General features: G+C 38.0%; 3 protein-coding genes across 3 annotated transcripts; 2 read left to right on the top strand and 1 right to left on the bottom strand.

Moving 5' to 3' along the window:
- Window positions 1-20,062: 20,062 nt before the first annotated feature.
- LOC148125310 (uncharacterized) lies at window positions 20,063-20,245 on the top strand. Its single transcript, XM_026700691.2, has one exon. It carries the CDS (start codon window positions 20,063-20,065, stop codon window positions 20,243-20,245), a length of 183 nt encoding a protein of 60 aa, XP_026556476.2.
- On the top strand, window positions 20,211-47,586 carry BCL9 (BCL9 transcription coactivator). Its single transcript, XM_026700690.2, has 7 exons — window positions 20,211-20,344; window positions 21,708-22,024; window positions 25,754-25,943; window positions 30,406-30,502; window positions 30,829-33,073; window positions 38,009-38,269; window positions 45,498-47,586. The coding sequence occupies exons 1-7, from the start codon at window positions 20,292-20,294 to the stop codon at window positions 46,598-46,600; spliced, it is 4,266 nt and encodes a 1,421-aa protein (XP_026556475.2). The 5' UTR covers window positions 20,211-20,291; the 3' UTR covers window positions 46,601-47,586.
- Window positions 47,587-56,587: 9,001 nt separating this feature from the next.
- Window positions 56,588-66,713, bottom strand: ACP6 (acid phosphatase 6, lysophosphatidic). The gene is made up of 10 exons (XM_026700684.2): window positions 66,250-66,713; window positions 64,496-64,624; window positions 64,287-64,417; window positions 63,899-63,975; window positions 63,017-63,104; window positions 61,005-61,137; window positions 59,843-59,943; window positions 59,579-59,674; window positions 58,104-58,263; window positions 56,588-57,217 (listed from the first exon to the last, which is right to left on the bottom strand). Exons 1-10 carry the CDS (start codon window positions 66,445-66,447, stop codon window positions 57,086-57,088), a joined length of 1,245 nt encoding a protein of 414 aa, XP_026556469.1. The 5' UTR covers window positions 66,448-66,713; the 3' UTR covers window positions 56,588-57,085.
- Window positions 66,714-72,089: the final 5,376 nt, after the last annotated feature.

The raw sequence follows: 72,089 nt of genomic DNA on the forward strand, positions 1-72,089 counted from the left end.
AGAAACTAAAATTCCTCCTAGGCTTTGTCCTGTAAGCAGTCACTTTTTTAGAGAGTTAACTAGTATTAGTGCTTATTAAGTAGAAGTTTCATATAAAATTGTGTAGGTTTTTTACTTGTCTATTCTGAATACAATATACATGGATGGTATAATGGAAGGAATAAAATATAAATGCAATTTTGATTTTTTCTGAAGTGTTGGATATTTCAAATTAATCAAACTTTAGATTGGCAGGCCCTTTTCTGTTCCACTGACAAATACGGGATTAAAAGATAAAGCAACGTGTCTAATGAATGTTGGCATTTTAAATTATTTTAAGATTGTAATTTAGTTACAAAATAGAGAACATGTAATGTAACAGTAATTTAGAAAGTGAATTGGGTGAATTGATAAATAGCTGGGACATAACATATTGTCCCATTTTATTTTAGTTTTAATTTATATAATTCTTTAGGTGTCTTCTGTTTACAATTTTTATTATAATTCTGAGAGGAAATTCGTATCTTCCATTAAAGAGAATTTCAGGGTTGTAATTAAATGATATTAAGAATGGTCTTACATATTCTGAATATGCTTAAAATCTTAATACAAGGCACACTTCTGTATTACAAGACAATATTATATAATTATAATCTTCCATTGAATGCATTTGTATAAACAAGATAATTTAAAAATGAATTTTGTTCATATTTATCAGATAAATTTAATAGAGTTGGAATATAAAAATATAGTCAATACAGCATGCAATTTACAAGGTTACACATATTCTGCATATTGGTTTATCTTGACTGATGGAAAGTCTATTACTGGGCTGTCTATGCCATGTATGAAAAAGTTTGCATTTAATTATCTGTTACCATGTTTCTCATATAATAAGGCCGGGCTAGGCTGTCTTTTTGGGGGTGACTTAATTCCCCCCCCCTTTGCATCTTCGGGAGGGCAGGCAGCGATGGCTTGGATGTTGACCTCAGCATTGGTGGGGCACTTCATATTGGGGTCAACGCAGGCAGCACCATATCCGGGTGTGCAACAAAAGTACTTCCTAATGGCAAGCCCCCCCACCATTCCCCCCATTTTGCATGTTTTAATATAGGCCTTAATTTGGGGGGAGGGGCTTAATTTCATTACATGCTGGGACTTCCTATTGGGGGAGGCCATATTGTTGGAGAAACAGGGTAGTTAAATGTAATCAGTGTAATTTGTCATGTAACTTAGGTGTAAAGTCCAAGTCAGCGATGTTACATTTATTCTGCGCTGATACAAACAGAATAAGACCACAGATTAGGCATGTTAAACACTTACGCTTTGCTTCAATGAAACCAGTAACATTTTTGCTGCCAAAGTCTGGAAAGTCATAATCCAGAAATGAGCTTTTATGACCTAAGAACAATAGATACTGATAAGAAGAGGTCGAGGGAGCAGAAAAGCAGATAGTAATTCTTCTTTTTTCTTAATTGAAGACTAGTACATTTGTAGTAAAATATGGGAATAATGATTAAGCATATGATCAGTGTGCATTTCTCTATGTTTCTTGAACTTCATTTCAGACAATATCCCTTCATGCAATCTACTAAGTACACAAGGTTTTTATACATTTTTATGCTTATGAAACCTGGAGTCACTGCAGAGATATTTTGTCTAAGAAAGCTGCTCAGTTGATTAAAGAGTCTCTGATAAACTGTGGAAATAGACCTGACAAGAATTGCTCAAGTCCTTTCTCCTGGTTGTGGTAGTTTATGGGGAAACAAAAACTATGAGTGGAAAGTTTACAAACTGTTTGTTTTTATGTAGTCTGCTGATACATGGATCATGCTGATACATTAGGATGATCCCAGGCCCTATTTTGGTCACTTTAATGAAGTTTGTGACAAATTATAGTGCAGGAATACACTGTAACATCTGCAATAGTTGTACATATTGAAACTAGAAAATCATTAGATTTGTAGAGAGATTTGGCATAAATGTATTAATATAATTTTAGTTCAATTTCATAATTGGTTCTTGTTGACATTTTCCTAATGTACCATCAAAAAACCAACTGGATCTTGACATCATGTTTCAAACTGAGTGCAACGTTAAAATGTTCCCCTTGGAGCTGAGAAAGGAAGCATTTCTAGATACTCTGCAGTGCAAGAACAATTCATTGTTGCCTCGTCTCTCTCTTGAATGAGAGACTAGTTTTTTGCCTGCAACATTTATTAATTTAGAAAATTCATATCTTACTTTTCAGCTGAAAAAGCTTGCTGCTTAGATTATAAATAAATGCAATATTACAATATAAAATTGTAGTTATTAACAAAGACTAGCGCTAAACCATGTGTAAATTTATGGAATGGGGGAAACCAACAGATGATATACAGCTATTGTAATTAACTTACAATAAAATTAAGTGAAGTCAGCTGAGGTCTAGAGGTCTAAAATGTTGAAATTACAATTAAAAAAAACCCTACCCTGTATTTAAGATACATAATCCTCTACAGATCAGGGATGTGGTATGCAACTACTGTCAATTATTATTGAAAACTATGCAAACAGATTAAGGGATGAAGACTGCCAAACAGATTTATGAAGAACCATTGAGGTATTTATAGGTAATTATAGCACTTTATGCCTAGAAACGAGACAACTAGTGTGTTGCTTTGTGAATTTGAGTTGATATAAGGACTTCCACAGTTTGCAAGGTTAGTTTTTGAATTTGTAAGATCGCCATAAAGTGGAGTTGAAGAATATAAATGTGACTTTGATCAAATCATTTATGAGGCATATCGAAAATTGCAAGTCCGTCCAGAATGTACACAGAGTAATGGGTGCCCATAGGTTTATCCATTTAAACCTTTATTGTACAAACTGCACTGTCTCCAGATTTCTTCCAGCTGCAATTCAAAGTGCTGGCTATCACATTTAAAGCCTTACATGGCACAGGACATGGTTATTTGTTGGACCACTTTATCCTAAGGCCATGATGGTAAACCTATGGCACACATGCCATAGGTGGCATGCAGAGCCATTTGTGCTGGCATGCGAGCCGCAGGCAAACTTACCTCACTGTGCATGCGTGCGCCTCAGCTAATTTTCTGCCGGTTTGAGGCCCTTTTCAGCCTCCCAGAGGCTTGAAAAAAAGCCTCTGCAGGCTTTGCAAGATGAATAATAGGCCTGTCGCATCACTTCCTGTAATATTGGAAGTGACGAAATGGGCCTATTTGGCCTGCAAAGCCAGCAGAGGCTTTTTTCAAGCCTCTGGAAGGCTGAAAAGGGCCTCAAACCAGCTGAAAATCAGCTGAGGTGTGATGCAGGTAAAGGGGCGTCGGGGGTGAGTGGGTGGGAGATTGCACATGCATGCACAGGGGACATGGGGCGTGCATTGCCTTCTGGGTCCTGGCATGCGAGAGTGCGAGCATCAGCGCATGCACTATTTTTGGCACAGGAGCCCCAAAAAGATTAGCCACCACTGTCCTAAGGGAATACATCCATTCCACTAGATCAGATAGGGTGGGCAGGCTTGAGATCCCCTCCCTGGAATCTGGCCATCTACTGTAGTGGGACTTCAGAAGCATGCCTTTTCTGTGGCTTCCCCTAACCACCTACTGGTGATTTGATAGGTACCTGCTCTTTTAGCCTTTTGGAAGACTGCTAAGACCCAGCTTTTTACTGAGGTGCTGGGATTGCATAGGGATCAAGTATGGAAGGAGAACAGACAAACTTGTGTGCATTCCCAAGGGAACAATTATTGCAAATGGAATTTTGTTTATTTTATTGCTTTTATTGTTTTTAACTTTTGTTTTATTTAATGGTTTTACTGTTGTGAGCTGCCCAGAGTTGTTTAACATTGATGGGCTATATATATCTGAGAAATAAACCATCAAACAAAATAATGGAGATACTTTGTTTGTCCCTTTTCAGCTCCTCCACCAGAAGAATATGGTATTTACCATGCTTATCTCAAGGCATGGTAGACTGAAATCTTACAACATGATGTTATCCTTATTTCTTATCTTAAAAAATGGAAGTAAATCCAAGTAATAGCAACTGCTGAACTCAACCATTTGCAAGAATTTTATTCAAAATTGTCAGCAGACCAATTGTTTTAAGAATAAAAGCCATACGGAATATTGACAACGTTTGTGTTAAAAGACATCAGTAAGAGAAAGTTTTGTACATTCATTTGCAGGATATTTGAGAGAAAACATGGATATTGGCTGTACTTCCCTTTTCTTCAAAGGAAGAGGATGTTGAATAATCTGGATGAGAAAAATAAAGCTTATTTGATTTTTGTAAAAGAGAAAATTGATTTGTGAGTCACAATTACAATTATTTGAGGAGGAGGAGGAAATAGGTTGACTGCATAAGAAGGAAGGAAGTCTAGGCCATATCTTCTTTTGCTACCTCAGTTCACAAAAAAATAATTGATTTCCAATTTCCTATTCTTATATATTTATTAATGGTAAGATAGTTTCAATATAATGTCTATAGGAACTGGATGAAATAGTCATGATGGCTTATATTGCCAATATGACTCAATGAAGCAACAGTTTGTGAATTGCTGAGCATTTATTGAGACAAGATGGAATTCAAGAAGAATTACTTGTTACCACTTTTCTTCACCCTGTGATTTATTTGAGAATTTTTCATGCATTGAAGGGCTTAGATTCATACAACATCCTGAGAAAATAGGATTTGCTTATTTGTGACCTAGGTTTGTGAACCTAGCTATGAGCAACATTTTAAGACTAATGAACATAGGCTTTTTTTTTAGGCTAACCACAAATTTGCATATTCTGTGATTACAACTTGCATAACTAAAATTTTCTCCGAAGGACAGATTAAAGATAACCTCCGGCTGGTCTTGATTATGTCAACCTAGCCAGCATGGCTAGTGATAAGAAATTGTAGGCTTTGTAGGAGAAAACATTTAGATATCATTAGATTGCCTGTTGCTGGATTAGGGATTCTATTAATAAATTACCCCTTGGCTGTCTTATTGATTGCTCAGCTAAATATACAAAGGATTCCGTGTCTAACACCATTGTACTCTGAATTACATGGTTTATATTATTATTAAATCCCAGTGTATTTTAAATATGTTGTCCTACCATTCATATTTATAATCTTGTATTCCTTGTCATCTGAAGATCTTCTATAGAGTTTCAACTGCTATATTTGAAACTAGAGGTAGTGACTAGTTGTTGGAGAGCTTTTATTTGCAGGTTCCAATTAATGGAGTAGTCTTCCTGAAAATCTTAATCTGATACAAGTTTTTAATATTATTCTAACGGGCTAGGCTTTAAGAATTACTGTTACCAACCCCCCACCCAAATAGCAAGAGTGTAGTTATTTTTTCTTGCAAAAAGTATCAGTGGAGGTCCTGTACATGTTTGCTACTCACAAGGATAGCCTGATAAAAATGATAAAAAAAGACTCCATCTTTCTTTTGTGAAGAATTGAGCAGATCTATAATTTGCTTAGAATCAGCAATTTGGTTGTATCCTGAGCTTTCAGATCTATTTTCTAAGTAAGAGGACCTATTCTTCTGTGGTATATTTCACTGAATGAGAACAAAATTCACAAATTATTTTGGCCATTATTTGCAGTTAAAGTGGAAATAGACGATATTAATACTTTTATTGGTAAATACATTTGTGCAGCAAGTAAAATCTCTCCAAATCCTTCAATTTACACTGCACACAAAATCACTTACCCTAGATCATGGCCAACCTTGGTATCATGTTTTTAGGAATTATCCTGATACTTCTTGGTGTTCTGAATTTGGATTTTTTGGATAAACCTTTCTTAATGTTTCCTGAAAGTGCTGATAAAGTATTTGGAGAAATCTGAAACATTGCTGAAAAAAATAGATTATTTGATGGTAACTTACAACTCGGGGTAAATTGTGTGCAGTATTTGTTTGTTTGTTTGTTTGAGTTTATTAGCTGTCCAACTCCAGTAGACTCCAACAATGGAGTTGGATCCAAAGTGGGGAATGGGGACTTTGTATCCAGTGTGGGTATTCTTTTTTTGTTGTTAGCCATATTTTTTTCCTGAATTCATATGATGACCACATGTGCTCAAGAAGCCCATTTAGTAAACAAGATGGCAGTAAGCTGCAACTATGTGTCAGATGTCTTTTCATTAACATGCTAAAAAAAATAATCTAAATCTATGGGTGCAGGTAGGAGGGGGAAGAGATTATTGCTTATTGATGGAGTAGGTGACAGAGTGAAAGATTTCCAAACTAGACCCAAAGTACCTTGCTCTTTTTAAAAGGAATCTGAATATTACACACTGCTACTAAAGATGGCTTTTGGATTTTTATGTGGAAGTTGTAGTAATGTAATATAATGGAAGTAGTAATGTTCATTAGCATCTATACTTTTGTAGCTATTTTATTTGTTCTCTCATAGGAATTTTCTGAAAAATGATTAGAACATTTGTTCCAATTATTAATAGAAGTATATTTATTATATTTATAAAAGGCCTGACTCCAGAATGACTCTGGGTGGCTTACTCTTAAAGTAGGAGAACACAGAAGCTAAGGAACAGATAAACTACAGAACATCCCAGGGCTGTACAAAATTTTATCCCAAGTCCTCAGAGAACAGTCAGATTTTAAAGACTTGTTGAACACCATTAAATAAAGAGCTAAATGGATCTGGGAGACATCATTTCAGGTGGCAGGTGCTCGCAACAATGAAAGGAGGCTTCCTGATCATCATAGATGGTGTTGGATCAAGGTGACCAAAATGGACCAATTTTCCTTGATCTTACCAGACAAGAGACTACAGGTCCATCAAATATTCTGGCTGTATGCCCTTAAAGTTGCTACAAATAGTTCATCAATTTTATTATGATTTACTGTAAATATGTTAATATTTATTCATTTAGTAAGCATTTACTATAAAGTCTTAAGTGTTTGGTGCCTAAGTACTTTCTTCCCTGTATGATTTTGAAATATGTTGGCAAGATTGTATTTCATGCTTAATCCTTGATATATTAAATATTAGTAATAATCTTTATTTGCAAAAGTTCCAGCATTGGTTGCTTTGCTTGCCCACTTTTCTTGTGAAATATTGTTAGACAAAACCTTAGAAAAAAACATACTTAAAAAAACACTGAAGTTATTTTTGTTTAAGGAGTGGGGCATAGAAGTGTACTGTTTTCATTCCTGGGATTAAGGAAGATACCTTGAAAACTCTAGTGTCCTATGCCTATAAAGGGAAATATGAATAATATGCATGATTAGACAAAATGTTATCTGCCTCAGCTAAATAATGTTGTGATGTTTATGTACTACTTCCCTATAAAGAGTTCAAGGAGAAATACCTGAATATGTTTTCACTGCCTTTTTTCTTGTGTTAAGAAAGATTAGCATGAGAAATGTTATCTGTTGAACTTAGGGTTGAGTAAGGAGTTAAGCTTCTATCTGCCTATTTTACTATCACTCTAACCAAAGTTTCATTGTCTTTCAGAAGGGAACATTGTTATTCTACAAAATGTGTTAAATTTTTAGAATACTTTATATATCTCTGAAGTCAGTGCCATTCTGAACTTTAGCTGTTCAGAATTTACTAGCTTCAAAGTAATTTCTCTTAAAAATAGGTCTAGAAATATAAATATTGTTTTATAAGGCAGCTGAGATATGTGTTACTTGAAAATTAAAAATGCTTGCTGCTTTTAACTATTCAAATTTGTTATGAAGGAAAAATCCACTTCTTTTCGTATATGTGAAAAACTAATCTACTTACTTTTCTTAATCTGTTCAAATTGATTTTAATAAACTTTCTAAACATAAAACAACAAGCAAAGTATGCTGCTTCAGAAGACTTTGTATCCATTGTTCCTAGACTTGTAAACAACCAACAAACCAAACCAAACCAAACAAAATCCCCTACATTGGTCCATCTTTTTCCTCATAGACTACTGAATTCTGGAATTTGTCAGATGAACTATCCAAAGAAATCCAGAACTGATGCTGTAACTTGTCTAATACTCTGATCATGGTAAGAGCACTTTTTTTTGCTTTTTTAATATACTGTTCATTAGTATGTTTAACCTTATGAGTAGTATGTCAATATTATCTATTAGATTGATAGTTCATCTTTCATTAGTTGCTCAAGCAGTATACATAGCTTTTCCTCACCCTGTTTTTCCATTTTTAGCAATAATCCTGTGAGATACTTTGAGTTGGCAGAGAGCAACTGGCTTAAAGTCACTGAATGATTTTTAACTGGTGCTCTCAATTCCTAGTCTAATAACTTAGCCACTATAGCTTGTAAATCCCTAGATAGTATCAAAGATACTTAAACTATGCATTTTGTTGGTCTTTTTTTAGTAGAATTATATTATATTCACTAGTTGGACGGCATGCATTACACATAAGTATCAGGAATACATTGTAAAACAAAAGAAAAACATAAAAAGTTCTACTAACCTGAAGGATTAGAAAGCCTTTAGTAGTAATTGGTTATACTATCAGTATTGTGATTGCTGTAACAGTTTTTTTGAAAATGGTATGATAAAATTGTTTTTCCTTATAGTCTTAAATGCTAATGCAGATTTTTCTAATTTGACACCCACCAATTATTTGGGAATTATAACTCTTGGAAGCTCTTGTCTGAGAATTTTGAGAACTACAGTCCTCACACATTTTAAGTCTTTTGGGTTGGAAAAGTGTTTTAAGAATATGAAAAAAAATGTAACAATGTAATTGTAATCAATATAATTAGTATCTCTGCTATAGAAGTGTGTTTGTGTGTATGATAAAGAATTTTTAAATTGTGATTTAGATACAAGTATACCACAAAACAATTCCAGTATTTTTTTATTTTAATATCAAATCTTATATCTAAGAACACTCGAGTGAATCAAATGTTTCAAATTTAAAATATTTCTGATTTCAAGCAGGCTATTCTAATTGTATTGGAAGTGTTTTAACACTATTTTAAATTTGAAACAGATGTTTAGAGGATTGCTTTTAGTTCCAGATACTTCTGAAATGTTTGGAACAGCACAGAACATTCCAGGTCCAAACAGAATAGAGCATTTGAAACATTGAAGAGAGATATTTTAATTCCAATGTTTCAAATTCAAGATGCTTTGTGTTCTTATTAACTCAAAATACTCTCACACCTTTCAGTAATTCATTCTAAGTATTAACTATTTCAATCAAATAGTTTTTAATGGTGAATATTTAATAATTTCTGAAATAAAGTTTAATCTATTATCAGAATCATAAATTAAGACACTCTTCAAATATTTAAAAAACTAAAGTGGCTTCAGATCATGTTAGGATTAATTCATAAACTAAGAAATTTATGGGTTCCAGATCAGTGGTGGGCAGACATTCTGATTTGCGTGCTACACTAAGTGATGTTGCATTCAGCTGTTATTCATCATGTAGTGAGTATTATTAGAAATTGTTGCACTAGTCCTCAAAAGCAACTTACCAGCCACCAGATTAAGTTTCCCAGAAAACATATGGATATCATCAGAGTCTTTCCAGAATTCTTGAATGGAAAAGTATATACTGTAAAATGTCATGTCATTTACATATTTCTGAATACACCATCCATATCATTTAGATCTCTTCTTTATTGTATAAACTTTGAAGAACATTTAGGATCAGCATAATTATAATTTGGTAATGATAAAAGAAGAAAGAGCAAGGACATTCCTAAATTCAGACCAGAAAAATACCATAATTATGGACTGAAAGGCTGCGACTCTACCCCAACAAATTAATTGAAAGGATCTTGAAATGGTCATTTTTCCCTATTTGTATCTTATTTTCCGTTTCTAAATAGGACAGGCTTATACACTTAAAATATGTATCTTCAAACACAGTCTTGTCCATAGGTATCTGCAAATTTAAGGATTAGATGGAAGTGGCAGAAGGTAATGTTAAAAGTGCACATAGCTTATTCTAATAGTTGCAAAAATTGCTTGATTAATAAATTTCTATTTTGTCATTAAAGAACTCAATTAAACTCTCAATGATTTGATAATGCCTCATAACGGAATTTCAATATTTTACTAAAAATTTCAAAAATAGTCAAAGTATTTTCTTTAGCAAATGTTTTGCGTGTTGGTATCTCTCACGAGATTAGTTGTATGTGGTTTTATCTTTGAGATTAATTTAATGTTTCGTATTGGTATCATATTAATTCAAAATTTGGCTTCTAGCCCTTCACCCTTTAAGTTGCCTTTCTGAAAAACATGACTCCTGAAGTGCCAAGAAAAAAAGAGATTTTTTTTAAAAAAAGTTTGAATATTGAATCTCCAATTGGAGATACGAAATAGGAATACTGACTATCAAATATAGCTTGGGTGAATTTTGTAGTGGTCTCCATATTCCTTTTCCACTTTCTGTAAATTGTATAAATGACGTACAAAATAAACAGATGCATATGTTGCATTTACATGTATTGCTGTCTGAAAATTAGTTCTTTCCAGTTTTTTTTTGTCTTATTTTTTGTTGCCAGCCATGCTGATTAAGTATATCAGATTCCCACAAACAATAACAAGAACTATGTTAGTAAGTTCAAATGTAAACTGGGAATTGGTAATATTGGTATATTGGTCGGGTTTTAACTATAGCTTCCCAAATAATTGTTGTATAAACCAGTTCCCTATTGTGAATCCTTCATCTTTTGTACTAACTATGATATGGGAAGCTCTTGAATGTATCACCAGCATTATCATATTGTGCTGAGACTAGTGGAACTAACTAAATTACAATAAGAAAACTTTTCAAGTACATTTGCAAAGTTTGGAATAAGACCATTTTTGGAATTATAGTAAATTTCTTATCTAACATATCTTTTCACATCTTAATTATTTTAATTTTAATTTTTTTGTGTTCAAAGAGATCTTGATCAGTCATCTTTAATGACTATGATTATTATTTTTTGTTTCTGACCTTTTATTTTATAGTAACTTTAGTGTTTCATTTAATTTATTTAACATTTTAGGCTATTGGTGGTTTTACTAGTAATCAAGGATAATAAATGAACCCATTTTTTTTTTCCCCTGAAGGTGATTTACTCTTATCTTTAGAATTCTTCCAGTTATTGGTCTAAATTTGTCTTTCTAGCTCTTTCTCTCCCCCTTTTTAAAGATTGGGACAGCATTTATTATCCATGGGTATTCTTTATTTCACTCAGGAAGCTGATGTTATGATAGTTTTATTTTGAACAAAATAAATATTTTGTAAATATTTTTCTCATAATATCCATTGCTAGTGAGCTTTGGTCTTTCTGATATCATTACTACAGTTTTAGGTTACATCTATGTATTGATCTTACTCTGGAGTTGGTTTGGAGACAAATGGTGCCAAAGTTCACTCAAATGAATACTCTTACTTCGATGACTTCAGATTTAAAGGGAGAATGTTGCTTCAAAATGTATGGCGACTTTCATATAGCACCTACTATGTATATTGGCAAGTCCTTAATGCAATTCCATATTTTCCCAAGATGCCATCATAAAAACTTTCTGCTACAGTATAGGCATATCTATGTACATATTGAAGTATTTTTTGATTCTGAAACCCTTCATAACCCTTCTTGTCTCCATTTCCACTATGTCTTTCGTTTTTCAGATTTTCACTAAGCATTTTGTGTAGTCTCATTGCGTTTTTTCCCTGTTTTATATTTTTGCATCATCAAATAGTCTGTAGTTGTGTTTTTAGTATCTGTCTTTCTAAAATTTCTTGCCCACCTTCAATTCCATTTTCCATTATTTTTTCTATCATGGAAAATTATTTACCATCACTCTATTAAAGTTTGCATTATTGAAGTCCAGGATGCACATTCAACTGTGCTATAATTATATTTGCAAACTTTGCAAACTTTTAAAATCAGAAGAATTCCAGAATTATGTGGTGGTGGTGGTGGTGGTGGTGATTACAAAAGTTGTTGACAGTTTCACTTTTGGAAAGACTCGTGTTTGGTGACTCCCAACAATATTTAGGTAATTAAAATCTCAGGTTATGTCTATTTCATAGCTCTTTGGAAGCTCTGCAGGTTCAAAGTAGTACTTTTTTATTGTGCAGACTTTCTCACTTCATTTGAGTATAATTTGAGTAGATTCTCACATTGTTATTTTAATAAGACACAGTTACTAAGCAACAGATTGTGGTTTATAAACTATTCTACTTGGCTTCACAGTTAAAAAATATAAAACCATTGTGGCTTAGTGTTCTTTGTTGAAACAGTTATAGGCAGTTCATGAATTATGGCCATTCGTTCAACGACCATTTGAAGCTATGGCACTGCTGAATGAATGATACTTATGCCTTGTCCCTAAAGTTATAGCCATTGTAGCTCCTTCATGGTTATGTGATCAAAAATTAGCCATTTGGTAGCCTGTCTGTACTTAAGATCTCAGGAATGCTTCAACTACTCCCACCCCCACTTATTAGCCTCACATCTGAACCTGTTTTGCCAATGTAGTTTGCCACCTTGCTATCTTGCACTCTGCCACCCCAGCTGACCTTTGCTATCTTCTTGTTCCTACTGCCAATCAAGCATGCCAAGCCTGGCCTTTTGCAAAGTAGTTGCTAGCTGCACAAGGCTTTCTCACCCAAAATTGGGCACAGCAGTTTCCTCACAAGACCTGGGAGAAAAGGCCGTCTATGGCCAGTAGCTGCCTTGTGAAATGTCAGCAGCAGGAACAAGAATATGGTGAGGATCACCCGGGGGAGTGGGGGGATTGGAGGCCAGCAAGGACCTTGGAGTGCAGCATAGTGAAGGCTTTGTGCCAAACTGCTGGACCAAGCAGAGGTGGCTCGGCATACCCAGGGCAACTGGGGCACTGCGACTTCCTGTGGCAGGTGGGCTTCATGCCATGCCACACTGTATTTCAGGGCCAGGCCAGTGTGGCTGCTGCTTCACATTGCACACTGCTTCCAGCATACTAAAGAGCCTCTAAAACACAATGTGGCAAGCAGCCTTAGAGCTGCACAGTTCTGGGGCTGCTTGTTACCTCTCAAAGCAGAGTGCAAGGCAGCCAAAAGATGTGTATATGTGTGGAACAGGCAGTTGGGAAGAGTTGAAGGGGGAGGCAGACCCTTACTTTAGAAAGGGATAGGCAATTAATTTTCTCAAGGGGTCACGGGGGAAACTGGGACTGCAAATTTGTATCTTTAAAAAAAGTTACTTTAAAATAAACAACTTTCAAGTTTGGAATACATGAATGCAAATAATTTATCGTTCATCATTAGTTGTTTTAAAAGTTTTTGAATTGTGGTCTGCATTGATGATCAGCTAAAATACCATTGCAATCTAGCTTGCTTTTTTGTGTTTATCATACCAACTGAGCAGAAAATAACTGCAATATGCTTTAAATAAAAATGTAGCAATTTTCTCCTTGCTGTCAATATTAATATGTGTTATTAATGGAATAGTTTCCATGGGCAGATCCACTCTGTACTTTGTGATTGTAAAAAGCCACCAAGACAGAACCTTACAAACCTCAATGTCTATTATGTAATCAGGCTTAAGTCCAGAATTGATGATCCTTTGGGATTTCTATGGATAAGACATTATCCCATTTTGTAAGTAAGTATTCATGTGGATACAGATTTAGAAAGTATTTTGGGATATATTAGTGAGCCTGTAAGCTCCGACATTCCCAGTGTCCCTCTTTGTGTGGTCAGACATCAGTTTTTTATACATTTATTGTAAGAACTGAAAAGGTCATTTAAAAATGCTCAACTTGTATAGCTTCAACAGAGCCATATTGGGAATTCTGCCTAATAAAAATGTGTGATTGCATAGACCCAGTAAATATTTAGCTGAATGATCTTGTAGAACTCTTTTCAGATCTTTATATAGAAGGGATATCAAGTATCGCCACAACGTTGTGGGATGGAGGTTATATAATAAAGGTTAGCCTTTATCCGATAACCTTTATTCATATAACCTCCATTCCTCAATATTGTGGCAATACCTGATATCCTTTCCCTATGAGGATCTGAAAAGAGTTCAATAACATCTCTTACAGGTTACATTCAGACCTTTGCCCTGATCCAAAATTTCTACTCAATACTATACTCTCATAAATAAATGAGAATGCCCAGAGGAACTCTTCTGCCATCCTTAAGTTCTTTAACACAGCATTATACTCAAGTTATTCAAAACCAAACCAATAGCACAGCTTCTTTGTGATGTCCACCTTTTCAATTTCTTACCATTAGAACGTGTACAATTCAGATTTCCAAGATCAACCTGACAAGTTCCAAAATGTATGTCTAGCACTATCCTGCAATTAGAGACAGGATTTATGAAAATGGAAGTAAGAGTATGGATGACCATACTTCACTATTTGCTCAGACCATTTTCCCCCACTTGGCCTTGTCACATTGACCATGAGAGATGATTTTTAACTTATATGGAAACAAGCAGTGACATCTAAAAGGTCATCCTTGGGCTTTTTTCCAAGTCTTCTACTCCGGATGGATATAATCATGCCAAAGCACTCATTAAACAGAATGTAACTGACAAAAAGCACCAATTGGATCTAATCAGGATTCCAATCTTTACATAGTTAACTCAGAGAGCCTAAACATCTAAAGGCCTTTAATCTGTCACAGTGCCATGCCACTTCTCGGTTTTCCTTGAAGGACAATACAGAAAGATTCCTTATCCAGAAAGACAATGCCCCATAACTGGGCACACAGAAACAATAGAGCATGTCCTCCTGCTGCACCTGCGTTACAGACACATTCACACTAGCCTCATCACACCTGTTAATGCATAAATACCCAAGCAACACAGGACAATTGTATACATCCCTGTGTCTTTCCTATACTAATCCTCCCATAACATACAGTTTTACAAGGTTCTGCACAGTGGCCCTTAAAATTCATCAGATATGGCTGGGGTCTTCAAACTTGACAGCTTTAAGACTTGTGAACTTCGATTCCCAGAATTCTTCCTCCAGTCATCTTAGCTCAGGAGTTCTGGGAGATGAAGTCCGCAAGTCTTAAACTTGCCAAGTTTGAAGACCCTTGAGATATGGCATCACCTGTGCCATAAAACTAGGCTTCGTGAGCATCTAGTTTGCCATACTATACGCCTTTGTAATTCAATTATCTTCACCATACTAAACTGTATTCTCTCCTACATCCAGCTAATGCTCCTACCTCTTTTTAAGATTCTTTTAGAGTCTTGTTTTTATATATACCTTCTGTTTTACTACATCTGGTTTTTCATGCAGTATTTTTTGGGCTTTGATGTATTTTCTATGCTTTTTAATTGAAATAGGGTACCTATTTTCATTTATAGATGGACATTCTGTTTGAAATAGGGTACCTATTTTCATTTATAGATGGACATTCTGTTTGCCTAGTTCCAAGTACTGGCAGTCAACATTAAAAGATATTTGTACTATAACATTAGCTAAGTGAGCTTCAGAACTAGATGATCCAGTTACATGATTTCCTAACTAAAGTAGGTAATATGGTATTTGTCAAGTTCCAGGCCCCATATGGCTCTAATAATATTATTTTTAATTTTTAAAAATATATTGAGAAACTGGTATTCTGTAAAGTATCTCTAGAGTAATTTTTAAAATTTATTTACAAGAATGCTTGTGGGTTCTTCATCAGGTCTACAGGCATTTTTAGAAAATAAAATGGGTGGGTATTCAGTACTTCAGTACTGGGAAAAAGTAATGAATACTTTATCAAGCTGAGTTGATAAAGACATCATAGTCAATAAAGAGAATGAGACAGTCTGGTCTCACCAATTTGTCTATTCGCTTTTTTTCTGCTTTTCACTTTTTATATGTCTCCAAGTTTGGTTTTCTAAATCTCAGAGTCCTGATCACATTCTTCATTTTTACTTGAAGTTTAAATCTGGACTCTCTAGTATTGTGCTTTCTGTTTAGTTATATGATGATGCTTTTGTGGAGGTACTGTTGCTAAAATAAAGATGGCTTGTGCAGACAGTCCTTTTGGCTGTCTGTCACAAGCTATCTTTTTGGAGTGTGAATGTTGTTGGTTTTTTGTCTTCAGATGGGTGCATTGTTTGGAATTCATCCCTATTTAATATTTTGAGTTTCAATTTAATTTTGTTAATTTTCTCTGTCCAAATTCAATTTGGATTTCAGTATGCATGTTGGAAAGATGCTTTATATTATTGATTTTTTTCTTTTATTCCTCCCTTTTTTAATTGATAAGATGTTTTGCTAAAAACACAAGATAACTGTATTCTTTGTTCTTTCTTAACATCCCTACAAGTTTGTTTGGGTTTTTAATTGCAGGATGGATAATTTTTCAAGTAATGCATCCTGCTGTTACATTTGTTTCCAAGGTTATATTTAAAAAAAAATCTTTTTACTATGTATTCTTTTGTCTCATTTCAGAGAATCTTTATATATGTGCAGAAGGATTCTGAACCCTTCTCCTGGTTGATCAGAACAATGTCGTGACACTGGAGTTTTGGTGAGCTTCCTATAGCACTAAGGAAAGTGATTGAAAGAATGGCAGAAATACAGGTCCAACTAGTGTTCGTAAATATCATGTGAAAGTAGATTAAGAATATTGAACAAGATGATTATTCTTACGTTTATTGTCCCTTCAGCCCAGTGTTTCTAGGAATCATGCAGAATACTACAACAACAATTACATTGGATGGACTTAGTTTTATAGGTTGGCAAGCTATATATTACATTAAATAACTGGGAAAATGGAAAGTGGTGCCCTATATTATGCTTTGGTTAGCATTTCTAATAATTGTCACAGTTGTCTGTATCATCATCTTTATAACCTGTTTTGGTTTTTGATTGTCTTGTATCCTGAATGATAACAAATTCCAGTGGCAATGTAACCAAGCATATTATAAATGTGGGCAGAGCATATCTAGTATAAAAACAGTATATGCCCATTTTGACTTGATAGGCTTGATACTTTGAATTCTAAATAATCTTTACTAGTTTAATTAGTTGTAGGAGAAGGACTGGCAGAGCCAGGGAGAAGAGTTAAAAGACGGCTTAGTTTAGATTTGTTACCTAGCTACAAGCAAATTAATAACCTTGAATGGCATTGATCCTTATCTAACTCTAACCAGAGGCTGACCATTAGTTGGAAAGATTTCTGGGCCTAGACTTTTAGAATTAAATCACTTAATTTAAACCTTCACATGTAAACCTGTTTTTCATGCCTTACATTGGTGGACATTAATGTATTTTGCCATGAGTGAAAGAGTTGTCAGCGTATATCTGGCTTTGTAAGAGAACAATTCCAGTACAGATGGTCCTCGTTGAACAACCACTTGTTCAGCAACTGTTTGAAGTTACAACAGTGGTAAACAAGGAGACTTAACAATAGATCCTTGTACTTGCAGCCTTTGCAATATTCCTGTGGTCCCCTGATTGTCATTTGTGACCTTCACTGCTGGCTTTCAACAAGCAAAGTCAAATGAAAAAAGTGTCAGGAGGTCGCAAATGATGATCACATAACTGTAGGACGTTGCTGACCACATGGAATGTGCATTACAATGGAAACTAGAACTGCCACAATGGCCATTGTAACTTGATGTGGTCATGTGACTTCTGCTTTACAACCACATTGCTTAAGGAAGTAGCTGCTAATCCCACTGACCATAGTTAAGCAAGGGTTAGCTATCTGTATGTCATTTCATTTAAAGCTTTTCTATACACCGAACATGAGATTGCATATCTTGTACTATCTTAAATAATAGAAATATAATGAACCTAACTCATTTTTTTTTCATACTGCAATCAGCAGCTGAATCTTAATGCTTTGCCTTCATTTCATAGTGATCCTTTTGTCAAATATGGAGGGAATAAGGAATAGGTTTATGAAGAAAGATACTAGGAAGCATTAGAAGAAAGAACAATGTGCTGAAAACCTCTACAGTCATTATGAGATGACGTTTATGCTGCCTTGTAATAATATATTGATATGGTGTCATAAAGTATAATAAATTTCAGTATTATTGAATAACTGGCATCAAGCAAATATTGATATCTGTAGCATGTTCCTAGCAATGTTTTAAGTTGGTACTTTGATAAAAATGAATCATGCCTCCCTAAATATTATTGCATGTACAAACACATCAAATTGGCATTGGAATAAATATTTTTAATCAGATATTTAATTGTTATATTGAGTGCAAATGTGCACTGTTGGGAGACCTGAAAGAACAGGTTAGGGACAATCATCATGGAGAAAATTTAAATGAAATAGAAAATGACTTGATGGCACAAAATCATTGTGTGTGTGTGTGTGTGTATGTATGCACACAAACATATACACGAAACCTGAAGGGACAAACAGTACTTACCGTGTTTCTCATATAATAAGGCCAGGTCTTTTGTTTTGTTTTTTTTGAGCCCCGAAAAAACGGCTAGGCTGTCTTTTCGGGGGTGACTTAATTCCCCCGCTTGCATCTTAGGGTGGGTGGCAATGGCTTGGATGTTGACCTTGGCGTTGGTGGGGCAGTTTGTATCAGGGTCAACGCAGGCAGCACCATATCCAGGTGTGCAACAAAAGTACTTCCTAACAGCAAGCCCCCCCCCCATTTCCCCCCCATTTCGCATGTTTTAATATAGGCCTTAATTTGGGGGGAGGGGCTTAATTTCATTTAATGCCTATAAACATGCTGGGACTTCCTATTGGGGAGGCCGTATTGTTGGAGAAACAGGGCACAATATATTTATTTAGTAATTATAATGGCAATACTGCAGTAGTAATATCTTTCTTTCAAAATCTACCCAAATATCATGTATGATATGTCTAATTTTGTGTACTAGCTTACAACATTTGGTGCTGCAACTCTAACCTTGGCAGTTTCAGTGAAAATTGTACACATTTGAACAATATCAGAGAAATTAGTATTATGGTTTAAGGCTGGTTTTGATTATTAAGAAGCAATTAGGAAGTGTCCCTACACAGGTTCTCCCTTTCTCTTCTTCTTTTGCTGTGTAAGTTTTTCTAAAGTAACGAGTATGTTTTTTAGGTAATGTGGTCTAATTTTGATCTTGTAAATCAATCCTCTATATATGTTGGAACTCCAGGTATTCTGTCTCAGAAACCTATGCTCACGAACGTGCAGAGAACTGCAAAATTTGGTAGGAGGTTTTCAAGCAAGTAAAATGTCAAAGGAAATGTGTGTGTGCAAATGTGCACACATACACACAGGAAAATCAGGTTCCCTCAAAGCCCGGCAAGCTTGCCAAATCCAAAACTGCACAAGAGTGGTTGGGCAAAGTCCAAGAGTCCTAATGTTGTAGCAGAGTTATCAGCCAGTCCCAGTCCAGAATCATAATCACAAAATTTCAAGTTGAGAGGCAACAGAATCCAAGTTAATGAATATTGCCAATGGAGGGATTTGAGCTTGCTGCTCTTCTTACAAACTATGTGTTGCTTCTTTGGAAAGGCAAAGTTCCTTTTCTGAGAAGAGGCTGGCGGAACCCCCCTTTGCTATCCTCCCTGCAGAGCAAGCTCTTGGTCTCCGAAAGGTTAGCCATACAGACACCTCATCTTTTGAGACTAATGACAGCTGATTAGTGAATGGTGCAGCCTCCTCTGCCTGCACTTGCTCAGGCAGCAGTTTGGCAGTGCCGGGACTGGCTGCTCACAGTACTGAGTCTTGAGCTGGCCATGACATCAAGTCCTTTGACTGTGCTTGTTTGGGTGTTGAGAAACTGTAGTTGCAGTACACTGAAAGGTTGTCTAATTCGGGAAGGCTCTTTAAAATCTATAGTTATATGAGCATTGTAGGGTATATAGAATTTTTTGAAGGCTCAAGTTGATACAAAACAAGGCATAGATGATGTGTTTTTTTTCCTAAAAACTTACATTTGATTGCAGAGAAACTCTTCCTTCTTGGTTAGATAGGACACACCTGATTGTTGCTTTTAAATATATAAGCATTTCACTTAAGGATGGAATATGTGATCATGTTTGATCTGATTAAAATCTTTCATTTCTCCCTTTTAATGGAAAGATAAGAGAAATGGCCATGTATTGACCTCAAATAGTTCGAGACTCTTTTTTACTCTGTTTTCTTTTGACTGGTTTATGTAGTTTGCCCTGGAGATGAGAGACTTCCTTAAAAAAGCAGGAGTCACTCATTTGGAGAATGTTGGATTTGCAAGAGGAAAAGGTCCAGTGCAGCAGAAAAGAGAAGCACGGAGGAGAAAGACAAGTAGGTCAGTGGCACTGAAGAAAGCACGTGGCAGAAAGTGTTTCACAACAGCCAAAAGCAACAGAAGGACTTGACAAAAGCCTGTCAGTGTGTGTAATTGTGTGCTTAGGATTTCTGTCAATGCATTCCAGTAACCCCAAAGTGAGAAATTCCCCATCAGGAAATGCCCAAAGGTAAGAAATGTTCATTGGCCTTAAATAGGGCATGATTATGCTATGTAACTGCTAAATAAATATGAATTATAGAATATTTCAATATATGTATTATCTGCTGAGTATTCTTAAATTTTGTTGAACTTTGTGGAACACAGTGAGAATTATGTTCATTTCTTCTCAAGGGCTTTCTACTTTTGTTTTGAATTTCATTTGGAGAAAGTTATTCAGGCATTATATTTGATTTTCCTTTTAGTCTCCATTGGGAATCTCTGGTGTAATTTTTGCTAGATACATTTTAGGAGAAATGATAACTGTAATCAATGTGTTAGACATGCCATTCTATTTTTTTTTCTTTTGAGGAGAGTGGGAGGGCAGAATAAAAACCAGGAAGCATTTATATTTATATTCACCATAGATATTTGTAAAAACACAGTCTATTCAAGACTGAACTTTATTTTAAATTTATTAAAAAGAGAAGAATAGTAAACCACAAGTAATTTGGTTCGGTTCTGCTGAAGTAATTTTTTTTAATGAAAAGCCATGCAGATATGAGTGCAGAGAATTTTCTCTGTCTTATTGCTGATTCTAATTTCATTATATTTGAGAATTAATTGATATGTTCTATTCAGTGGCTGACTGAATTTTATAGCACCAAAAGTATTGTATTCCTATGAAAACTAAAATTTTAAGAGAATTTAAATGGTATTCCAGACTAATTTCCATTATCAGAGATGTTTTCTCCAATTTGGAATATCTCTGTGTAAAATTATTAAATATATAGTGGCTATTGGGTGTAGTTTTGGAACAATTTATACATTAGCTCCATGCAGAGTATATAAAGTAAGAAATTTGGATCCAATCTTTTAATTATTACTGTGTGATAATATTTGCATCTATCAGTTAAAAAGTAATGTAAGATAGAAATTTATAATGTAATTTTCTAAGTAGAACAATCATTTCTGAGCTGGCTCTTTTCTGACAATTGAGCTGTTTGAATCCAGAGGGGTGGTTTTGTGAACATTATGGTGTCTTGTTATTTACTTTGTGCTGATCTTAATGTGAGGCATGTCTTTGTACATAGAAACCATTGTCTTTATTGACAGAAGTCAAAGAGGTACATCCTCGTGTAACTGACTGGTTCCTAGGATCTGGGAGGTTGCTATCTTGCTCTCTTCACTAAAGTAATAATGCCTCAAACAACTTAGTTACTCTCTTAGTTACATTTTTTAAAATAGGAGCTGAACAATAAGCATATAATGAATTAATTTCTTGGAGTTTCCTCACTATATAATAAGACTGAGTTAGTGCTGAATAAATTGGTGTGTGTATTATTATATGTTGTGTTGTATTGTATATTACTCTCTTCATTTTTCCTTGCCAGTAGTCCTAAGTCAAAACAGGAGGTGATGGTCCGTCCCCCTACAGTGATGTCCCCATCCGGCAACCCACAACTGGACTCTAAATTCTCCAATCAGGGTAAACAGGGGGGTTCAACAGGCCAATCCCAGCCTTCTCCATGCGATCCCAAGAGTGGGGCCCATACACCAAAAGTGCTTCCAGGACAAGGAGGAGGCATGGGGTTGAAGAATGGGGCTGGCAATGGGTCAAAAGGGAAAGGAAAGAGAGAAAGGAGCATTTCAGCCGACTCATTTGAACAGAGAGATGCTGGAACTCCCAGTGATGAATCAGAAGTCAAAGGTATGTTAATATGCAAAAGTGCAGAAATATGGATAACTTTTTATATTGATTGAGAGCTTCTATTATTGATCCTCTGTAAAAGCATGAATAGGAATATGTATTCATTATGTAGTGTTTCATAGATAGGATCCTAGAAGGGTACACACATACACACACGTTTAAGTTTCTTAACAGTCTTTTTCTTTTTCGATATACTTAAACGGAAGGCATATTCCCTTGGCCAGTAACATGATACAGAGAGTCTCAGTGGCTTCCTACCAGAGGACTCTTTTGTCTCAGAAAAGAAAAGGTCTATCTTTCTGTATATCTGAAGGAGGAATGTTTCTTCCATAGGTTTAAAGAGAAAGCCTTCATTTTTCAAACATTTAATAAGGAGCAGTTAGTGAATTCAGAAGTAATATATTTTACAAGTATAAGAAATTTATTTTAGAGGGTCTGTTTATATTTATCTCAGGAATGATGCTGCTGAATTTGTAGTAGTTTGGTTCATTTGTGAATAATTCTGTGGAATTATTTTTAACCCAGTATAACCTGTTTGCTAGTGCTCTCCATGAATTTAGTCTGCGTTCACACAATTAGCCCAATTAAGAGTATTGATGCTGATCTTTAAAATCCTAAAGGGCATAAGGCCAGAATGGTTAAAGGCCTGTCCCCTTCATTCTAGACTACTGTCTCCTTAAGTTCTAGTGGAGAGATCTTCTTTCCACATGTTTTATTATGATTGGGTAAATTATATCCTTAGAATTTCCAGCTCCAAAAAGCTGAACTGGTGGACTTTTTTAAATGAAGGATTGTTCTTTAGGAAATAAATGCACAAAGTACATTGAGTGGCTTCAGATGCTACTTGGCTGCTTGCCGATAGTAACTAAACAGTATGAGTTTGGTTGATGGGATTAATTCTACAGCCCGTTAACAATTAGCCATGATGCTGCATGCTTTTTCTGTTGGCACTTTCATTGATGTTCTGTGGCTTCTAGCTCCCCATGCTCAACTCTATAGAACTGTGTGAGTTAGGGACATTTCTATAATAGCAGCATAAAATCAGTATAAATAGTATAATAGCAATATAAATAGGCTTGGCCAGTATCCAATACTTTCTAGTATTGAACATCTTTCTAGTATGTATTCATGTGTGCAGGGGTATTTCTCTAATTATATCAAATATATCTGTTCGTTAGATTGAAATCCTGTTTCCTGGTACAAGTCATATATCCTTTCTTTTCCCCCCTTTTCCTTCTACGGTATTAGAATAGATTGGGATAATTGATAAGTTAACAACCTTTAATAGTGATATTTTCCTTGAGTGTTATCTAGTTTAATTTTTGTATCTCTGATAAGAATTTTTTTTTAATTTATTTAAGATTGTTATGCACCCAGAATTATTTGATGGGATGGATGGCCATACAAATTAAATAAACAAATAAATGATTGGCCCAAAATCAACAAGCTACTATAGTAGACTTGAGTCTGGTTCTCTCAAGTTCTACACAAGACATACTACAGTGCACATTGGGAAGTTGTTTCTAGTTTGATGCCTTCAGATTGCATTGCTCTGAACCTCTTTGCCTATTTGAGGCTTGGTACTAACTATAGTTTACATTGAATCTCCAAGACAAGATATACATAGCTAAGTATAGAATCAAATGGACAATACCAAATTATTTTTAAAAATATATGATAAATTTGTAAGTTGTTCTTTTGAACACTTGTATTTCAAATTTACCATATATTTAAATTAATATTTTAGAAGATTTTATCTTCTATTAGGTTTTCTAATTATTATTTTTTGTTATTGTGTAATTGATGTTAGAATAATCTTGAGGAATAGGGGAAGAGATGCTGCCTGGGAAACAATCAAACAAGATAGGGGAAACCCTGGTGTTGTTTAATACTCAGAAGGAATCTCGGGGAAGGCCCACCTTAATGGATCAGGTGGTTAAAAATGAGCACAGGAGATTTCTAATATCAGATTTGTAAGATTCTGTTGTAGCCTTAGAATAACATTGCATTAGCTCATCTGGTCATGTTTCCTGTCTGGTTTACCTGGGATGGCTGACATGTTATTTATGAATCTTACTTTTGGTTTATTTGAGCATTTTAAATTTTGTAGTCATTATATATGTTGAAAGCTGTTCTTCAATAATGTATGCATTACAATGTCTGAGTTGAATTCTTAATATTAATTACTCATAGGTAGTCTTCAACTTACAACCACAATTGAGTTGAAAATTTCCATTGCTAATCAAAGCAGTTGTTAAGTGACGTTTGTCCAATTTTGGACCCTTTTTTCCACAGTTGTTAAATAAATCACTGCAGTTGTTAAGTCAATCATGTGGTTGTTAAATGAATCTGGCTTCCCCCATTGACTTTGCTTGTCAAAAGCCAACCTGGAATGTTGCAAATGGTAATGACAACATCCTGGGACTTTCATATATACATGCCAGTTGCCAAGTGCCTAAATTTTGATCATGTGACAATGGACTGCTGCAATGGTCATTAAGTGTTGAAACCAGTCATAAGCCACTTTCTTCAATGCCATTGTAATGGTCACTAAACTAATGGTTGTAAGTAAGTCAGTGACTGCTTATGATTTGCTTAAGTGCCAACTATTCACAAGCATGTTAAGACAATGGAAACATCTTTCCCGAATGGGATTGGCCCACCCCACTCATGCTGGCAAAAGAGCCTTCATTAGCTAAGGAATATCAGCTGTGGAATTCAGGAGAATAGCCTTCTCTGCCACAGCTCCTGCCCTTTGGAACGTCTTGCTACAGGATATAAGATCTGCCGCCTCTTTTAACATACAATAAAGCCCTATGCTGATTGCTATAGGATCCCGAAAGAGAAACTATTGGCTGGAGGTGGTTGGTACACTAACAGAGAAGGTTAACTCAACTCTCTCCTCCAAACCTTAGTTTTAGTTTGTTTTATTTTTTTGCAATTTTTGTAAAAAAAAATTTATAATTTATAATTTTTTTATAACTGTTATTATAAGTTGTTTCGTCCTGATGTAGGCAGCTCAGAGTTGTGAGATGGACACATACATTTGATAAAAATAAACAAACACAAACAAACTTTGATGCAAATGCCCCACAGCTTTAGGAACTTGTAGTAGCAGTAAAGGAAACTAGAACTTTGTATTTTGAACCTCTATTTTCCCCATTGACCTGTTTGCTTTATTTTCTTTATTTGCCACTTTATAAGCCTGAAGCAAGAACAATGTTGTATACTTAATTTTTTGCAAGATTTTATAATTCCCCCATGCTTTAATACTTAATAATAGTTAAATATTGGGATAGTGTCGATTCCTTACACAATATCAGTATTCAGTTTTTCAGTGATCCAGGAATTACTTTTGTACATACTCTTAAAAAAAACCCTGTTGATTATAATGTGTCATATTTATTATATACTTTATTTGCTGCAGACTACAAGGAGTAGAAGCAGCTGCTATCTTTGCTGAACCATGAAACTTGTTTTGTGTGTTACTATCCCAAAAGTTTTGTGAAATAGTTATTTCTTCCAAAGCTTTCAGCTAGATGCCATTTTGCTTGGGATGTTCCCTTGCTTTGAGGCTTCTACTAAGTAACATCAATACATTATTTTGTGGAAGGAGGACAGCTCCCCCCACAATTCTGTTTCACTTAAATTAAATTAAAAGGCTGTTGAAGAAATCAAAACCTATACTCTACTCTTCAAAATAAACTCTCTTCACTTATTTCTTTCTAGATCTTGGTTCTTCTGAACATACAAAATCACAAGATGCATCACATACAACACACTCCATGCTTCCTTCAAATAGTTCTGTTCCCCGGTCTTCCACACCTTCCCATGGTCAGACTACAACTTCAGAACCAGGAAGCATACAGAAGACTCCATCCAAAGTGGTCTATGTTTTTTCAACAGACATGGCTAACAAGTAAGTGGATCCATTTTAAAATAATAATTTTATTACAAATTAAAATTACAATGGTAAAAAATGGAATAAAAAGAAAAATAGAACTGCAGAAAAGAAAAAGAAATAAAAAGATAATGGAAAAGGAAAAAAAATAATAGGGGAAAGACAAAGAAAATATATATAAATTACTTCCCCCTTCATTACAACAAATATAAACAATTTTAGTAGCTTAATGATTCCTATTTCCCATATCCCATCTCTTATGTATGAACAAATCCTTAATAATCTCATCAAAACCTGACCAGCAAAAGTCTATTAAGTATTATTAGAGATAACATATCTATTTTAACCTTAATCAAGTAAATCAATTTTATATTTAATTTCAGCAATCTGGATTTCTTCGTCTCTTTTCTCAGAATTCTTCACAGCTTTGACAAGCCTCCTTTGTAAATTCAATACAGGAAAATTATCAAGGTCTTTATCAGGCACAACCCCAAATATGAAACATATTCTTTATTTGCTTACACCTAATGAACATAATATTGCCTGACTAAAGCTAGAACCTTGTAACCTTATAGCTATATCCTGAGAGATTCTGGAGTATGAATACCCTGAACTACTACTTTCCTCCTTCATCTGTTTTAGGACTGCATAGTCTCTTAGTTTGGGCTTCTGTCTGAAATGTATTGCCTCTTCCCTGGGAAACTGTGGTGCTACTAAGATTCCCCTCCACCCCCCCAAGTGCATATTCCATCACAGATTTCTTTATATAGGATAATCTTCATATTTTGATTATTGCTGTCCTGTAGAATAATGCCAGATTTGTCTTTTTGCAGGTTATTCTTAATGAGAAGTGGCAGCCAGTCATAGCTTGCTGTTATAAATATATCTGGTGTAATTATTATCTATACATCTATCACATCATATGTGTGGTACATATTTTTCTCTGTGTTGAAGTAGGTTTATTGTAGAAACACTAAAAATACTGTTCTATGAATATTTGATGATCCCCCTCTATATTCCAGTATAGGATTTAAACTGATAACTCTACCAGGGAAGGACAGTATTTGTTTAGATTATCATTTATTGTAGAACTTGACTGAGGAATGTGTGAAAGAATGAAGGCATAAATGTAAAAGGGAAAAAAGCCTAAACAATGGAGATTTCTGAAGAAAATGGAATTAAATTAGTGAAAAGAAGGTTTGATTAAGACCTATATGTAAATGACTCAAGACAATGGGAGGAAGACCAGTACATCCAAAACTGTGTTGTGTTAGTTGAGTGTCCTACCTTCATTGAAAAGTAAAGCGTTGAGGCTTCGGGCTTTCAGTTGGGCTTCCAGTTCTTCTTTTGCAATTACCTTTTGAGTCTTTCCCTCCTTATGGAGGGCGTCAGTGATGGTTTTCTGCACAACTGTCAAGTCAGCAGTCTTTCCCATGATTGGGTTCCTACTGTATATGACACTGGATAACTTTAAAATAGGAACCAAATACAAATTCAAGGAAAGGAGATAGCATGGTGGCCCTTTGCACAAATGCAAACCCATTATAAAAAAGATAGAGAACAATTTGGCTTTAATACGATTCCACAAGAATTAAATAAAATATGGCTAGGAGAAGAAAAGAAAACAATTAGTAAAACATATAAGTATCCTTTGGACTACAAATTAAAAGAAGAAACAGTTACAGAATCTCTGATAATTTGGGCTAAAAATGTGGGCCATAGTGTTGAATTAGATAAGTCTGAACACATTTGGCAAACAAATTACAAATTAAGCATGTCAGTCTCATATAAATAAAATTTATATAAAATGGTTCATCGCTGGCATCTACCTCCTGTGAGACTGGCTAAGATGTTCCCCAATCTACCACCCAATTGTTGGAAATGTAACTACGTGAAAGGAACATATTTTCACATGTGGTGGACTTGCCCATGTGCTCAGAAATTTTGGAGAAATATTAGAAATAGGATTTTAAATATAACAAAACAAAATTTAAAACTTGAACCCAAAACCTTTCTGCTAAGTATGATAGATTCAAACATGGAGAAAAAATATCAATATTTAATTTTGTATATCATAACTAGAATAACCTACGCACAAAACTGGAAACTGTCTTCCATTCCTTCAGAGGATATGGTAATTAAAAAAAATACTTGAATGCGCTGAGATGGATAGCCTAACCAAACTGTTAAAAAATAAAGAAGATAGTGGCTGTTATGAAATATGGAACATTTGGTATGAGTGGTTAAAGAAAAGGTAATATTTGATATTTGGATAAGTTATGGAAATGGCAGAAGACGTGCATTTAATCACAAACTATATAGAGAAATTAAAACATTAAAAGAATGAAAGAATTATTGAATTAGATAAGATAGGTCATGTCAGTGATAAAGATAAAGAAAAAAAAATAACCATTGCTCAATGTATGCTGTAAAATGTGTGTGTGTGTGTGTTTTGTTCAAGTACTGCAGCTCAGAACATTGGACTGCTGTGAGGAAGTTTGGAGGAAAGGAGGGAAAGAGTGGTAACTCCCTGAGTAGAAGTAGAAAACAAAGATTATCCGTTAGATTGAGATAATGTGGAGGCTAACTTCAATCTGCGTGAGAACTGGATGGAAGAGTTTGGTCGGGGAAATTATATTAGGTAGAGACAGATCAATTTAGAGGTTGGGTCAATTGCCAAGAAAGAGAGATTCTCTGGAGAGATATTTGTAGTGGCATGTAACCCTTGGGAAAACTCAGGATGGGAGGGACTGTATAAATCAATAGAGGACCTGGTAAAGAGAAGAGGATTATGGTTATAATAACAGAAACGTTTGGTAGGATATGGGCAAAATGAGTTTTACAGGGCGTTGGAAAATTATGGCCACTTTCTACTTCAGTGATTTCTTCCCCAAATCTTAAGATGGTTAGAACTTGAGATCAAGATAAATGTCAGGTCCACTTGCAATAAATCTATCACTATCCATGACCATTGTGAACAAGAGGGCAGATATTGGTATTACTGAAAACGGTAAGTTTGAGTATCAGATGTGTTCACTTGAGTTTCTGGTGCTACATTAGGCTTCATACTTAGGCAAGGAGGAATGGAAGTCATTTTCTGTGACACCTTGTGAGAAGCTCTATTTTGTGTGTGACTGGAGGTAAGACTTTGCTTGTGTGGTAAGGATTGTGGGAGAAGCTAGGAATGCTACTGTTCTGCTATTGAATTCCAGTTCAAATTGCTAGCACTTAACAGTGAGTTGGTTGTTGATTCCTTTGTACACTAGATTTGGTCTTCAACTCAGAACAGATGGCATGTGTTGGTGGAGGACATTTCTTTTAGCAGCTTGTCATAGATTATTCCTATAATTTGGATTGGGTTAATCAGGCCCAACATTTTCTGCAGAGAGAATGGTCCAATTAAAATGATTTCTCTTAAGTTCCTAATAGACTTGACAGGCTTATAAAGGCATTTGGAAATTTATGAATGATTGAATGGGAAGTTCTGTTGGGCATAGAGTTAATTTTTGGAATGCCAAAACAATGCAAATGCTTGGTAGGATTGCTGCTGAGTGATTTCTTCTATTTGTTGGTCCTAGGGGAGTACTTTAAGGAATTCCCTCAGATGAAATGGCAGAAAAGATACCAAGAATGACAATGTAGGGGGGGAAGTGAACATAATTGAATTTGGATAGAAATTTAGGTCTGAGCCTAACTTACAGTACTAAAGGGATTAAGTGTTGTTACTTCTCTACCATTCTGCATTTTTTAAATGACCTGAATCCTGTTGAGTAAGGTTAGGTCAGAACCAGGAATGAGCTGCTATGAAGGCATTTGTGGATAGAGTTACTCATTTTGGACTGGGAATCTGTCTAAAGAGTTGACCAAGATTATGCCCTTGAAATTGTGAATCTCCCAATTGACTAGAATCCTTGGTAAAGTTACTTCTGCTACTTGTGAACTTGATCTTATCTTGGCTTGTGTAGCTAGTATGAAGGTCTGAATGTCAGTAAATGCCTTTTTAAGAAATGTCTTGAAAGTTGTGCTGGTATGACTCCTGCTGAAGAGGACTTCCCTGAACCCACTCATATTAAATGACTATTGCCTAGTCATCATCCTTTCCTTTTTAGAGAAGTTTGTGACAAAGAATTCTGGAACAAGCAGATTATTATACCTGTTTTGTTCTAGTCATAAAAGTCATATTGTTTGCTCTCTATGGCAGGATTTGGGTGCAGGGAACATGTCTCTCGTCCTGATGCCTCTCTTCAAGATTTATCTGTATGAGGGAAAACATAAGATATGGCACTGGATTTGTAGAATTATTTGATTATAGGTATATGTTCCTTTGTCTGACATTAGCTACTAGAATCTATTCAATTGGAACAGGTTTTTTTATATATTTTATCAACTGTCGTTTTGGGTTATAAGAATTTTTAATGGCAGAGAAGAACATTCTAGAATCTAAATGATGTCTTAGATGCATCTGTTTTGTTTTCCTTAGGGCTGCAGAAGCTGTATTGAAGGGACAAGTAGAAACTATTGTCTCTTTTCACATTCAGAACATCTCTAACAAGGCAGAACGAAGCAGTGTATCCTTGGTAAGTAACTTGATAAATGGGAGAAGAGAGTGTAGGATACAAAGCTGGACAGAAAATTGTTATATATTATTTGTATTACTGTGCATTTTTTCCAGGTCCTCATTTGCCAAAAGAGGCAGGCTTACTTTATGTAGTTCGATTTGGGTGGGTTACTTTTTATTTTGATTCAGGTAGAAAGAAGGTTCTGGCAGAGGAGACATAAAAATGTTGTAACCCAAAATAAATTCCTCATCTTCAGAAGTTGAATAAGATCAGATGATAAGATTTTATGTTTGTGAAAGCATCTTTGATCAGTTTCTTCTTGTGAAATTCTCTGTTTTCTTCAGAACACTCAGCTTCCGCCTCTCCGAAATGATACAAAGCCTCAAGTTCCATCACAGCTGCCTACTTCACAAGAGCAAACTCCTCCCCAGAATGCAAAAATGCAGCAGACTCCTCCCATTCCAGTTCCAGCACCAGCACCAGCACCTAAACCTACTAGCTCTTCTTGCCCTATTGACCAAGACAATCCTGGCCTGGAAAGTAATGTGATGCCCGCAGGAAGTCCTGCAAACTCCACTCCTCTACAAGCTGAAGGATTTGGGCAAACTTCAACGCCCAATAATCGAGCAGTTAGCCCAGTTTCCCAAGGGAGTAATAGTTCCACTGCAGATCCTAAAGGTCCCAACCAGCAAGTATCTGGAGGAGATCCACCAAATATGGGTGAAAATCCAGATGGGCTATCCCAGGAACAACTGGAGCATAGAGAACGTTCGTTACAAACTTTGCGAGATATTCAACGAATGCTTTTCCCAGATGAAAAAGAATTTGCTGGAGGCCAAACTGGGGGGTCCCAGCCAAATTCTGCAGTTCTGGATGGTCCCCAAAAGAAATCTGAAGGGCCAATACAGGCAATGATGGCCCAATCTCAAAGTTTAGGTAAAGGACCAGGACCCCGGACAGAAGGAGGGGCTGCATTTGGTTCCCAAGGGCACAGAGACATGCCATTTTCACCAGATGAAGTTGGACCACCATCCATTAGTTCTCAGTCTGGTCCTATTGTACCAGACCATCTGGATCATATGACCCCTGAACAAGTAGCCTGGCTGAAATTGCAGCAGGAGTTCTACGAAGAGAAACGGAGAAAGCAAGAGCAAGTTGTACAGCAGTGTTCCTTACAGGACATGATAGTTCACCAGCATGGCCCACGAGGATTAGTTAGAGGTCCCCCACCTCCATATCAGATGACCCCCGGTGATGGCTGGGGACCGGGAGGCCCTGAACCCTTTCCTGAAAGCATAGCAATGCCTCACTCACTACCTTCAAGAGGCATGCCCCCCCATCCCAATGTACCCAGCAACCAGATGCGACTGCCTGGATTTTCTGGAATGATAAATCCTGATATAGAAGGTCCCAGTGTCCCAAACACCACGGGTAGACCTGGGCTTTCAAGTGTTCCTTGGCCAGATGATATGCCAAAAATTTCAGATGGCCGCAATTTTCCTCCTGGGCCAGGTGTGTTCAGTGGTCCTGGACGAGGGGAAAGGTTTCCAAATCCTCAAGGTTTGCCTGAAGATATATTCCAGCAGCAATTAGCAGAAAAACAACTAGGACTTCCTTCTGGCATGAGCATAGAAGGAATTAGGCCTGGCATGGAGATGAACCGGATGATTCCCCCTCAAAGACACATGGAGCCTGGCAATAACCCCATGTTTCCACGTATGCCGGTTGAGGGACCCATGAGCCCTTCTCGGGGGGAATTTCCAAAAGGAATACCACCTCAGATGGCAGCTAATAGAGAGTTGGAATTTGGGATAGGCGCCAGCAGCATGAAAGGGGATGTCAATCTGAATGTCAACATGACTTCCAATCCACCAATGTTACCTCAGAAAATGAGGGAAGCTGGAGTGGGTCCAGAAGAAATTATGAAGATGCGCCCAGGTATCTCAGAAATGCTCCCCACTCAGCAAAAAATGGTTCCTTTGCCATTTGGTGAGCATCCTCAACAAGACTATGGAATTGGCCCAAGACCTTTTCATCCTATGTCTCAGGGCCCAGGTGTTGGTCTTCGGAATCATAGAGAGCAAATAGGGCCTGACCAAAGGACTAACAATCGTCTTAGCCACATGCCACCACTACCTCTGAACCCCTCCAGTAATAATCCAAACAGCCTCAACACGACTCCTCCGGTTCAACGCAATCTTGGACGCAAACCTCTGGATGTCTCTGTTGGTGCAAGCCAAGTTCATTCTCCAGGCATAAATCCACTTAAATCTCCCACAATGCGCCAGGTTCAGTCTCCCATGCTGGGTTCTCCTTCTGGAAACCTCAAGTCTCCCCAGACTCCATCACAGCTGGCAGGGATCCTTGCTGGTCCAACTACCGCAGCCGCAGCTGCTTCAATCAAATCTCCCCCAGTTATGGGTTCTGCTGCCGCTTCACCTGTCCATCTCAAGTCTCCATCCCTCCCTGCACCTTCTCCTGGATGGACTTCATCTCCAAAGCCCCCATTGCAGAGTCCTGGAATCCCCCCAAACCACAAAACATCTCTTGCTATGTCTTCACCAGCCATGATGGGAAATGTTGAATCAGGTCAGGCTTATTTTTTCTTATGCCTTGTTGATCAGTAGTGTCCCTTGCTTGTTCCTAAATTGTTCTTCTCTGGTGCTATTAACAATGCTCAGCAGTTGAGCAGGTCAATTTGTTTCTCTTGAGAATTTAGTCGTGAGAATACAGTCTCTTTGAGTTCTATGGTTAGTAGAAATATAGTAAAAATCATCTAAATCTTTAGCAGTTCTTAAAAGTAGGTAAATACAATGTCAGTTGAACAACACATGACATATTACACCATGTCATCATTTATTTTACAAAAAAATAAATAAATCTAAAATGGAGAAGCCATGTGAGACCAGTGGCTTTTCTAAGATGCCTTTCCTTTTTGGCATTGTGTTAACACATAACACATAACCTCAATGCTAGAGACCAGCAAAGTCCTCAACCTTTAGCTTTTATAGAGGTAGTCATAGTTGCTGATGATCAATTAATCAAGAGCATTTGATTAGCAGAACCTGGCTGCTGCTTAATCCCTTTATACCTATGGAAGCAAAAAGGATATGCTTAATTTTTCACACATGACTTCTCTATTTTAGATTTCTTTTTGTAAAATAAATGATGACAAGGTATAATATGTCATGTGTTGTGTTCATCTGAGGCTCTATTTGCCTGCTTTTTAGAACTGCTAAGCAGCAGATGATTTTTGCTATGTCCTGATACATAAAAATCATAGAACTCAAGACGGCATACTTTCTTTTTCACATGACTGTATCTTCCCTCTTTAATGTTCAAACTAAAGCAAAGGGCTAGGGGTCAGTAATCTAGTAACAGAATTGGTGGAAAACTGAATTGATAATTGAGTAAGCTGTTTAAATGTATGTTCCTTGTTTAGCAGCCTGACGTACCTATCTAATTTGATTGATTACATTATTAAGCAGAACTATTGAGAACATGGCCATTAGTTAGAGGACCATTTTGAAATAGGATGTCCTTTATATCCATATTGTTGTAATAATACTGAAATAGCTTGTTATTGCTGCCTTCTGGGAACATTCTTGGTCAAATCTATACCTTGATGATTTGTGGTGATCTTCCTTCCAAGTATTAATTGGATGCGGCCCTGCTTAGTTTTTTGACATTGGTCAGGATTGGTTAGATTCTGGCACCAATCTGAGTGTGGCATAAAATTGTCACAAAGAAATTTTTGAAAAAAGACCCAGAAATGGTAAACTATCTGTATTTTAGTGGATTCTAGAGATGTCACACAAATGCTCTTTCTCACTATGCACTCTCATGGAAGTTAGTTTAGTATTTGGATTTGACTCTATTGTGAATTGTCAGAGAAATGTCAGTTGAAATTTTAATGGGTTTTACTGTTCCACAAAATGGAATTCCTTGGTTTTGATTCACATGGCCTTGTTTTCCCTGCAGAATTGCAAGTGCCATTTAATCTTCCAGATTTATAGTTTTCCAGATTTAAAGGCAATGGACTATTCTCACCCTGTAAGGTTGTAATAAAGCAAGTCTCCAGTGTGCAATGTTTGCATGTAGTTGTTTGATAGATCCAGCCTTGGGAGCAATTCAGTCTACGAAATCACATTATTCGGGGGAATTAGGAAGGCAACCAAGTCAACTATTTGGATACACTGTCCTCTAGTGTTTCAGAGAAATCATTGCAATGGAGCAGCAATCTGCTTTTGTTAATAGTAGGGATCTCTTGTAATTCTCAGGCAAACAGAATTTTGACCTTAATAGTGATTAAACTTTTGAAAGTTTATGAAAGTGTTGCTAGTTTCCTATCATTGTTCAACATGATAATGGTGAGACCACAGCTGTACATAATTTTTCCAGCTCATATATGCTTTTTCCTTTAAGTAACCCAGGCAAGGGAATATAGTTTTATAGAATTATGGAATGTAAGGGTAGGAGGGGCACTTGGGGACCAACTAGTTCAGAGCTGTCAAACTCCCAGCCCACGGGCTAGATGTGTCAAGTGCTGGCCACGCCCACGCCTGATTTAGTGAAGAGGGGGAAAGTCCTGATACGTCACATGATGCCACTGTGACAATGTGAGTTTGACACCCCTGATCTAGTCCAACCCCCTTCCCAGTGTAGGAATGAATTCCTGCATGTATTATACACAAAGGTGTATAATAGATTTGACATTCCTAGGGATATTCGTAACAAAGGAAATTATTTGGCATTGCTGAAAAAAAATGATTAAAAAATGTGAAAATGCAGTCAATGTTTCTAAATGCAAGATCATACACTTAGGAAAAAAGAATACTTGCAAATTTGGTGGTGACCTTCTAGCTCCTCTTCGAAACAATTATACCACCACTGATGTATACTCACTGGGAAATATTGTTCATTTAAATCAGGGATGTCAAACTCAAGGCCCGCAGGCCGAATCCAGCCCACGGTGTAGTCAGATCCGTCCCGTGGGGCCATCCAGTTCTACCCAATGCAAAGAGAAAAGATCGGGCCAGCCTGGCTTCAACCCAGTCTACCCAGCGCAAAGAGGAAAGATCAGGCCAGCATGGCTTTGACCCGATCTACCCAATACAAAGAGGAAACATGCCAGCAGTTTGGGGAGTGGCATCAAGCTGGCCATGCCCACCCAATTGGCCACACCAACCCAGTTGGCGATGCCCCTCCCCCCAGGTCAACCGCAGCCCTGATGTGGCCCTCAATGAAATTGAGTTTGGTGCCCCTGATTTAGATTTATATCCAGCTAACGTAGTATGGCACAGCCTGCATTTTTGCATCTTCTCTGCTAGTATTTCTTGGGAAATCATGTCAAATGTTTAAGTCAAGGTAATATGCCCAGTGCATGACCACAATCTCTTAAGCTGGTCACCCTATCAAAAAAGGAGATGTTGATTTAGCATGATTTGTTCATGATAAACCCACATTGGCTTCTTTTAAGCAGTCATTCTATTCCCAATGATGCCAAAGTAAAGCTACTTTAGAGTTTTGCCTAGTATCAGAGTTAAGCCAGTTCATCTATAGTTACCAGGAAGGTGCTTCTTTTTTCAAATCTTCTTTTGAAGATTTGACCTTTTCTAATCATCTGGAACTATAGGTTTCAGGCAGAGGGACTTTGGAATGAGATCAGCAAGCTTTTTCATGACTCATAGATGTGATTGACCTGGTTCTACAAACTTAACTGATTTATAGTAATCAGGTGTTCTCTCCTTACATATCTTGAGGCCCCAATGTCTTTTCTGTTTCACTCCATTTAAACACAGTTCCCTTTGGGGAGAAGACTCAAAGGAAATCAGGAATCATGCCCTTTTCTTACCACCTATTATTATCTGACTTTATTCGAGCAGTTTCTTTTCTTTTTTTCATTTACTACTGACATAGCAAAAAAGCTGCTTTGATGTCTTTAGTTTGCCTATTTCCCCTTTAAGCTTAAGCTTTTATAACTTTCTGCAGATAGCTATTTGATGATAAACATCTTCGATGAAGTAAAATACTCAGATTTCATTTGAATGTGGATTAGAAGTGGTTTCTGAAATTCAAGAGTCACCCTCTGAAATAAAGTTCTCTTCCTCACTTTCTGATTATTAATCTGAGGCAGTAATATTTCCAACCAACACATCCTTGTCCTTTTATTTGTCCTATCTGAATACCAACCAAATTTAATTTTAGAATTATTAAAATAAAGCCCTGTGCTGTATCCAGGATGTGGCTTAAATTCTAAAACAATTTACCTAGAATTTTTGTTATGGCCATTAATTACTATTATATTAGAATATTAGAGGAAAAACTACAAGCTAGTTAGCTGTTTGCATTAAAAACAGTTTATAACAGTGTGTGAACTTCTAAGTGCTTCCTGCTTGTTCAGCTTTAGTTCACATGACCTCTGAAAAGGAGCTATAATGCTTGCATTGAGATTCCCACTAGTAAGGTAACTAATATTCAAAATAAATGTTTAATTAATGTAGGGAAGATTGTGAAAATGGTATTTTGTAAGCATTCTCTTTCAAAGCCACCTGCAAGTGCAATACATCTTGCCTGGCAATTCCTAATGGTACAAAATAGATCTGGTGACTACTACCACCATATTAATTAATGTCTTCTTGTTGTGAGGTGAGTAGCAAACAAATGGAATAAATAAACAAATGCTTGCTTTCAAACTGCTGTATAATCCCATGTAGTACATGTATTGTATATAACTCTTAACACTTGTGCATTTCTTGCAATAAAAATATCATCAAAAGCTGCAGTTGTTTCACTTGAGATGTAGCCCATTTTCCTTCCTTCCTTTCATTTAGCCGCTCACGTGACTCAGTATGGCTGTGTTGAAGACAAACTTAGCTATCACAGAAAGCAAAATGAGCAACAAGCACAGCATTTGTCTTTTCACGGTCCTGTCCTGTTTTTTCTTGAACATTGATGGACTAACAGTGGGAAGATCCTTACAAATTAGATAAAGGTCAATTAAATTACAGCACCTTTCTCTATCCCATCAAAAGAATTCTAAAACACTTTGAAGCTTAATTAGCCTTGAATAGTTAGATCTTGTAGTTTCCTGTAATCATTTATTCTGAAACACAGTGTGGCCAAAGGGTGGTCTTTGGGGAGAATGACTGTTGGGTTCAATTGTTTTTTGGTAGACAAATTGTAGAACAGTTTCCTGGTAATAGGATTTTTAGGCTCATCATAGCTCAGTGGGAGATCATGTGCTTTGCATACAGCAGATTCTAAGTTCATCCCTCACATGTTCAGTTTAAAAGGTCTAGCAGTAGAAGTGATGAGGAAGGTCTTTTCCTGCTGAGGAAAAAGTTCTATAAGTACATGAAAAGGCAAGATTAGAACAAACAAAAATAATGACATGCTATTAAGTAATTTCAAATAGCTGCAGGACTTCTAACTTAGAAGCCAGGAACTTTTGGCAATGCATATTTTTCTAATGAAGTTCATTAAATAATGTAAAAATATTAACTTGCATGTATTTGTTTCTAGGTGGTGCACCCCCTTCAACGGTTAGTCAGAATGCTCCTGTGACTCTTTCTGGAAATCTTCCTTCCAGCAGTCCTTATACAATTCCTCCAGAACCCACCCTGTCTCAAAATCCTCTTTCTATTATGATGTCCCGGATGTCCAAGTTTGCTATGCCCAGTTCAACACCACTCTATCATGATGCTATCAAGACTGTAGCCTCATCAGATGATGACTCTCCTCCAGCACGGTCTCCAAATTTACCATCAATTAACAATCTTTCAGGTAACTAGCAAGAATCCTGCAAATGTTGTTAATCAATCACATACAGTTCTACCATCTGTCTGGGAATAATGTAAATAAAAATAGTTATAGTTATTTTTATTTACATTTATTTATAAAACAGATGATTTTCTGAATTTTGCTCACTGAAATTATTCTAATAAATAGGGTGATTTGAGAGCAAAGAATTGACTATGATTAGCCAGACACAGTGAGCATGGTAAAAACTATATGCTTGGGGAGTTTTAATAATACATTTCATAGGACATACTTATAAGCATATATGCAGGGGCTTCCCCCTTATTGATCCACCCTTTTTCTTTCTTGCCTTTCTACCATCAGTACGTCTCTGATGGTAGAGAGCACTGTGACTGCCAGATTTTTTTAAATTATACAGTGGTGCTTAAAGGTTTATGAACCTTTTGAATTTTCAGTATTGATTCATGCATATATAGATCCACACAAGTCATCAGACTAGTTAAAGAAAACCCATTTAAACAAATGGGTCAAAAACATTTTGTTTCTTCATTTGTTCACTGGGAAAAATACAGGCGATATATTTGTGTATGGCAAAAGTATGTGAAACTTTTCTTTCAGTAACTGGTGTGTCCATCGTGGACAGCAATAGTTGGAACTAAATGTTTCCAATAACTGTCTTGCATATCAACTTGGAAGAATTTCAACAACTCTGGGATGCTGGTGGACTTCCTTGCATGAAATGTCCACTTACAAACCTTTCACAATATTTCTACGGGATGAAAACCAGACTTTGATTTGGCCATTCTTTTGTTTTAATCATTATTTGTTTCAATAACTCGTGTGTCTGGGTTGTTGTCTTGCTGCACAGCCAACCTTTTTTTGAGCTTCACTTAATGCTCTGACATTTTCCTGTAGAATTTGCTGGTGTAATTCCAAATTTCTGTAGAATTTGCTGGTACAATTTCTTGCCAATGATAACCAGCCATCCCAGCACAGAGGCAGCAAAGCAGACCTGAATTACCATGCTGTCACTACCATGTTTCACAGATGGATTAAGGTTTTTATGCTGAAATGCACTGTTTGCGTTTGCCAAACATAATGCTTTTCATGCAAGCCAAAGCTTCTCTTTTGGTTTCATCTATCTAAGAACACTCTTCAATAAACTTATAGCTCAATGATTCTCAACCTTTTGTTCACCATGGACCCAAAGACCTTTTGTGGCCATGGATCTACAAGATTTTACTGAAGATTTCAGTCATAATATTTCTTCAATCCTTCACGGAGACCCTGTGATGGCATCGCAGCCCCCAAGGATCCACAGACCCCAGAGAACCCATATTCTAGCTTATGCATGTGGCCATTGCTCATTGCAAACTGTAGATGGGCATCAATGTTCTTTTTTGATAATAGTGGCTTTTTCCTTGAAAGCCTAACAGACCTACCATCATTGTTCAGTACTCTCCTGGCGGAGGTCCTATGAACATTGACATTCATCAATGCAAGAAAGGCCTTTATTTTCTTAGATGTTAACCTGGATTTCTCTGAGACCACCAGAATATTAGGCCCCTTATTCTTAGTTGGTGAGCTACTCTTGGCTAGGGTAACAATGGTGTTGAATTGGTTCTATTTGTACATGATTTGCCTGACAGTGAGCTGGTAGAGTCCAAACTTTTTTAAAAAAATAAAAATTAAAGCCTTGGGAGTATCAATAACTGATTTTAAAGATTCTCAGGAATTTATTGTCGAAGCCATGCATACTTGTGTTGTAAAGATCAGACTTTGAAAGTGAATGCACAAAATTCCTTTATTTAAATAAATTCAAAACTGTTCACAAACTTTTAAGCACTACTATAATTTCCAGTATAAAGATTAGGAAAAAAGATTTTGTTCCTATCTCTCTTTGAAATAAGTATGCTTATAATACCTGTGAGTTAGTTCCTAGTCCAGGGACCATATTCACTTTTATTAATGTTTTATTAATTACATTTCTTATTACTTAATAAACATTGTGTTGTTTGGGTATTTAATTTGCTTAACAATATATTTTACATTCTTAACCTCTACCCCTTTTTTCCAGCCACTGATAAAATAGATTCCATGTTTGATAATATTCTGTATCTTCTTTTTGTTTCACTTTTAATGTCAGTCTGTCCATTTCTGCACGCTCTATTATCTTCTAAATTATTTCTTCATCTCGTGGCATTTCTTCATTTTTCAGCATTGCACAAATACAATCCTTGCTGCTGTCAAGACATGCAATATTAAATACATACTTTTCTTATCAAGTTTAGCTGATATTATACCTAATAAAAATAGTTCAGGTTTAAGATCTACATATTTTCCAATCATCTTTTCTAACTATGTATTTGTCCCCAAAAAATTTTGTTTTACCACAAGTCCACCACATATGATAGTCTCTGCCCATTTTTTGATTATGTTTCCAACATTTGCTAGACATATTTTTAAACGTTTTAGATAGCCTAGCCAGTGGTAAGTGCCATCTATAAAAAATTTTATATAGATTTCTTTATACGAAGTTGCCATTGTTAGGTTATAATTCCTTTCCCATAAATTTTGCTGTTCCTCTAATTCTATATTATGACCATTTTACCATTGTATTTTTTACTTGTACATTTTCCATTTTCAAATTTAGTAAAGTTATAAATCTTCTTGATTAGTTTTTCATCAAAATTCAGCAGTGTTTGATCAAAGGGTGTTTTTCTTTTATAAAAGCCATACTTTTTCATATCTAAATAATATCTAGTTTGCATTTGCAATTGAGGCCACCATGATAATTTAATGTCCTGGTCTTCCAGCTCTTGCTTCGATTTTAATTTTCCTTCAGAGTTCAAAATGTCTTTTATATGTCACATTTTTTTTCAAACTTCACCAGATTTGGGTATGTAAAGGCTTTCATCGTTGAGAGCCATTCTGGAATTTTTGAATATATTTTAGGTTTTATTTTTTCCCATACAGATATTAGTGAGTTTCTTATATAATGATTTTGAAAATATCTCTGGATTTTATTCTTCTCATACCATAGGAAGGCATGCCATCCCAATTGTTGGTCATGTCCTTCTAAATATAACAATCTCTTGTGTCTAGTTGTCCATTCTTTTAGCCATACATATATTACTTGGTAATATAAAAACCAATCTGGCAATCCAAACCCTCCATTTACTTTAGATTCTTGGAACATTTTCAGTTTTATTCTCGCTTTTTTCCTTGCTAATCCTTGCTAAGTTAATTTATTCAAGTCCTCAAAAAATGTTTTTTCAATTTTTATGGGTGTTTGAAACAGGAAAAGCAGTTTCGGTAAGATATTCATTTTTTACTGTAGTGATTCTTCCCAACATTGATAAGTGTAGGCTTTTCCATTTTCCCAAATCTGATTTTATTTGCTTAAATAATTTTATATAGTTATCTTCCTTTACTGGTGCACACCTCCAGGAAGCATATTCATGTGAATGCTATGTGTTTCCATAAATAGCTATGTTAGAAAACGAGAAGTGATCATGCTGACTGATATTTTAGAATAGAACAGAACAGAGCGCCCAATTTTGGGTCTAGTAGGCCTTCCTGTAGCCTCCTGGGAGCAAAAATGGGGCGTGGGTGTGGCACGCCTTCCCGTGGCCTGTTTTTGTTTCCAGGAGGCTGCAGGGAGGCCTACTAGGCCCAGAACGGGAAGCACGGGGGGGCACGCTGCACCCCCATGCATGTGCACATGACCCCCCCTTGCATGCGCATGCATCTCCCACATGCCCCCTGCCCCCCACGCATGCACAGCATGGATCCAAAAATAAGCTGGCCATGGGAGGTGCATGCGCATGTGCAATGAAGCTGAGCTGGGGCGATGGGTCACGTGCCCGCAGAGAGGGCTTTGCATGCCAACTGTGGCACACGTGCCATAGGTTCGCCGTCATGGCCCTATACCATTTCAGACAAATGGTTGTTCAATCTCTTCTTAAAAACTTCCAGTATTCGAGCATTCACAAATTCTGCAGGCAAGTTGTTCCACTTTTATTTTCATAAAAGCCAGAAGCAGATTCCAAGAAAGGATTCTTGATAATTATTTTGCGTTTCTTTATCAGATTAAGTGTTGTTTTAGGTGTTTATCTAATGGCAGTTAGACTTTTCATCTTGAAGTGCTAGCGCTTGAATTGAACGTGTACTAATGACAGCTCTGGGAGAGACACCACCCCCCCGAGCCCCATTTTCAGCCTGGGCGGCCTCCTGCAACACTCCGCCAGCCAAAACGGTGCAGGAGCCCCCAAACAGCCCCCCCATAGACCGTTTTGGCTGACAGAGTGTTGCAAGAGTCCATTCATCCTGGCTCCTCCCTCCCCCCCCCACCCATGGAGGACAACTATAATGTTGATCTGGCCTTCCAAGAAATCCAGTTTGATACCCCCGATCTAGAAAAACAAGTGGTTCTTGAGAGTGAGATCATTAAACTGTTGTAAGAGTTTATTCTTTAAAACAGTTTTAAAAAGCTTCTATATATAAATCGAGAGTTTTCCAACATTGATTCAGCAATTTTTATAAGCTCTTTGGAGAAATTTGGAATCTGGTGTTGGTGACCATTAAAATTCTTCCACAAAACATATTACAAACCTGTGTGATCAGACTCTGCAGGGTTGATGTTATCCTGTGCTCTTTTCTTTTAAAGAAAACGGCAAGAAAAGCATGCAGAGCATGCATCTGGAACCCCTTTGCTGGCAGTGGCTATAGGAGACATCTGTATTTTCTCTTAGTAAAAAAAGTAACTTGGTATATTTCTGTGTGTGTATTTCTTCCATTATGTTGTGTGTGTACATGCACTCTAGAAAATACAGAGCATTTTTAGATGTTTTGTATTTCAACTTTATTATTTTTATAAATAACTCAAGGCAATGAATGTTCCTAATACTCCTTCTTCCTCCTATTCCCCACAACAACCATCCAGAGGTGAATTGGGCTGTGATAAAGTGACTAGCTCAAAGTCACTTAGCTGGCTTTCATGCCAAAGGTAGGATTAGATCTCAGGGTTTCCTGGTTTCTAGTCTGGTGCCTTAACCAGAGACCAAACTAGACCAAAGTAGCATACACTACACTCTGATGAGAGGAAAAGAGAAAAGAGAAGCTTAGAATGGAAGAGTCAGTCATGTTTAAAGGTACTAATTCTCCCGTAGTACTGAGTTTTGGAGGATGGAGGTGGTGGTGGATGTTTTTCTCCATAGCCCCCAGACAAATCTGTTTTTGCACTTAACATATTTCCTGGCTGTGCCCGACACACCAAATTGGGTCTCATTCCATACAGTTTTCAGAATTACTATACTATACTAATTTTCAGGATTACTATACCATACAAGTTACAAAATCTGTTACAATGGGCATTGACGGAAGCCAGTTGCGAAGGTCACAATGGTGAGCATGGGAGGCTGTGACTGACCTAAATCTGTACCAATTGACAAGCACCCAAGTCACAATCATGTGATGCAGGGATGCTGCAGAGGCCATAAGCCAAGGGCCAGTCGTAAATCTACATTTTCATTGCTGTCAACATTTTGAACCATTGCTGAATGAGGCAGCCATTAGTCAAGGATTACCTATATGTAATTTCTTTGCCATATCATACTGGGTTGGAAAGACTAGACATGATAGGGAAAGAATAGAAACTACTGTTTCTAGAATTCTTTTCTCTCTTGATTGCTGCCAAATTTATGGATTTTTTCTCTCTAGAGTTTCTAACTGTTCTGGCCCATTTTTGAACATGATTTTATTGTTGGCTTCTTCCAAACAATGATTTGGTCTAATTCTTTTTGGCTTTTAGAAAGTCATCCTGCTGACAAACAGATTCCAGGCTTTCTTTTATCTAATTCTCTGTTCAGCATTCTGTAGAGCTAGAAAGAGTATAAATTAGACAAACTGAGAAAACATGGCTTTTTGGAACTTTTCCAGCTTCTTTACCAGCAACCTATGAGTTGTTATCTGCATCCCCTATGGTTCTGGGCTAGAGTGGTAAAGCCCTTTGTTGGATGTGTTTTTATGTGTTGTTTTTCTGGATTTCCCATCTTGTTTATTGTATAATATTTATATCTTGTTACTGTTAGATAAGTTAAGCCATAATGTTTCAAGCATAACTAGCAGCTCCAGCTTTCCTTTACACACACACACACACACACACACACACACACACACACAAACACACAAACACACACACAGCAAAGCAGGTATACAGATTAAGTCTGGGCTCAGAAGCACTGAGGAAGAAGCTGAAGTGTGTAATGGAGACAGTGTAATTATCTGTAAAACAGGAAAGGATAAATCTCTGGAGTAAGAACATTGTAGGCACAAGCATATGTTGGATGCTGCTTCAGGCTGTATGATTAGGATCAAGCATACTTACATAGCATAACTGCAAGTTGTTTGCACAAGAGTGGCTTTCTGTGGAAAAGACTTTGAGAAGTAGTGCTCTGGAGGTCTATACCTGTTTTCATCCTGATTTGCTCCCCCAAAGCTGATGTTTCAGTACTTCCCCATTATAGATTATAGTTGAATTTTGTTTATCAGATCAAATTGGTTCAATTCTTGAATAACAATTTCAGCTCAAAACCTGTAGTCGTTAAATTTTACTCATATCTTGGTTGATCCAGAAACCCCAGTGGTTATTAATGCTTAGAAAAGAGAGACTGCAACAGCAGATGGGTTGTAACTGTCTGAATTTCTTATTTATGTTACCTTAGGAGATTTTGCTTGAAATTGTTATAGCTTCCTGAAACAGTATGGGAGACATATTACCATATTTCTTTCTAAAGCATGATTTAATTATTGTATTGATATTTTCTGAAATGTATTGAGTTTGGGTTTCTCCTGTAAAAGTACTGGTGAAATTGTAAGCGGTACTGAAAATACTGACTGTAAGTGATGTATGGCCCTAGATTATGCCCTAGAATCCCTAGAATTACTGCAACATCCTTGCTTTGGCAAAGAAGCCAAAGTTTCAAAAATTTAGTCACTTAGTCATGAGAAAAGCATGATCAATATGGATCTATATTTATGTTTTCCTACATCTTTTTTTCCGTAAGAGAGAGAAAGGTATCTCTAATATCAGATAATATGGAGGAAACAACTATGTTGAAAAGCTGGGTATGGAAATAGCCTGCATGAAACACTTTAGCATAGCAATGAAGAAAAGTGGTTTTGTGTCTGTTAAATGGTTTTATGTTTTTACTTATTTTGTTCTAATATGCTTTTCCCTTGTTTTCTTCAGGAATGGGCATTAACCCCCAGAATCCTCGTGTTTCTGGTCCCAACCAACCAGGCTCGATGGCAACTCTTAGCCCAATGGGAATGACACAGCCACTAACTCATAGTAATCAGTTGCCCTCTCCCAATGCTATGGGAGCCAATATACCTCCTCACGGGGTTCCTGTAGGACCTGGCTTGATGTCACACAATCCAATGATGGGCCACAGTTCCCAAGACCCACCAATGGTACCTCAAGGACGCCTGGGCTTCCCACAGGGATTTCCTCCAGTACAATCTCCTCCCCAACAGATGCAATTCCCTCATAATGGTCCTAGTGGAGGACAAGGCAACTTCCCAGCTGGAATGAGCTTCCATGGGGAAGGACCTCTGGGGCGACCCACCAGCATGCCCCAAAGTTCAACCGATCCAGCACTTTGTAAGTCTGGAGGTCCAGGGGGACCAGACTCTTTCACAGTTCTAGGAAACAATATGCCTTCAGTTTTTTCTGATCCAGAGCTACAAGAAGTGATTCGCCCTGGAGCCACTGGAATACCAGAATTTGACCTGTCCAGGATAATTCCATCCGAGAAGCCAAGCCAGACATTACAGTATTTCCCTCGTGGAGAAGTACCAGGCCGCAAACAGCCACATAATGTTGGGCCTGGCTATTCTCATATACAGGGAATGATGGGAGAACAGAATCCAAGAATGGGGTTGGCATTACCTGGTATGGGAGGCCCTGGTGGCACACCTGATATTCCTCTTGGCGCAGCATCCTCTATGCCAGGCCATAACCCTATGAGACCACCTGCCTTTCTGCAACAAGGAATGATGGGACCTCACCACCGGATGATGTCACCAGCACAAACAGCTATGCCTGGCCAACCCACCCTAATGAGCAACCCAGTAGGCATGATTCCAGGCAAGGATCGAGCTACTGCTGGGCTATACAGCCATCCAGGACCTGTAGGTTCACCTGGTATGATGATGTCAATGCAGGGCATGATAGCACCTCAACAGAACATCATGATTCCTCCACAGATGAGGCCACGGGGCATGGCTGCTGATGTAGGAATGGGAGGATTTAGCCAAGGCCCTGGAAATCCAGGGAATATAATGTTTTAAGCTGCTACGTAAAGACTGGATGGTTCCAATCCTTGTTGAGATGAAATTCCAGGAGCACAGTTTGATCATGCAATAGGTGAAAACAGACCAGAGGATGCTTTGGAAAATCTCGAATGTATGGAATTTCCTGAAAACAAATGAATTCATTTTAACAGGTTGTTTTTTTAAAATTTATTTTTTAAAAATTATTTTTGTGTACTTGGGTATCCTGTGATGGCACCTGCTTTGAAAATCTGTAGCTGTATTTTGAGAATTGCCATTTGTCACGAGTTGCACCATTCTCTGTATGTTTACGTCCTTCGGACTGGCTTCTCCCAGGACTCACTTATCTTTGGGGATTATTTTTGTGTACTGTACTATATTGTAAAAGGGATTTTAGCAGAGACTTTAGTCTTGGGGGTGAAAGGCTGTTTACTTTTAGGTGGAAAATCCATCTTCAGAACTTTGGACTATTTTCCTTCAACTCAATCTATAGAAAAACCAAACTACAACCTCAGAGCAGAGTATTAATGAAAAGCACAAAAGGAACTGAAGTTCAGTTGAGGGGGGTAAACTTAAAAAAAAATAAGTTAAGGACATATTTTTCAGATTATGAGTGCTGTCCAGCACTTTGTCTCTCCCTCCCACCCCTTTACTGTCTCCTCCTCTGGCAGCTGCAATACATTGTATTATTTTGGGGAGCGTATCTAGGAGAGCCCCTTCTTGTGCTGAGAGTGTTACCACTTTCAGGAAGAGGCTGGACTTGGACACTGTTACACTTGAAAGTAGTCTTACTGTTTCTTATTTTCTCAGCACCCCTGCCTCCTCCCTGCCCGGTGACATTAACGTGGGAGTGGAACAGACACTAAAAGTTATCCTGACATTTTTGTGGCTTTTTTTTGTCCCCAGCGTAAAACGTTCTGTGTAACCTCCATTAAATTTGGTACAAAACCACTTGCCAGGGCTGTGGTGTCAGAAAAATAAAATATATTGTTTCTTACAAAAAATGAATCAGTTTCATAATATTCTGCCACAAATTGATAGGTGCCTTGTATTTTCACTCATTTACAAATTTGCCTTGTTTTTGTACTTCAAGAATAGTTACTTACTTTAGTAAGGATTTGTCTGAAATACATATTTCATCTTAAACTATAGACTACCTTACCATGCAAAGTAACAGAAACAATATTACGCCCTCAAAAGGTTCTTGAAGAGCTACCATGGCATGCAAAAACAATTCACTGAAGTTTCTAGTGAATTCCTAAGCAAATAGAAGCTATTTCTAAGCTTGCCTAAGCAAACAAACCAGCAACCTCTGCTTGGTACAAATTAAATGTAGTGTATGATCCTTAATATATCTACATGGAATGAAAAATGTATTGGAATCCTGCCTGGGCACAGGACCCTTTATATGGTTTTTATAAATGAAAAACCACATCAATTTTTTTAATGACATAGGTTACCTCAGATGACATACTCTAAATTCAGAAGGATCTTGATTTGAATAATGGGCTGTACTCTACAATGTGCTATATGGTGATGGGAATTGTTAAAATTCTGCACTTAAGTAGGAAAAAACCCAGATACACAGATGGATGCTATCTGGCTTGATAACAGTATCTGTTTAATTATTAAATCTTGTGACAATCTTTATTAAATCTGGTATTCTGATAAAGCATGTCAGATTGTTGCATTTACAAATGTTTAATGTCATGATCACAGAAAATAATAATTCCATTTTATGCTGCACTGGTTAAACCACACTGGAGTTAATAATTTTAGTTTAGTTTAGTTTTGGTTGCTACAATGCAGGAAGTGTTCTAAGGAGAATCTGCAAAGAAACGAAGCTGGTTTGAAACCAAAGAGGGACTTGAACATCCTAACAAAGACCTATTAAAGGAGTTTGGAATACTTAGTCTAAAAAAGAGGAAGCTAAGAAGAAGTCTTCCGGTGTTTGAAAGACTGTCATAGGGAAGAGGTGTGGATTCATTTACCATAGTGCCCAAGAATAGGACCTTACAGAATCCTTACAGAAATCCAAACTCAATAAGGTATAATTTTCTGACAGAAGAGTTACTCTGCCTCCTTGAACTGGAGGTTTTTGAGCAAAAGTTGTACAATTATTTGTCTGAGATGACTTGATAATGCCTCTTCTGGGCAGTAGGGTGCATTACAACATCTTGAAGAACCCTTCCAACTCTGAGTCTAATTTGTCTTAAGAAAGATGAGTCAACTGGTGAACAAACACCTGAGTCAACAAACCTCTCAGATTGTGTTCTGTCAACAAGTTTGGGCTCCTCTTAATCATTTGAAATAACTGCCTGTCGATGTTGCTAAGAGTGGCAAGCCACCAAAACATAAATTGAAAGCAAGCCCTACTCCTTGTTAGTAAGGAGTAGGGCTTGCTTTCAATTTATATTTTAGTGGTTTGCCACTCTTACCAATATTTCAGCCAAGGAAATGTTACAAAAGGCTGAATGAGATGTTCAAATTTATGCATCTTCTGTATGCATTTTTATTTTGAATCTATAAACTGAATATAAATCACAACACATTCATGTTTGCAGAAAGATTCAAGTTCAAGTTTGCATTATGTAGAAGTTATCAGCTGTTCACTTAACATTCACTGAAATATTAATTAGAGCTGCCTAAACTTTCAGGCAATTGTATTTTGAATGTTATGCATATCACAGTCAGCAGTGTAACCTTCCTAAACATGAGCAGAATTCCCACATATTCTGGTCTTCCAGATGTACAGACTTCTTTTAATAAATCTCACCGATTGCCATGCGGGTTGTAGGATTCTGGAAACTAAAACCTATGTATTTGAAATGGCCTTGAATGGAGATGGGACAATTTCCTCTAGTGTTTTAACACACGAAGTTAGAAACCGGGAGATTCACTTCTAGTCCTGCCTTAGGCCTGAAAGCTGGCTAGGAAATATCTCAGCCCAACCCACCTCACAGGATTACTCTTGGGAAAGTAGGAAGTGGAAGAACAGTTTGCTGCCTTGGTTTTTCTCCCTCGAGCTGCTCGGATCATCCAGAGAGTGGGAGGTGCTCCAGTCTGCGTCTGTGTAGGCTGAGCTTAATTACTGAGGAACGCTCCGCCCTCTATCACGTGGTCCCTTGCAGCGTTCCCCAGTTTATGCTCAGCCTTCGCAGAGTTAGGCTGGGTGTCTTTGTTGTGCTTCTCACTCTCTTGGCCGATTCAAGCTCAGGAAAAAAAATTCTCAGGTTTGACTCCCAGCTCTTGCCTTTCCTTAGCCTCTGCGCATTTGAGGGTGCTTTGGGATCCAGGGGTGCGCGTTTTTCGCCCCCAGGGGGCTGAGCGGGTGGCTTAGCAGCGCTTTAGCGCTAAACCCCCCCCACCCCCCCAGCCGTTTCTTTCCATCCTTTCCTGCCGGTCCGGATCTATTGCGCTGCTGGTTTTCCCCCCATACAACGCTGATCGCCCTGGTAGAGGCGATTTTAGCGTCCTCGCCCTCGTGACTTGCAGGACTTATCCGCCCTGAGCAGCCCGTTTCTCCTTTTTCCATATTGCTGCGATGTTCTTTCTAGCCCTTGCCTCTGGCCTCCAAGCCTAGTAGGGCTTTTTCTCTCTCTCTAAAAGGAATAAATAATTAAATCTATATTCATTGGTGGTGAAAGTGTTGGCTCCCGCAGCAGAGCTCAGGGCATGGAAGCAAGTGTAGCCACTCCCTCCCTGGGGGTGGCAAGCTGCCTGAGGCCATTTGATTCCTGGCGTTAATTTGACTAATTGGTTCTTCCTTATCTACCACAACTGCTAGGTTGTCTCTGAGTCACAGATTAATATGGAATATCTTCATATTTTTTACATTGGTGATCCAATTTTATTCAATTGGTGTTTAATCGCTCTCAGATTTGCTTAGAGATATATAGCTTCTCATTACTGCTGCAGCAGTGTTTTTTCCTAGATTCATATCCTGAAAGTATATTTTCCTTATAATAGCAATCTATAACTGTTGCAATATATAATTATTGATTATATTTTCAGATTATTCTTTGCAAATTCTAAAAGGGGGCGCGGGCCAGCTTCTGGATACCCGGCCTTACCCACAGGTCGTATCCTTGGCGTGCCAACCGCCTATATATTGCTCCACCTATTTGTTTCACAATGGCAGACGACAATTCCACCAACCGCCCTTCTTTGAAGGCAAAATCTAAGTCCCATCATGTGCACAGACAGGCTAAGGAAACCTCCTAGGAGGCTTCCAAGACCTCTCAAAGGGACGCCTTAAGGCGCCATAAGGCACTAGAGAGAGAGTTCGACAGGCATTCTAGGGTGACTCAACCAACACCCCCAGCCGTCCCTTCTACATCCAGGCACCCCACCCTCCAGTTTGTTCCCCTCTCTCCAGGCACAGCTCATCCCAGGAGTCTCAGACCCCTGGACCAGCAACCAGGCGGATGCCCGAAGCCACCTTCACCCCCACGGCCGCTGGCCTAAGACAGGAGGACCCGCCCACGATTGAGATGCCTGAGTACATGAGAGTTTGGATGGAGCAGGCAATTCGCCAAGGAATAGCTCAAGGCCTGCAGCAGATGGCCGGGCCAGGCCTTCCTCAGACGGCTCCTGCACAAGAGTCTGTACCAGCCAGGTCCACGCCCACTCCGGACCCTGCTCCTGGTCAGGTACCCTCCCGGGGGGTCAGCCCTCTTCCAGAAAGGGAACTGGACGAGGGCATGGAGGTTATAGACCAATACAGGGAGGAGGAGGAGGACCTTGAATGGGGATCTACCTTCCATGGGGAACCCTTTTCGGAATTAGACCCAATGGAAGCAGAGCTGTCGGAGGACGAGGGCCTTACCCCCGACCAGCCATCCTTTGTGGGACTACTCAAACCCCACATGTTCAAATCCATCCTGTTCAAGGCCAAGAACACCTCTGGCCTGGCCGCTCAACTCCCCTCTGCCCCCCCCTCTTCTGTGGAAGATCCAGAGGATGTCATGTTTAGGCAGCCCGTGGTAGCTGAGGACGTGATCCCAGCCCCACCTATTTTCCATGACCTGGTCTCTAACCAGCTGAGCCTTACGGGGGGGCCCCCTGCCCCATCCACCCAGGATAAGAGGTTCTTTAACCTCGAGCTGAGTTTTTGCTCCCTCCTCAACACCCCGGAGGTGGATGAGCCCATTGTTGGTCTCGCTTCCTCCTCCTCCCCAAGCGACCCTCTGGAGGCTCTCAAGCCCGAGGACAGGTGGTCCGAGTTAGCCTTGCGTCGGGCTCATGTAACCAACGCCTGGGCCATTAGATCGGCCACGGCCGCCTCTTTCTTCACCAGGTCCTCTATCCGGTGGCTCCGCCAACTAAAGTCGCATGTTCCTCCCTCCAACACAAGGGCGCTTCAGGACATTGCGAAAATCACGGCAGTGGCAGAATTCTCGGCCGACGCCACGTACCATGCTGTCAAATTCTCTATTCGCACTAGCTTCTCAGGTCACTGCTCGCCGTCTGCTTTGGCTCAAACCATGGCAGGCGGACGTTAAAAATAAAGTCAAGCTGGCCTCTGCTCCCATTAAGGGGGAGAAGCTCTTTGGTCCAGCTCTGGACCCCCTATTGGCCAAAACTAGGGGCAAGAAAAAATTCCTCCCCTCTCTTTTTTGGAGGCCAGACTCTAGAACCCCTCAACCCTTTCGAAGAGGGTCCTCCCGGTCCTTCTACCAGTCTCCCTTCCCTCCCAGATACTCAAGACCTCCCTCTTATAGACCATCATTCCCCCAGGATCGCTCCAATCCGAGTGATCTGAATAGGAGGGGCGGAGGGTTCAAGTGTCCCTTCAGAGGTTCCGGGGGGAGACCCTTCCGGCGCTCCAAATAAATCTTGTCTTTCTCCTCCCATTGGCGGTCGGCTTAGACATTTCGTCGACCAATGGGACTCCACCACTTCCGATAACTGGGTCAGGGACTCCATTAGGTTTGGACTCGCTCTGGAGTTCAATTCTCAACCTCCCGAGTTATTCATGGCATCTCCTCCCTCTAGGGACCCCTCCAAACGCAGCTTGATGGACTCTGCCATCCATCATTTACTCTCCATCCAGGCCATTCAGCCAGTCCCTCCCTCTCAGTGAGGTCAGGTTTTCTACTCCCATCTCTTTGTGGTTCCCAAATCCTTGGGGGGGTGGAGAGCAATCCTGGATCTCAAGCGGCTTAATCGCTACCTAACCCTCCATAAATTCAAAATGCACACCCTTCAATCCATCCTACTGAGTACCAGACAAGGGGATTGGCTCTCTTCTATAGACCTCTCTGAGGCATACCTCCACATCCCAATTCGGCCCTCCCACTCCCAAATTCCTCAGGTTCTGTTACAATCATCGTCATTTCCAGTATGTGGCCCTTCCCTTTGGGTTAGCTTCCGCCCCTAGAGTTTTTACTAAGATCCTCGCGGCCCTGGCGGCTCACTTAAGGGACCATCTGGTCCGGCTCCATTGTTACCTGGATGACATCCTCATCCTGTCCCATTCCAAATCCCAGGCAGAGAAGGACACCAAGATCGCCCTCTCTGCACTCCAGACCCATGGTTTTCTAGTCAATCAAAAAAAGAGCCAACTGGTTCCATCTACCTGAATTGCTCACTTGGGGGCCATTATTGATACGGTTCAGGGAAAGGTGTTCCTTTCTTCAGAAAGGTTCCTGAGTATCCAAAACTCTATTCAAGTTATTCGACGATCAAAGAGGGCTTCTCTATTAGAATTGTCTAAATTACTGGGAAAAATGGTTTCATGCATCTCTATTATTCCTTGGGCCCGTTTACACGCCAGGTCCCTGCAGTGGCTCCTGCTCCCATTTCAAAGGTCCGGCAGAAGCAACTCAAAATCCACCATCAAGGTGCCTCCAAAGGTCCTCTCATCTCTCCTCTGGTGGACCAACCCTGCCATCAACAGGGGTCATCACTTCAAGGAACCTCAGCGTCTCACTGTCACCACAGACGCCAGCCTGAACGGCTGGGGCGCTCACATCCAGTCCCTTACAACGCAGGGCAAATGGTCCCAAGCAGAGCGGGCATGCAGCATAAACTGGCTGGAGCTCCACGCCATCCACCTGGCCCTGCGCCACTTCCTGCCTCAGGTACGTGGGTGGCACGTCCTTATCCTCACAGACAACGTCACCGCCAAGGCCCATGTCAACAGGCAAGGCGGCACCCAGTCTATCCGGTTGATGAGGGAGGCCGAACGACTCTGCCGTTGGGCAGAGCGTCACCTCCTCTCGATCAAAGCAGAACACATTTCAGGGGCCTCAAACACCCAAGCGGACTGGTTGAGCAGGGCCACCGTGGACCAGTCCGAGTGGCGCATCCACCCGTCCCTGTTCAGGGAGGCGACCATGATCTTTGGCCTCCCATCAGTGGATCTCTTTGCATCCCCCCTCAACTCCCAACTCCCCCAGTTCTTCTCCAGATTCCCTTCCCCCGGGGCTGAGAATCACGATGCACTTCGCTGTCCGTGGCCCCCGGGACTCCTGTACGCCTTCCCCCCGTTAGCTCTGCTTCCCAGAGTCATTCAGAAACTAATCCAGGAGGAGGCAGAATTAATCCTAGTGGCCCCCTATTGGCCCAGATGGCCGTGGTTTGCGGACCTCCGTAATCTGTCAGTGTCTCCTCCGTGGAGAATCCCACCGGACAGGATCTCCCTCTCCCAGGGGCCCATTCAGCATCTGGAGCCCCAATGGCTCCAGTTAACCGTTTGGAGGTTGAGCGGGAAAGGCTAAGGAAGGAGAACTTATCTGACCAGGTTATTAATACCATCCTGGCCGCCAGACGGCCTTCAACCAACCGATATACAACGCTACTTGGGTCAGCTTCTGCAGGTGGTGCCATTCCTCCCAGGTCAACCCGCTCTCGCCTTCGGTTGCCCAAGTTTTGAACTTCCTCCAGGATGGGCTCAAAAAAGGTCTTTCACCTAACACTTTGAGACGCCAGGTAGCAGCCCTCTCGACTGTCGTTCCCGGCGACAATCTGGGTTCCCTTTCTCACCATCCCCGTATCAGGGCCTTCCTCAGGGGAGCCACTAACCTCCGTCCCCCTGTCGTGCATCGATACCCCACTTGGGATCTTAACAAGGTCCTGGTGGCCCTAACTAAGCCTCCCTTCGAGCCTATCAGAGAGTCCTCCCTCCAAATTTTGAACTTCAAGGTAATGTTTCCGGTGGCAATTACCTCGGCTCGCCGAATATCAGAGATAGCAGCCCTTTCGGTGAGAAAAGACCTTTGCATCTTCCACTCTGATCGGGTGGTCCTACGCCCCGACCCGACCTTCTTGCCTAAGGTCAATTCAGCCTTTCACAGGGCACAGGAGCTCACACTCCCCAACTTCTGTCCCAATCCCTCGCGGGAGAGGGAGAAGCGATGGCACACCCTGGATGTGAGGCAGGCCCTCCGCATTTACATTAAACGCACACAACCCTTTAGAAGGTCCGAGTCCTTATTCCTTTCTTTCCAACCCAAGTCGTTAGGCCACAAGGTGTCCCCTTCCACCATCGGCCGATGGATCAGAGCCACCATTGCCAAGGCTTATTCGTCTCAGGCCTTACCAGTTCCCAGCGGGGTCACCACACATTCCACCAGAAGTGCGGCCACCTTGGCAGCCTGGGCTACCCAGGCTCCAATTTCAGACATTTGTCGGGCCGCCACCTGGGCTTCCCCCTCCCCTTTCATTAGGCATTATAAGATTGACATCTTCGCCTCAGCGGAGGCCTCGTTTGGCAGACGAGTCCTCTAGCGGGTCATCAAGGACCCAGGGGAGCTTCCACCCCAGACAGATTCCCTCCCGTAGGAAAGCCAAGCTTTGGTATGTCCCACTCTCTGGATGATACGAACAGCTCGAGGGAGAATGGGCGTTGGTCTTACCTGACACGCCATTTCTAGTCGAGCTGCGAGGATCATCCAGCCCCACCCTTTTTTTCCTTTTTTTCCGTCGGGGGGAGCCTTGTTTCGGCCAATGATACCTTAAGTCTAGTTAGATGAGAGTTAGACGACTTTCCTCCTCTCTCGACTTCGCATAAACTGGGGAACACTGCAAGGGACCACGTGATAGAGGGCGGAGCGTTCCTCAGTAATTAAGCTCAGCCTACACAGATGCAGACTGGAGCACCTCCCACTCTCTGGATGATCCTCGCAGCTCGACTAGAAGTGTCAGGTAAGACCAATGCCCAATTTAGAAAAATGATACAGGCAGGATATTAATAAATGATCTGTTTTCTCCAAAAATATATATTTCATGCATTTGGAGTAGCTATTAATAAATCATCTAGATTTATTACTACTGCCTTGCTGACAGATGTCAGGTTAAATGTTCACAGTGATGATTTTTTATTTCCTTGCAGAGGAATCTATTAAGTCACCCTGTGTCATGTGTTTTTTGCCTAACTCACATCACTTTGATACATATAGCCAGGACTGGAACAATATTTTCTGCCATAGGCTAACTTGACCAAAGCTAAAGATATAATGAATTGCATGAAAGTAGTGGGTATGACCGATCTACACCCTTAAGTTTAACACAAAAATATTATTTACTATTCCACCACCTTAGCTGATCCATGCAGATCTGCAGGTCAGATGTGAATTCTTTCCCCATTCATCTGTGGAGCAGGCCTAGAATTAAATGTTTGGCCAGCTAGAAAAATGATAGCTCAAGAATATGTATAGATAGTGAATTTAGATAGCCTACTTTTACTATAACTCATAACATAAACTATCTGATTTGCACAATCAGATATTACTATAGTAAATACTATTAGTATACACAGATACTATTAAAGTTAAAAATCACATGATATGTACATTGATTTCACTACTTCAGCAATTAATATTGTCTGCATTCTTAAAAATAGTAAGTATACACATACATATTATCTGGCTCGATGATACAGCTAATTTTCCTTAGGATACAGTATCTAATAAGCGCTTTCCCATTTCCAGGCTTCAAATGAGAAATTATTTTTCAAGTTTAGCTGCTTTATTGACTGATGTAATAAGGACGACATGACTGTTAAAATAAAGACACTTTATTATCCATAATGCAAGTAGTTTCTAAGAACTATAGTTTTAAGCAGTCTCGTCATTTAAATTAATATTAAAATATGTAGGAAAAATTAGTTCTGTGATTATACCTTAACTTTAAAAAAATGTACAGTATATAAAGATGACTATATTCATCTCAAAATGTTTAGTAAGAGATTAAAACTTTAAAAAGCAAGCCATGTTCTTTAAGTATAAATGGGAACAAAATATATTACTGAAGGAATATATTATGAAGAATTATATGCTAATTGCTCTTTGACATTAATATTATCTGCAGGTAGTAATGTATACCCGTTCTAAAATAATTTACATTCTACTAATGCTCATTTCCAAAATTAAAACAATGATTCATTTTCACCATTATAACAAGTTTTTTCTTGCTGTTTCAGCTACTAAATTATAACAGTAATTAATACATTATTTTTTACAATATTTAGAGTACCATGTGCTTTCTTGATCAATTGTGTTATAAAACTGCCTCTTCTGTTTGGGAACAAATCATTTTATACACCAGCGGCTCTGTGCTATATACTGAAAGAGCATTTAAAAAGTCTTCTAGTGGACACAAGCCATCTTTACATCCTCTGGGAATCAGCTCCTATAGTAAAAGAATTGATAAAGTTATTTTTTAAAAAAGATTTGAATAGCCATCCTTACATAAAGTAACCCTGGACAGCTAACAAATAACAAAAGACTAATTGAAAAACAACTCAAAACAACCAAGCCCTATAACAATCTCATTGCAGAATCACAGAATCACATGGCAGAATCACAAATATTCGGCTCTTGTCCCCTCCTGAAGTAAAAATCTTAACCAGAAGGTGAGGAGGAAGGTGGCTCTCTGCAACTCTGGAGGAAGGCTGTACCAGGAGGAAAGCACAGGCATGGAAGACACTTGCTTCCTAGGTCCCACTATATGGCAACATTTAAATGAGGCAAGTGCTTAGGGAAAAGCGGGTTCGAGAGTAAACTGGTCCCATGCCATATACAGTCTAAAGATGACAATTGGTTCCTTGAATTGCCATTGGATATATTTTTGAGCACAACTCCCCAATTTTTTGAAAAATGGGCTCATTTCAAATTTTGAATGTGTTTCATGGTGTGTTGCTATGGGAGAAAAAGAAGCTTGCCCATTCTTAAAAACAGTTGCCCTGAGCAATGAAGAAAAATCTAATGAGACACAGAGCCCAGATGGCATCTAGGGGAGATTGACACATTGATACCTATAGTTATGGACCTCATTTATAAGGCACATCATTCTTGATTATTTCTTCAAAAGCATTGTAGTATAGGAACAGTACTGATTGCTTCAATTTTTGACAAGGCAGAGATTAGAATAAACCAGGATGGCAAAGATCCAATATGCCATTTTTAGAAAGTGATGTGATCTGTTACATTGTTTAAATATTCATATGAAACGCACAACCTTGACACTTGCTAAGGGGACCCAGGTAGTAGTAGTAATAGTGGCCCAGAATTTGTACCTCTCCATTATAGATCAGTCGTATAAACCAATCCTTGGAATGCTGATAGAGTTCCAGGGTAACATCTGCTGCATATGGAGGCCACTTTGAATCGAAGACCCCCATCGCCACCAGCAATGGGAAGAGAGTGACATCATGAACAGCATAGAGGATGAGCTTCCTGAATGCAAAATGAGCATAACGTACTCCCTAAGTCAACACATTCAATGTATAAGTAACTATTTTATTATTGCATTCATTCCATTTAGGATTAGTTTTGATGAACAGTGAACTAATTTTAAAACAAAATACAGTATCCTTTTGCAAGGATTTCATTCTCAAAGCAATTTAGTGAGGTAGTTCCATTTGAACAAGATAGACGCTCTATAAATAACATGATTTCACACAAGCAGAAGTGGCTGGATTAAATGAAGAGCAGAAATATTCAAGTGTGTCATGGTAACTATTGTGAAAGGCAATCATATAATCTATATTAAAAATAATTCAAGTGATTTAAAGCATGTAAAGACAAAACCAAAATATTAAAATTGTTGTGGTTCTCACTAAATCTTGCTTGCATTCCTTATCTAACAAAAGTTTCTTTTAACCTAAAGTTAATCATTAGCGTTTTCCAATGTTTAACCATTTTCTTTACATCTATGAAATACAGAAAGCCTCTATTAGAGTAGAGTAGAGTAGAGTAGAGTAGAGTAGAGTAGAGTAGAATGGAATAGAGTTCTTTATTGGCCAAGTGTGATTGGACACACAAGGAATTTGTCTATTACACATGAATGTTCATTCTAGCATAAAATTTCCAGTAACAAAACCAGAACAAACAAAGAAACAAGCAAAAAAGACCAAATCCATGGGAACTGTGTGGCTATGTTAGGAAACCTATGATCCTTTTCTTCTTCCAAACATACAGTAAGAAGGGTGAAAAATTTCCCCTTAAATAAGCCTTGCAGTCAACTGTCCAAAAATAGGTTTTTAAGAGGATAGCTGTGCAGGCAGGCAAAAATAGTATTGAACATGTAGGACCTAAATAATAGCAATTGTCTAATGATTGTCCCTTCTCCATCCTACTAAGCAATCCCAACTTTCTCTTTTACTTCCCCTAACCCATTAGTGGTAATTAGTCATCACAGTCTCATCATTCAGTTTTTTTTTATATTTTTCTGAATTGCTGGAGTGGATTATGATTACAGAACTATTCAATATAAATAAAATATACAAATGTCTTGCCTATTCAAGATGCTTTAGACTAAGACTAGTATTTCCCAGTGCAGAATTTAGGTACAGATAACACATATGACATGTAAACCCATATCTTTATACTATGTCTGGTCCGGTCTTTATCAATTGCATATAGGGTCCACATGTACAGATTTTTATAAGCAAGATATGCCCAGAGGAACAGTAATCTTTGAATACTTCTCAATTATGTGTTCTGTTGCAAGTGAAGACAGGGAGACTAATATCTACTAATAAGTACATACCTGGTCTTAATATCAGAAGAGGGAGGCTCTATTGCTTTCTTAATGTTGTCCTCTATGACATTCAGGAGAGGACCAACAGACATCTGAAGAATCTTCCTATGGGAAAGAAAAATATTTCAAAATAACTCTTGAATATATAGCCTCTTTATAAGTTCTACATAACTGATTTAACAGGTAAGAGATCCTAAAACATTTCTAAAGTACTTCTTCATTTAAAGTTATTAGTATCAAACAGATGCTGCCACACAGCCATTCTGTGCTCACCTTGAATTGCTTTTTGTAATATAAAAGAATGAGTCGACAGCTCTCTGCTCAATTAGTTGCATAGAATTCTTCAAAACAGGGTGACTTGGTAGGTTATGTGCCTGAAAAGATAACAGTGTGTAAATTAAGTAAAATACAGGTCTAAGAATGACATCTAAGCTTAGATCACTAGCATGGACATACACCTGTATTTTTACTTGATATCTGGAGATTGATAATCGTAATTTTGACATAAATTTTAAGCGATAGCAAAATGAATTATTGTCAGGAATCCAGATATAAATTAAATCCGTAGTATTCAAAAATAGAAAAATGCTAGACAGGAACAAAACTTGAAAAGTCTAGAAATTTGTGTAGGATATGTTGCAAGGAACTCTGACTTTCCAGTGATAAATGCCATTCATAGCATGCCAAGATTCCTTGAAAAACAACTTATCTTTGCTGCATAATAAAATGTGCAATGCGTGTTCTGGTATTATTTCCAATTTATGGAAATGTTACAAAAGTCTGAGTCATTTCCTACATTCCGACTTTAATATAGATCAGCTGACCTCCAAATCTATCATTCAAAGATTTTGTCAAGAAATCAACATAAAAAGTAAGCCTTAAACACAGAGAAATAGAATTTGAATTGTAAGAGGGTTATTTTAATCTTACACAAAGATCTAATTCATATTAATTACAAATACGAACTGAATACACATTGTTTGGTCCTGTATTATACTAGGAAAAAGCTGGTCCAAATGTTCCCCTTGCTGCTGGGTTGCCATCTATGTTTAATTCCTGTAAATATTCAGACCAAAGATTATGGGAATTGAAGCAGATAAATGAGAAATTCAGCATTTACAAAGAGGTACATTTAATAATAACAACCCGTATCAACCATTAGCACCAGTCACTGGTATTTACGATACATTTTTAAATGTTCAGTTGCCTGAGTTTCATGTTTAATGAATAAAAGAGATAATAATAAAGTTTTATGCAAAAATAATGAAAATACACGGGATGAAGAGAGAAAGAACTACAGATGCAATCAAGCATTTAGGCAAGGTACAGCTGGTTAGAGAATAAACAGATTAAGTTCAGACTTGCAAAAGAATGTATTTTGTGTATTTCATCATTGTATTTCATCATTAATAGTTGAAGAAAACAGGAAGTTTACCTGTTCTGCAAAAATGTTGTCAAGGAGAAGAATGAAGTCTATTTTTTGCTCGTTACTAATGCCCAACTTTTCTTTAATGTTTTTCAGATCTTCTAAGAGGTCTTCAAGCAAATTCACACGAGCCCATCCATCACTGTCAAGGAAAACAAAATGCTTCAGGTGCTTCTTAATTTTTGCTTTGTAGATCAGAAAAATCAACAATAGATGTATTTTTTATGTTTTTATGCTTGCATCTCTCAAAAATAAAGAGTACAGCAATGTGAAATTCAGAGGCTGAAGGCATCATTCTGCATGTTGCAGAATCTAAGTATAAACCTATTTAGGCTTATTCTTTTTCTTTTTGCAGTAAGATGCAACTACTTTAAGTCAAGTTCTGAACTACTCTTTCTGCATCATTTTCAAAACAGTTATAGAAGATACTAAATTCAAAATCAATTTCAAAAAGCAAGAGCTCATTTACACAGATGAATTTCTACTTATATTCTTTCATGTTTGCAACATTTAAAGAAAATACCAGAATCTTCAAGATCTATCCATACAACTACAGGTAGTCCTTGAATTACAAAGGCAATTGGGACTGGAATTTCCATCGCAAAATGATGTAAATTCTAAAGTGTGACATTGCCTGACATCCTCACACAGTGATGGCAATCCCTGCAGTCCTTATTGCTGTTGTTAAGTGAAGACTGTGGGTCATCGAGCACCTCTGTGCAATTTCATATTGACTTGCGACAACCAAAGTCAGTAGGAAAGTGGCAAGTCCCAGATGTTAAGTGCCAGCTGTCAGGTGAAAGAGGGGATGCAGGTAGTCAGGAGGGTAGCTGCTACTTGAATATAGGCTACAATCGCTATATGGATATTATCAAGAATGGCAGAAATGAAACTTACATTATAATTCTTTCCTTTTTAGTACAACAGCTTCATTTATCCTCACTTTTCTTAAGCATAGATTTTGAATGTAGATTATAGCACTCATAAAAAGGGCCATCTATGTCCATAAGAATACAACTATTTTATTAGGTGATATATGAGTGAAACTTTTTACAACTGTGCATGACACTCATTAGCATTCCATCTCACTTTTGCTTTTGTGTGAATGACTAGGCATACTTTAAAATTTAACATTGAGCAGCAGCCTTCTATATTATTTTTTTTCTCCCCAAGAAATTCCCTGGATTAAGTACACGGGCTAGAGGCATTCCTGAAAATAGAGTTGTATCCTAGTTTTCATTTAATTTGGATTCTATGTATATGGAAAAATAGATTTCATGACACATGGAACCTAGTAGCTACCACTGAAGGATCCAAGAACTAAATACCTTTCTTTAAATATCAGCACAGCATATCATTGAGTATCCACTGTTAGATACCATATTTTTACTCTTTTTTTTTTCATTTCAACTCCAGGGAACCCTATAAAAGAATTTTACTCATTTTCTAAACTGCATATGGATTATGCGCGAGGCTGTTTATAATTGCTTCCTGGGAGATTTAGTAATAGGTCGTGAAATACAGCATGATCTGAACAGCTAATGAGCCTTTTTCTATTTTGCATGAGCATTTTGCAGTTGTTCTTACTACAGAAGTCTGAGACTCTCACAATAATTATTACAACCATTTGCTGAAAGCTTTCATAGCTACCTACACTTATCCTATAATTATAGTGAAAAAAGGCAAGGTAGAACTTGCTCCATACATAAACTTGGAGCATGGCCACATTCTCTGAACATCAACTGTACACAACAAGCCAAATTTAACTATTATTCCCAAAAGCATAACCAATGAATTTAGGAGAATGCATGCTGTTTTGATAATGAAGCTGTCTTACATCATTGTTATCAACCTGGAGCCCTCCTGCATACATTACAATTATTCTGTTCAGAAATCCAAATTAGAAACCTAATTGGCTGCTTTATACAAGGCAATTATAAACTGCTTTTTGGCACACCACAGTGTATTCTATACATATTAAATATTCAATGACATCAACCAAAAATATACTAGCAACTCACCTATGCATACGTTTAAGTTGTTGGCAATTCCCTGGATTGGGATAAAGGATTTCAGACTCTGCATTATCTGTGACAATGGTAACAGCTCCTGCGTAATTAAGAAAAATTGCTCTTTCACAAATTGTAATATCAAATATGTAAAGGATTCATACTAAGATTTCTTGCATTCTGAAATATAAAATCACCTGAACTACATTTTGATTTTTAAGTATTTGTAGTATCCTATCCATTTTACTACTATTTAAACAACCCCAGTAAAGAACTGTTCCTATCTTTGAAGTCTAAATGCCTCAATTCCTAGCTACATTACTTTTTAAGTTAATGATATGTCATGGCTGCAAACTAAAAGGACCCATTGTACTAAATGCCAAATAAAATCCCGTATTAACATATATTGTCAGATATTTACCAGAGAGAGATTCAACTCTTGCACTTATCAGCTCATAGTAAGATTTTTTTATAAATTCATTTACATCACATATGCTTTGATGTCTTAAATCAAAACCTTTAACTATTATAAATACTGGTGATACCAAATTAAATCTAAGCTCAGGGGCTACTACCTTTCTCTATAATTTCATGACTAACATCTTACAAGCGTTAAGCCAAAAGAACATTTACTTCTTGGTAACCTATAAATCCTCCATCTTGGATCCCAGAACTTTCATCTGTTCCGCACAGAATCTGGAATTTATTGGGCTGTCTTTTTAGTGAGGTTTTGGATAATGGATTTAGGTATTTTTTACATCTCATTTTATGGTAGAATTTTAACTAGTTATTTATGGGGTTATCCACTTAGATAAAACAGGTAGGAATCCATGATGGCAGAAATGATATGAAGCAGAACAGAAAACATAGTAGTAAAAAGCTTCCACTGCTAACCTTTTTGTTGATGGAACAGCCCAGCTAACAAACATCGTGCGGATTCCAGATTCCGAACAATATTAGTGGAACGGACTCTGAAAGATATAAGGTAGCCAATGAAATGAAACAGAGATGGCCATTGCTTCCAACATGCTCCTACAAATGTTATGGATGACTATTACAAGGCTCTTGAAATCAAATATGGTATAAAGGTTAAGATGATGAATTATGAGGGACAGAGATACAGGTTCTGTTCCATCCTCAACAATGGAAGTTCATTGGGTGACTGAACTAGTCATTTTTTTTAGACTAGCCCACCTCTGAGGGATATTTTGGGGAAAACCAAGTTTTGCATTTTCCTCAATATTAGGACATACTACATAAAATATACTAAATACTAACTTACAAGACCTCAGAAGATTTGTAGGATGATGACAGGAAATTGGTCTCCTCAATATAACGTTTCCTTAGCCGTTCCCCCAGGGTGAACATTTGCTGCATGCCAACTTTTGTCAATTGTCCCGCAATTACACCTCCCTAGAAAGAGATTTTTTTTTTCCACTTAAAGCTACTTACCGGCAGGCAGGAAAATACAATGCTTTGGAAACAAAATACCTTCAGCACTGTTTTTTTGTAATCTTCTTCATAAGGAGAAAATGGTCTTGGTCCACCAGTGAGATTAGTTACTATGTAGGGAAACTTTGTTTGAGCAGGGATTTCCAGAAGAGTAGGATCCCAGTCTACCTATTTCAGAAACAGGACAAAGTTTTGATTTAAAAAAATCATAAGTTCTAAGCCACTTATATATTTCTTCAGTTATTACTCAAGGTATGCCTTAACCTCAGTTCAATTATCAATGATGTGATAATAGGAATTAGAACTAACTAGATTGGAAAAATTTCTACATCTAAGCAAAATTTATCAATGGAAAACAATGTATTTATGGACATTAACACTGAATATATAATACAGTAGAGAATGTGAAATATTTAGTCTATCCATTGTCCTTTAGATACTTCCAGTTTGGCTGTCTTCAACATATTAAAAGCTGCTGGTGGGAAAGGCTCCTTCAGACCATTATGTTGCAGCCAAAAACAAGAATACAAATGTGCCAGTCATTAGCATTCAATGTAAAGCAAGTGCTTTTCCAGGAAAATCCTCTTGTTTATGCACCATCAATGCTTCATGCCCTATGAAATAGACAGTGTACAATGCTCATTTTTGAATCTATGAATACTGTAACATGTTTAACTGTCATTTGGATATCCCAAATGACACAACTGTCATTGTGAATCAGGATGCCATTTTTTTCTATCAGATTCCCTGGGAGCAAAAGTCATTACCTCAGCAAGTTTGAAAAAAATGTTCCCAATTCTATAGGAATTGGAATTCTCTTAAAAATATTTTATTAAACTGCAAAGCTTCCTTTGGAAGATATTATTTTTCCTAACTTGATCTGTGAAATGCAAACACACTGTAAACTTGATCTTCTATACTAAAAAATACTGCATGCTTGATCATAACTTGAGCTGTGCAAACATGTAAAATGGATTTTGCCAGGAGTGAAACAGCTCCTCTGTCTTAATTGTATTGCAGTCATGATTATGGTTGGGTCACTTCCAGAGAAGGCAACCTCTGTTGCAGCTAGACTGAAAAAGAGCAATGTTCTTGAAAGCAGCACTTACTCTCTGTTTTCAACCCAAACCAGGCATCCTCTTCACAATCAAGGTTTGTAAAATATGATAGCCCACAGCTAGTGTCATCGATACAATGAACATGAATTTGAGAAAACTCAGGGAGACAATGGAGGGGGTGCTGACATACTATGGTTCATGGGGTCACAAAGAATCAGTCACGACTTAGTGACTGAACAACTACACTGATCTCTAACACCCAGGCTAAGCGTGCACTACATAAAGTTAAGACGCGATCGACACCCAAAGTTCTCAATAAGTGCATTAGGGAAACACAATTAAGAGTCTCCTTTACCGATGGTTATTAAATAATCTAAATTGCTCATCTCCTTTACATGGTGATTGCTAAATTATCTAAACTTAGTAACTACCCTGTAAAGGAGATTGGGTAATCGTGCTTCCTAATTGCACTTCTTCCGAATTTTGGGTGTCACCTACGGTTTGACTCAGTTAAGACTTGTGGACTTCAACTCCCAGAGAACTCAACTCCCAGAGAACTCTGGGAGTCGAAGTCCAAAGTCTTTAAAGTTGCCAAGGTTGTAGACCCCTGGTTTGGCTCGCTATGTGGTGGACAAGCGCTCGATCCCACCAGCGGTTTCTTTAGCGACCGTATCAGCCTGTGATAGTCCAGTCGGGCGCGCGGGGGGGGGGGGGGCGCTTACTTGACCGACTCACCTGCTCCACGCCCGGGATTGGCCGGAGGGGCGTGCGAGCGCCGTGCCGAAAGATAACTTGCACCAATCTCAGCTCTGGCTTGCCGCGGTCGCTGCCGCTCTCTCCGTTGCTCTTTGCAGCTTGGGCCAGGGCGCTCTTCCTGCGGTGCGCGTAACAAGACAGAGCGCCCACCATGCCTACCCGCGCCCACAGATCCATGCTCTTCTAACGTCAAGTCTCGAAAGGCAGAGGAAGTAGAAGCTCAGCTCAAGGCGAACGGCCCGCGTCTTTTCCCTGCCTTTGCTTGGGAACGCAGCGCGAATCATCGAACAGAAACGCGTGCCCCCACTTCGATTCTCTGATTTACAACTAACGCTCCCCGAAAAGACTTCCCGATAGAGATTCCCAGCCCATTAAGGACGGAGGCGGATCATGGGAAATGAGGTTTCCTTTTCTGTTCCTTCCTCCCTCGGCAAACAGCCGCTAAAAAAAAAGACTACGACTCCCAGAGGACACCAGGGCACTTAAATCTCAGGGCGGGAGCGGCGGATGGAAGTGAGACCTGGAAGAGTTTGGCCTTGATTTTTAACTTCGTTATGGCCGGGCGTGTTTGCAATATAGCAAAAAAAAAAAAAAAGCCCTCAAGTCGATTGTGTATTAATTTCATGGTATTAATGATAAATAGATGCAAAAAGTGCCAGTTTAAAATATTCTATAAGCTGAAACTGATCGTGATTTTGTGATTAGAATTCTTTATTGGCCAAGTGTGTTTGGACACACAAAGAATTTGTCTTGGTGTAAACACTCTCAGTATACATAAAAGAAAATATACATTCGTCAAGAATCATAACGTACAATACTTAATGATAGTCATAGGGTACAATCAGCAATCAAATCATACTAGGAAACAGTCAATATAAATCGTAAGGATACAAGCAACAAGTCCTACAATCACAAGTGGGAGGGGATGGGTGATAAGTAGTGTGGAAAGGGAAGTTCACGAGGACAGTGGTGTCACCCAAGCAGGAAAAGCCCAAAGGGAACATCAAGCCAACCATAAAATAAACTTCCATAGGAAAAGAAATCAAATAAAAGGTATTAAAGAAGCCCCTTAGACAAAAGCCCAAATAATTAAGAAAACTAGGGAAACAAGAAAAGAAAACCCTTACAAACACAAGACATGCCAAATCAGCAAAACAAACAGACAAAAGACACAAAATATATTGCAAAGGAGACAGACAGGAGATTGCCACAAAACAAATATAAGAAACCATTAAGCTAAAAAAGATTACGAAACCGATAATCCAATCAAACTACCACGCAAAGTTTGCCTTCTGCACCCCGTGGAGTTTACCCTCCAGCAGAAATGAAGACAACCCCTGACAGGATTTAAAACATTAAGAAATACAAACACAAGCACACACACACAAAATGAGAAAAAAGGTATAAAAGTCAGGGACTTACCATACAAAGGTAGCTAGCCCAGGAATGCAGACTTCTTGCTATCTCTTGCCTTCCTGAAAAATAAAAAGATCCAGCTTTCAAGTAGTTGTCCATATCCTTGCACCGGAGCTCTCCCAGCGGGAAAATCGAATCCTCAGAAGAAAGGCATTTTGGCAGCCTTTCAACAGGAGTGATGAGAAGATTAATAGTAATAGTAGTGCAGACTTTGTAATAGTTGAACAGTGTTGAGGGATTTATTTGTTTAGCAGAGTGATGGCTTTCGGGGTCAAACTGTTTTTGTGTCTAGTTCTGGTGTGCAGTGTTCTATAGCGTCATTTTTGAGGGAAGGAGTTGAAACAGTTTATGTCCGGGATATGAACGGTCTGTAAATAATTTCACAGCCCTCTTTTTGACTCGTACAGTATACAGTATACTATATTTTATTTATATACAATATTTTATTCCTTTTATTTTTTATTTAATACAGAAATATAAAATATTCTTATTTTATACCTGCTGCAGAGAGTGCAAGAGCATATCAACAGGAATTAATTCTCATAGTGAGAAAATCAGTTATTCCACCCCCCTGGAATCTGTTCACACCTGGACTTATTAAATGATGACAGTTGGGTAATTGCTTCAGCGCTTGGAATCTGTATCGCCTAAATATTATTCATTATCAGTATTTTCTAAGAAGTGTATTTCATGTCACTGAATCAGTTAAAAATAACACTGGACTTAATGAGCCTTTCAGGTTTCCCTCATGCTTTTAATTAGTAGACTACTGTCTTTCCAGTGGAGAAAAATCAATTATCAGAAGTCCATTAATGTGAGACTCTGCAATAAAAGAATGGGGAGGCAGGGAGAGAGACACTCTGATAGGCATGAAGCCTTGGATTTTTAAAATGGCCCTAGTTTACAATTTAGCTAAGTTACACACTAATTAAGACAGGAAAACATTGAGCAATTAGTTTATACATGTGATGAAGTTAACAGCTGCTAGCTGATCATGGCTGATTTTGAAAAAGCCAGACAGGATTGGATTTGGATGGAGGACCATTTGGAAAAATTGGGATTATAGGCTATACTAGGAAGTAGCAACAAAACCCCAGAAAAAGACAACATTCCTGGCATTTTGTTGTGAATCTGCCATACATACATATTTATGTCATCAATAATAATTCAGGTTGACTTGAAACACTGTTTAAAAATAAAATAAAAAGTTCGAGCAAAAACTTTCCAACTATCTAGTTTCTGCCATCAAAAGGCAGACTCTTTTTGGCTAATGGAGCAGTGGTGATTCTTAGTTAAAATATTTTTCCCAGGAAAGAATACCTTCTTGGATAGAAACTGCCAATAGGAATTCAGGGACTTGCATATATAGAGGGTGACAAAAACTGAGGGAGAGCATCCCATAATATTTTGAGAGTCTGAAATACTGATAAACATAAACCTGTGAGGTTCTGCTGAGTAATATGGAAAAATCAATGCATATATGAAAATTGGTTTGCTCTTGCCTTATCTTAAAATGTCAATATAGTATTCCACTAAATTAAAGTTAAAAGAAGCCATGATTTACATCTGTTGAAAATGTGGCAAATAAGCAAGCATTTAATTCTCTGTTGTAGCTTTTCTCAGCACTTTCCAGATATGTTGACTATAGCGCCCCCCCGCCCCCCCTCATACTTGGCTAATCAAAAGGCAAATGGGTATATGGACTGGAATTATACTTTAGCAATGTGTAAATCGCAAAGGGCTGCTACTGCATATGACCTTGAAATGAGAAAATTGGGGCAAAGAAATGCATACCATAATGGGAATATACTCCATCGCTAATTCTACTCATTTTGTTAATTATAACCTTTTAAAAAGTCCTAAACAACAGAAATAGCCTTCTGACATGGGATTACTTATACAGATGATTAGCCTATGGGATTAATTATATGTGTATCAGTGCTTCAGTGGATATGGTTGGGCAAACATATCCTGGAAGGTAAAATTGGGATCTGAGGATTTAGCTATGGCTTTTGCTTCCTAATTCTCTACAGAAGCTTTTCCATACACCTTGAGGAAAGAGGGTCAGTCAATATACTGGATACAGAAGTTTCATACACAAACTGATATAATGTTATAGGAAATAAATTGTTAGGCTATTGGAGGTTTTTTAGGTAGAGCATTCCCAAAAGGATTATGCAGCATTGTGAAGAGGGGAAATCCTCTCCTGAATTTTTATTTGGAGAATAAATATCTTATCAAGCTGGATGTTTCTGTCATATTTATAAGACAGTTGTATCCTGATAGAAAAGCACACCTAGGGACTCATTTATGTTATTCATGCCACCTCTGTATCTATCCTCTCCTTTTTCTTAAGCAAAAATTAAGAGAAATAGGTTGCATGGATTTTTTTTTTTAAAGACAAATTTTATTAACTTTACAAAACAATACACAAACAATCAAGGCATAATAACATAAAAGATCTTTTCTAAGAAAACCAATAGAACTTACAAAATAGTTCCAAATTGTAATATATATATTTACGTTATCTGCTCAACTTCATATCTTATCCCAACTTCTCCTTTTCATTCTATTATCCAAATTATATTTCTTGCTAATTAAAATTTTATTGCCTTTCAAAAACAATACACAAACATACAAAACATAAAACATAAAAAACATAAAACATCTTTTCTGAAAGCTGCTTGATCCCAGGTTAAAACTCTTCGCACAGACACAAATTCAAAAATCATATTTACTTTATATATCATTCCATATCTTATTACCATTTTCAATTTTCTATATAGCTTCTTCCCTCTTTTATCTTTCTTAGTTTTATTTTATTTATCTTATCTCAATTAAATTCATAATACTTATCATTCTTTGTCTGTTCTTTTCCAGCTATCCATTCATCTTTTCTCTTTAAATATACTTCTCCTTTACACTGATTGGAGTGATGCCTTTGACTCTTTCCCCTAACTTAATAATACTTAATATAACACTTACCTTATATTGGGATTCTGTTTAGTACGTTCTAAAATTACACAATAAATTTTATGAGAAAAGCAAAAACACTACAATAATAAAATAAAAGCATATAAAACCACTATCAATACCATTAAAAAGCTAATCATATATATTGAAACTCATTTATATCTTAGACATTTTACTCTAAATACACATATAAAAACACAATCTTATGTACCTTCCAGAATCCCCTTTTCAATTAGATATACCCATTGTCTCTAAATAAGTTTTGTTTCTTTAAATCTTGCTTCCCACCATTAAGGCTTCTCATCTCCTCCTTTTTCTCCTGTTTATTTTTCTCCTTGCCCTTTTTACCCCTTTGTCTCTCCTCCTCCCTTTTCTTCTTCTGCTTACCCCCTTTCTGTTGTTTTCTAACCTTGTATCCACCTTTCATCTCATTTTTCTCTTTTTTGATTGTTTTTTCAAACCTTAAAATCCCCTTTTTCTTTTCCTCTTTCTCCTCCTCCCCAAAGAAAACCCATTGTTCATCCAAGATGGCTTCTTCTTCTTCTTTATTCCAGTCGTCCTGCTGCGTAGTCAATTTTTCATAAGTGCATACCGCCATTTCTAAAAATTGAAAAAGGGTGCCCAAAGTATCTTTTCCATCTTGTTCTTCTTTTTTATATTTTTTATATTCAATTTTTAGTTCATCCACAAGCAATGCCATCATGAAGAGAAAATTTTTTTCCAAAACAACCACCCAAGTATTTTTAATCAAGAATAATTCCAAAAAGTTCCAAAGTCACTAAAGAATCCAAATAAACTATTTCTTTTAATACTTTTTTTTTCTTTCTTCTATTTCTCTTTCTGGGGTTACTGTTTGATCAAAGAGTTCCAATTAAGATATATCTTTCTTTAAAGTTCTAGGCAATCTCCTCCTTTTTCAAGTTCTGCTCCAATTTTTTTCCCTCTCCCTTCCCACTTACAACAACAATTTTCCTTTAAATGTTCAGAAATCCATACCTCCAATATGGGTTTTCCGATTTCTTAAGTTGTTAAATCCAATGTCCAGAAATCCTTTATCCCTTGTCTTTAACTTTCAAATTGAGTTACCTTTGGTGCCCAAATAGATTTTCCAGATCTCCGTCTGCTATTTCTATGGGGTGGGAGAGTGAAGAAAAAAAAAAGTTTTCCCTTGACAGCTTTCTCCGCCGCTTTCCAATCTTCTTAGGGATATAATGTATCTTTCAGGCAATTCAAGCAATTCAATTTCCAGGGTTTTAAGAGTTGTTATTTTCCCGGCTCAGCCAGCACTTTCACTTCTCCTGATTCTTCTTTCTCCTTCTTCCTCCAGCAGCTGCCGGCGTTTTTGTGGTGGCCATTACTGACCGTCGCTCCACCGCCTTGAGAAAAGGAGGTTATGCCAGGTGAGGAGGGGGTCTGCGACACCCCCTAAC

The sequence above is a fragment of the Pseudonaja textilis genome, chromosome 7, assembly GCF_049901715.1.
Source record: "Pseudonaja textilis isolate UNSWEBS1 chromosome 7, rPseTex1.2, whole genome shotgun sequence".
NCBI lineage: Eukaryota > Metazoa > Chordata > Lepidosauria > Squamata > Elapidae > Pseudonaja > Pseudonaja textilis.

Excerpts from the sequence above, each read along its gene's own strand:
- LOC148125310 (XM_026700691.2), top strand. The coding sequence starts at position 20,063 with ATGAGAGACTTCCTTAAAAAAGCAGGAGTCACTCATTTGGAGAATGTT.
- ACP6 (XM_026700684.2), bottom strand. The coding sequence starts at position 66,447 with ATGGATCTGTGGGCGCGGGTAGGCATGGTGGGCGCTCTGTCTTGTTAC. Across the intron at positions 61,138-63,016 it reads CAACTTAAACGTATGCATAG|TGATGGATGGGCTCGTGTGA; the intron begins GTGAGTTGCTAG and ends TTTCCTTGACAG. Across the intron at positions 59,944-61,004 it reads ACAACATTTTTGCAGAACAG|GCACATAACCTACCAAGTCA; the intron begins GTAAACTTCCTG and ends TTATCTTTTCAG.
- BCL9 (XM_026700690.2), top strand. The coding sequence starts at position 20,292 with ATGCATTCCAGTAACCCCAAAGTGAGAAATTCCCCATCAGGAAATGCC. Across the intron at positions 20,345-21,707 it reads CCATCAGGAAATGCCCAAAG|TAGTCCTAAGTCAAAACAGG; the intron begins GTAAGAAATGTT and ends TTTCCTTGCCAG. Across the intron at positions 25,944-30,405 it reads TCAACAGACATGGCTAACAA|GGCTGCAGAAGCTGTATTGA; the intron begins GTAAGTGGATCC and ends TGTTTTCCTTAG.